The sequence below is a fragment of the Sorghum bicolor genome, chromosome 10 (assembly GCF_000003195.3).
Source record: "Sorghum bicolor cultivar BTx623 chromosome 10, Sorghum_bicolor_NCBIv3, whole genome shotgun sequence".
NCBI lineage: Eukaryota > Viridiplantae > Streptophyta > Magnoliopsida > Poales > Poaceae > Sorghum > Sorghum bicolor.
In genome coordinates, this window is record NC_012879.2 from 7,059,588 (window position 1) to 7,129,165 (window position 69,578).

At 45.2% G+C, this 69,578-nt stretch overlaps 11 protein-coding genes across 15 annotated transcripts in view; 8 read left to right on the forward strand and 3 right to left on the reverse strand.

Moving 5' to 3' along the window:
* Positions 1-2,431, reverse strand: part of LOC8070766 — a 6,792-nt gene extending 4,361 nt beyond the window's left edge. For both annotated transcript variants that reach the window (XR_002448697.1, XM_002437998.2), the window contains exons 1-4: positions 2,010-2,431; positions 823-880; positions 199-279; positions 19-54 (exon numbers count right to left, since the gene is read on the reverse strand). Coding sequence is in view for 1 of the 2 variants with exons in the window: in XM_002437998.2 (XP_002438043.1) it covers positions 19-54; positions 199-279; positions 823-880; positions 2,010-2,197 (363 nt within the window). In the remaining variant the exon portion in view is untranslated. The remainder of the gene's footprint in view (positions 1-18; positions 55-198; positions 280-822; positions 881-2,009) is intronic.
* LOC8070767 (calvin cycle protein CP12-1, chloroplastic) lies at positions 14,945-15,804 on the forward strand. Its single transcript, XM_002436649.2, has one exon. The coding sequence runs from the start codon at positions 15,074-15,076 to the stop codon at positions 15,461-15,463; it is 390 nt and encodes a 129-aa protein (XP_002436694.1). The 5' UTR covers positions 14,945-15,073; the 3' UTR covers positions 15,464-15,804.
* LOC8080019 lies at positions 17,303-18,072 on the forward strand. Its single transcript, XM_002436650.2, has one exon. The coding sequence runs from the start codon at positions 17,461-17,463 to the stop codon at positions 17,797-17,799; it is 339 nt and encodes a 112-aa protein (XP_002436695.1). The 5' UTR covers positions 17,303-17,460; the 3' UTR covers positions 17,800-18,072.
* Positions 26,294-30,693, forward strand: LOC8080022. Of its 3 annotated transcripts, none has more exons than XM_021449986.1 (7): positions 26,294-26,710; positions 26,807-26,901; positions 27,019-27,160; positions 28,275-28,367; positions 28,459-28,578; positions 28,721-28,983; positions 30,345-30,693. In XM_021449986.1, exons 1-7 carry the CDS (start codon positions 26,551-26,553, stop codon positions 30,453-30,455), a joined length of 984 nt encoding a protein of 327 aa, XP_021305661.1. In that variant the 5' UTR covers positions 26,294-26,550; the 3' UTR covers positions 30,456-30,693. The 3 variants fall into 3 exon arrangements, with proteins under 3 accessions (XP_021305661.1, XP_021305662.1, XP_002436698.1); XM_002436653.2 differs by having other exon boundaries at positions 26,298-26,710; positions 28,272-28,367; XM_021449987.1 differs by lacking the exon at positions 28,275-28,367.
* LOC110431222 (tuliposide A-converting enzyme 1, chloroplastic-like) lies at positions 32,953-34,794 on the forward strand. The gene is made up of 2 exons (XM_021449988.1): positions 32,953-33,974; positions 34,477-34,794. The coding sequence occupies exon 1, from the start codon at positions 32,992-32,994 to the stop codon at positions 33,964-33,966; it is 975 nt and encodes a 324-aa protein (XP_021305663.1). The 5' UTR covers positions 32,953-32,991; the 3' UTR covers positions 33,967-33,974; positions 34,477-34,794.
* Positions 36,544-38,839, forward strand: LOC8080024 (probable carboxylesterase 7). Its single transcript, XM_002436655.2, has one exon. It carries the CDS (start codon positions 37,094-37,096, stop codon positions 38,723-38,725), a length of 1,632 nt encoding a protein of 543 aa, XP_002436700.2. The 5' UTR covers positions 36,544-37,093; the 3' UTR covers positions 38,726-38,839.
* LOC8080025 (probable carboxylesterase 2) lies at positions 40,027-41,689 on the forward strand. The gene has a single exon (XM_021448961.1). The coding sequence runs from the start codon at positions 40,305-40,307 to the stop codon at positions 41,325-41,327; it is 1,023 nt and encodes a 340-aa protein (XP_021304636.1). The 5' UTR covers positions 40,027-40,304; the 3' UTR covers positions 41,328-41,689.
* On the reverse strand, positions 41,894-53,459 carry LOC8080027 (alternative NAD(P)H-ubiquinone oxidoreductase C1, chloroplastic/mitochondrial). Of its 2 annotated transcripts, XM_021448960.1 has the most exons (12): positions 53,247-53,459; positions 50,907-51,091; positions 50,305-50,400; positions 50,036-50,102; positions 49,764-49,944; positions 49,195-49,288; positions 47,888-48,103; positions 47,084-47,473; positions 46,921-46,997; positions 46,679-46,782; positions 46,496-46,608; positions 41,894-42,077 (listed from the first exon to the last, which is right to left on the reverse strand). In XM_021448960.1, the coding sequence occupies exons 1-12, from the start codon at positions 53,332-53,334 to the stop codon at positions 42,066-42,068; spliced, it is 1,623 nt and encodes a 540-aa protein (XP_021304635.1). In that variant the 5' UTR covers positions 53,335-53,459; the 3' UTR covers positions 41,894-42,065. The 2 variants fall into 2 exon arrangements, with proteins under 2 accessions (XP_021304635.1, XP_002438045.1); XM_002438000.2 differs by lacking the exon at positions 41,894-42,077 and having other exon boundaries at positions 46,270-46,608; positions 53,247-53,458.
* On the forward strand, positions 42,744-44,073 carry LOC8080026 (2-hydroxyisoflavanone dehydratase). Its single transcript, XM_002436657.2, has one exon. The coding sequence runs from the start codon at positions 42,918-42,920 to the stop codon at positions 43,917-43,919; it is 1,002 nt and encodes a 333-aa protein (XP_002436702.1). The 5' UTR covers positions 42,744-42,917; the 3' UTR covers positions 43,920-44,073.
* Positions 44,201-45,516, reverse strand: LOC110430856 (tuliposide A-converting enzyme 1, chloroplastic-like). Its single transcript, XM_021448962.1, has one exon. It carries the CDS (start codon positions 45,407-45,409, stop codon positions 44,417-44,419), a length of 993 nt encoding a protein of 330 aa, XP_021304637.1. The 5' UTR covers positions 45,410-45,516; the 3' UTR covers positions 44,201-44,416.
* LOC8070769 lies at positions 58,059-59,728 on the forward strand. Its single transcript, XM_002436658.2, has one exon. It carries the CDS (start codon positions 58,211-58,213, stop codon positions 59,441-59,443), a length of 1,233 nt encoding a protein of 410 aa, XP_002436703.1. The 5' UTR covers positions 58,059-58,210; the 3' UTR covers positions 59,444-59,728.

Here is a 69,578-nt window from a genome sequence, read left to right on the forward strand (position 1 = left end):
AAGAAAGGCATCACATACCATGGTTGCATCTCCTTCACATATTCCATCTAGTAACTGGAAAATCCAAGAAATTCAGTCATTTCAACTGGGACAAGTGATCTATTTTTCATTAGAAAAAGACAGATGATTCTATTTACAAATGGCAGTTACGATTAAATCATAAAAGAAATTTTTGTGATAAACTGATAATGCATGCACCTGAATAACCTTGTACATGCATCCCTTTGAGCCACCAGAAAAGGAAGCAAGAACAGTTGGCACAGGTTTTACTCTCAGTTCCTGAAAACCAGCATTCCATGTTATCCCGGAGGGGGGTGGGGGGCAATTATTTGAAGTAGTACAAAAAAAAAGTTAAGTAGAACGATGGATTCCTATTTGCCAACACCTTAAACAGTCCTCCAGTAGATCATAATTCAGAGGTATCATAGAAAAACATGCTAGTTCAGTTCTCAATCAGTAGTAAGGTCACATAGAGCCAGAGGTGACAGAATTAAAAGATAGTACAAAAGCAACGCAACGTAATAATAAAATAATTATATAAATTATAATGTGCTTGCATTCTAAGGATCTCATCACCTACAAATTTTCCGTGTAAGCCACAGGTTGAGTACAAATGGTAACAAAGAGTTAAAAGAGACATTGCCTAGTGCATTACACAATAGTGTGGATCAGGAAAAAAGGCCTAATAAAGTACTGTTACTGGCTAAAAAAACAAGAAGCATGCAATTTTAAATTCTCCAACCTTTAACAGAATCTCTGTCCACTTAATGTACTGTGTGATATTTGTAGGCACAATAATAAGGGAGAGACAAAAATACTTACCTTAACCAGCTCATTAATAACACCAGTTGCCAGTGATGTTGCTTTCTCAGAGAGATATCTGGAAGAAGATAGGAATTAGTACAGTGCCATAATCAGATTTATAAAGGGGCCCAATCATGCACGCAACCCCACTGAAACACTACACTTTAGCACGCCTATATCATATTTGAAGTAAGGTTCAACAAGTGTCATTTCTAAATACGAAAAGAACCCTATTCAACGTATTATTGCTTAAAGCCTAAAGGTCTATGGGAAAAGTTTCCCGCTCCACCTGTGAATTAAATGTTGCCAATAAAACCCTTCTAACTTCAGCACAATATGATGATAATCAGCATGCTAGTATTATTCAATCAGAATTGTTCTACTGTGTTCAAATTGGCCACGAAAATAATTATAAAGCTTCCAGCATCCAGCTGCACATTATTCAAGCAACAAAAATGTTTGGATAGACCCAGCTACATATTGAACCCATACATATATGGTTTTAGCCTCTATTACTGTGTCAACACATAAAAGGAAAAGAAGTGAAAAAAGGATAAGGAACATGTTGGATCAATGCTAGGGACTTATGCTGAAGATCGACAGGAATGATAACATTACAGGACATTCTCTATGGATGCAATTTGTTTTACTTTGTAAAGTAGTGTTTGAAAATTATGCCAACCTTGAAGTGCAATGATCTATTCCTAATTACAACGATCAAAACATCTTTGCCATGGCAGAAAGTACTGTTGGCTGATTTGTTGTGAGAGAAAAACACTGCTGAATGGCTGGCAGCGAACATAAGGTAATCAGTAACTTAACTAAGACGTCCATGCCTAATAGCCAAACAGGAAAGCTTGCTAAAATGGCATCAATACAAAGTATACAGTAAAAATTGCACAACTACAACAACCCTAAGACTAGGACATTAACACCCAGAGGGAGTTGCGAAACTCAACACAACTCAGCTAAGTACCATGCCCAACCAATCTGATCGCCGCAAAATATCACAAGTAGCCAAACCTAAATCCTTCCTGCGTCACGATCTCAGGAGCCACATACTAGCAAGCAATCTCTGAAATTAAACCTGAGTATAGCTATAGCCGCACAGGCAGGTCAGGATAGAAGTATAAGCTACAGTACAGTAGAGCTAAAATCGAGCGCCTCCCCCAAGTGCAAACGAGTAACGGCGCGGTGGCACTCACAGCGCGACGAGGTCGGGATGGCAGACGAGGCAGCGCCACCCGAGCGAGGAGTACAGCTCGACGAACGGCCGCAGCTGCGCCTCGTCGCTCCACACCCACGCGAACAGAACCGCGACGCCCCTCGCCTGCCCCGCCGACGGCGCCGATTCCGGCGCCCAGTAGAACCGCCCGCCGCAGCCGGGCCACATGGCCTCCGCCTCCTCCTCCGCCGCCGCTGCCGCCCCTGCTCTGCTGCTGCTACCGTCGAGGAGGCCGAGGAGGAGGGGAATCGGAGCAAGGGTTTGCGCTGTTTCACTTGTTTGTTTCTGGTGGAGATGGAGATTGAGATGGAGGTGAGGAGGGGTGGAGGAGGTGACGGGGACGGGGTGGGTCGCTTCGGCGTTTGGTTCGTTGCCCGTTTTTATTTTCCTTTTTCGAGAGATTTCTTCGAACGCCGTTTGTTTTTTTGGTTTTTTTTTCCTGAGGTTTGTACAGGAGTTTGCTTGTGCGCCGTGTCCCGTGTGCGGGGAAATTTTGTTCTTCTTCTGAATTTAAGTGGCCGATGGTCAACTCTAACTTGCGGCCTTGCGGGGCTGGATAAACATGAGTAACGGTGGTACAGTCACGCTCATGCAGAGATGATCCAGCCAGACTTCACGTTTGAATGCTACCCCTACCTTGGCCTTGTTCAAAATTTTTAGATTCTAAATCACATTAAATCTTACAGTACAGGTATAGAATATTAAATATAGACAAAAATAAAAATTAATTACATTTATCTATAATTCGTGAGACGAATTTTTTAAGTCTAGTTAGTCCGTGATTAAGTGCTACAATATTCGAAATTCTGCGAACTGAACAAAATCCTTGTAGTAGTACTTTGACTTCACCTTTCGAGTAAACATGTACTCGTATATGTATGGATTTCTTAGAGTGATACAAATATAGGTGAGTACCGTACATTCCACCATGGCGTGTTTATAAATTTGTATAATATATAAAGAATTTTTTTTTTGTTCAACCTAGAAACATTTGATTACCACATCGTGATATTGATATTTCCTAAGTTGTGTCGTTTCGGTGCAATATTGTAACAAAAGTTTTCTATGTTACGACATGTGGCATAATACTATGAAAGTTACTATGAATGACTTGATTGCTATTTTATTCTAATGTTTATACCAAGAAAAATCTAAAGAGATAGTACGTGGTAATTACAATGAAATCGAAGTCCTCTTAGAAACTGAAAACGTTATAAATAGATCTATACTCAAGCCATGTCACCTCTTCAACTTGACGTACTCAGTCCTTTTCAAATCGTGTCTTGACAACCGGAGGTACACACACTCTAATTAGGGACCAGTTTTAATTCTTGTGCTCATTTAGGTGTATTATAACCCTAACATGCCTTTTAATAGCTAGCAGGTATTGTATTTTATTTCACCTGAACGAGAGATAATAAGATAACTCGCTAACCAGTACACGACGCACACCCACAAAAAAAAAACATTACTCTTTGACATTTTGCTTCCTTTAATTTGCGACACGCCGCCGTTTCTTTTCTTTCATTCATTATTCGCTCAAAACCACCACGTCAGCTGCCGATTTCCTATTCGTAGTACTGATGTGGACGTCCTAATTGATTTTGGACGGAGTCCTCCCAGCTGATCTGATGCTTTGTTCAAGCAATGGTCCCCTACGTGCAGAATTTTAGACCAAATCCAAGTTTCCAGCTATTTCTTCGTGAGTTAACAAAGCTAGCAATGCGTCAGCTTTAGAAAACTTCACACGCATTTGCGAATGCCATTATTTGGTACTTATTCATGCTTGCTTCTGAATTCACGTTATTCCTTTAATGTAACAGCAAAGCAATATCACGTGTCCTAATATACACTAAGAGCACTCCCAATGCAGAAACCATTGTGGTTTCTATAGACATTAATTGCAGTGTCACCTAAGCATTTTGCTGATGTGGCAATGTAGTTATTGAAAAGAGAGAGTAAAAATCATAGAAACTGGGTCTAAGTTAGAAACTATGTCTACACAGAATCCAAGACATGAAGTGATATGATTGGCTAAAAATGGAGAGAGAATGAATGTGATTGGATATAAAAATATTCTATAGAAACTATCCATTGGGACCATAGTTTCTATATATAGTGTCTATAGAAATTAATAGGTATAGAAACTATATGTAGTTTCTAGCATTGGGAGTGCCCTAATAATAATTAGAGCAAATGGCCAATGGAGCATGAATATTCTTTACTTTCTCTATTATGAATAATAAGTCACTTTGACTTTTTTTGGTATATCCATTTTGTTATGTATCTAAACATATGTTATATATAGATACATAGCAAATTGGATGTTCCAAAAAAAATTAAATGACTTATAACTTGGAACGGAGGGAGTATTAAGTCAATTCTCATGTATCTCCCTTTCTCTCGTAGTATATTGCTGCCGTTGTTTTATAGTTTTATCTATTGGTGTTTTAGTAGTAAACGGGACACATATTTTTATACTAGTTCAAATAAGAGGTGTCATGTGTCATGATTTTTCATATTCGGGTTAATTGTGACTTTGTGGTGTGAGTAGAAGGGTTGCAACTATTGTCTATTATAGGTATTGGCGTATTGCTATGGATACTTGATTAAGGGCCTCTCTAGCTCTCCTTGTAAACTGTGAGATAAAGTTAAAGATATAGTCTTATCCAGATTAGTTTACAAGTTGGTTATAGTCGGTTACAAGAGATTGAATCGTCTTCGTGTATATATCTTGGTTGTGTCGTGTCCGCTAAGTCAATGAGGTAACCCGAGTCAGATTTGCTCTTGGTCAATCGACTTGGTCTCACGCTCTCAGAGTCATGTATGACATTTGACATCTGAAGATATCCAGAGCCCATGTTTTGGTCGATAGTAGCCCTTGAGTTCTTTCTTGGTTGAGCTTGCAGCAATCTAGATGTTGTCTCTACAACTTGAACCTTGTATCATTCTAAAAAGACCAACTTTAAGTAGTCCTCTGATTCAACGCTCTATTTATCTTGGCTTCAATATTTTCATTTTATTTTGATTTCTTATATCCATAGAACCTTAGAAAACCTTTAAATACATCTTATCTTAACACAAATATTAGTTCTAAACTTGTGTTGTCAACTAAATCGCCAAAACTAAATATAATCATGCATATGGTTTCTGATCCTTACAAGCATGCTGCCATGGGACAACGAAGGACATCGTGGGATGATGAGTTATGTTGTAACTTGTAGGAGAGTGAGAAACATCATGGGGACACGAAGTTACACCATGGAAGAGCAAGGGACGACGAGTCATGCCACGGGAGAGCAAGTGTTGCAACGGGATGTAGCAGGCCCCAACAAGCTATTGCATGATGCCACCGTGGGATAGCAAGGGATGCTAAGTTACACTGACGGAGAACAAAGGATGCCACCAGGATGGTGAGGCACACCATAGGATGTTGAGTGCCGCAGCGGGCGCAGCGGGATGCGATAGAATGCCAAATCACATAGTGGGTCAGTACGAGACACCATGAGTGTCATCGGAGCCATTACGGATCGCTATGCTTGCGTGCCATCGTGGGATACCGAATCTCATTGTAGGTCAACGATAGACATGATGTGATGCCAAGTGTCATCATGTAACATCGAGGGACGTCGTGTGATCACGAGAGAGGTTGATTGAGCAAAGTCACTGACATGAATGTGCTTGTGATGCCCCCTACTTGGTGCACTAACTAGCAGCCAATCAGAGGAGTAGCACCACAGACACATGTTTATACTTATTTAGACAAAGTGTGTCTTACATCCAATGTGCGTGTAATAATGTTTTTATTGCTTGCGCATTGTATATGCTCGAGTTAGTTGTGAGGTGGGGATCGTAACTATTTTCTATTGTGTATTTTCTCTGGATGTTGAACATGGGGTGACGTATCCCTGCTTGTATAGTTCGAGGGGATAAGGTTATAGTCCTAACTTAATCGTTTTACAAGTTGGTTTTCTAATTAGTTATAGCAGATCAAGTTGAATTCCACGTATAGCTTGACTATGCCATCTCCGTCAAAGTGAGTGAGGTACCTCGGGTCGAACTCACTCCTGGCCAACCGACCTGGCCTGCCCCTCGTGGAGAGCCGTTTATGGCCTCGGTGAGGGTTCTCGAGACCCATACAATCGACAATATCGTTAATGGCTAACCAAAAAATAGTTTAAGCAAAATTACAAATGTTGTTTCGTGGTTCAAGATAACCAATGACAATGAGGCTTGCATCCCAAGCCGTTCAACCAAGTTCTAGATTGCTTAGGCCTTGTTTAGTTCCCAAATTTTTTGATTTGTGGTACTGTAGCACATTCGTTTTTATTTAATAATTATTGTCTAATTATAGACTAAATAGACTCAAAAGATTCATCTCGCAATTTACAATTAGTTTATGTTTTCGTCTATATTTTAATATTTAATGCTCTATACATATACCACAAGATTCAATATGACAAGAAATCTTGAAAAGTTTTTAATTTTTGAAGTGAACTGAACAAAGCCTTACATCAAAGCTACAAGTCCTAGATTGCTTACATCAGCTTGAAACGGAATGCCTTGTGTGAATCGGCATGCCCTACTCCAAAGTCACTTGGAGCAATTACTGACGAGTAACGATCAGCAGGTGCTCGAGAGGAGGATCGCGCCAACTTGGAATCCTTTTCACATATGTGTCGGTTTGCGAATTAACGACATGGGCATAGGAAATGTCTGACAGCACATCTCAAATTTGGCACGCTCTCTAAGACTTATCTTTGCAATTTGCCACGTTCCTTTGGCTCTTTTTTCCGCATTGCACCCCACATTGCTAAGGATGGCAGCAGGTTGATTTCGGGTTGGATATCTACGGGTTTCGGTTCTCGCGGGTTCGGGTTTAGAAATAATTTTTTACGCACAGTTTTTCAGAGTCGGGCCCTGGAACTTAACGGGTTTGATTTCGGGTTTGGTTTTCCACCGGTGGATATCCAAAATAAATCATTAGAATTAATTTCATATTTTATAATATACTAATAATAACTTGTTTAATTAGATTATTAAATTTATTCTAAGCTAACTCATGAAAATATTTATTTGTTATTGCCTATTTTTAATACATGTAAATATATGTGTATATCATGTATATGTTTATAGAAAGTTCTTATTGCTATTACTATATTGCCATAGAAAGTTTTTATTGATATTGCCATAGAAAGCGGTTTCGGGTATCTACGGATTTGATTTTGGGGATGAGTTATCACCTGAATCGGTATTCAGTGCGGTTTCGGATTTTGATTTCGAGTTTCGGGGTCGAGTGTACGCAGACTTCACCAATCCGAATCCGTCCCGTTGCCATCCTTACATGTTGCTTTCTGAACTGTGAGGCAAACAAGTTCATGTACCTTTCCGTGTATTGAAAACTAGATACAACAAGCCTACAGCTAATGTTTTTTCAGGTTTAATTTACCTATTTTTTGTATATGTAAATTGATTGCAGATTCTAAAAATTAATTCAGGCACTACAGGCGTACGTACGCTCGTCATTGGTGGCGGCAGGCTCTGTTCTGTGGGATAGCCGGGCCCCCAATTCGTAATTTGCTTCGCCATCACCTTGTTATTGTTTGGCCCGGCCCACAGAGCCGAACCGGTTGTCAAACCTGGGCCTCGTTTAGTTCTAAATAAAGGCCTTGTTTACTTTCAAAAAATTTTGCAAAATAGAAATAATAGCACTTTCGTTTGTATTTGACAAATATTGTCCAATTATTGACTAACTAGACTCAAAAGATTCGTCTCGTCAATTTCGACCAAACTGTGCAATCAGTTTTAATTTTCATCTATATTTAATACTCCATGCATACGTCTAAAGATTCGATGTGACAGGGAATCTGAAAAAATTTTGCAAAATTTTTGGGAACTAAACAAGACCAAAGTTGGCAATTTTTTCAGATTCTTCGTCATATCGAATTTTGCGACACATGCATGAAGCATTATATATAAATAAAAAAATAACTAATTTACACAATTTGCCTATAATTTATGAGATGAATCTTTTGAGTCTAGTTAGTTCATGATTAAATAATATTTGTCAAATCTAAACGAAAGTACAACGAATCTAGTGCAAACTCATCTCTCGTGCAAACTGTGCAAACTCTAATCTGGACCGCAGGATGTTGATCCAAGGGGGCGCATGAGAGAGGTGGAAGGACGGATTTGTAAAAGTGTGATTAAGAGCGGGCGGTTAAGTGCAAAATTATCCAATCTCTCCGCACCCCTTGGATCAACATCCTGTGGTCCAGATTAGAGTTTGCACAGTTTGCACGAGAGATGAGTTTGCATTAGATCCATTGCCGTACTATAGTGTCTATTTTGTAAAAAATGAAAGTAAACAAGGACCTGATGGGAAAATTGCAGTTGCAGAGTCTTGCAGATTAGAACGGCTTTATTTCTGTGCCCCTCTCTTGTGCATCTAAAAACCATCGGCCTCGTTCGGTTCTAAATTTTTTTTTAAATAAACATTGTAGTAATTTTGTTTATATTTGATAAATATTATTCAATTATAGACTAATTAGATTTAATAAATTCGTTTCGTAAATTATAGATAAACTATGTAATTAATTATTTTTTATCTATATTTAATATTATATATATATATAAATCGTAAAATTTAATATAACAGAAAATGTAAAAAAATTTGCAAAACTTTTTTTAAACTACAAGGCCCAAGGCCTAGGGAGAAGCACGACCACGAGGGCTCACGGGCGGTGGGCCAGGCGACACTTTTCTTTCGTATTTTGCCGCGGCGCGCTGCAGCCTTCGAACCGAGAAGAGAACGGGAGGCTTGGTTTAGTTCCTAAATTTTTTAAATTTGTCTATTGTAATATTTTTATTTATATTTAATTATTATTATTTAATTATAAACTAATTAGATTTATAAACTTTATCTAGTAAATTACAAATATAAATTATATAATTAATTATTTTTAATCTATATTTAATATTATATATATATATTTAAAAAATTGATGTGACGAAAAATTTAAAAATTAAACCCCGCCTGAATGCCTGATCCCACGATGTAGCGAGACCATCACGTGCGTGTAGATGCTTCTCGAATCACGAACGGGCAGGGGCCAACGTGGACGTGTCAACGTTAGTGACCCCATCTATGAGGCACGAAATGTCATAGCGATAATGTTGCGCTTCGGATGCAATCCTATCCTAATTAAGGAGTTAGCCATTGTGTCTTGTTCATTTGACTGATAAGTTATAATAGAAAGTAGTGCTGACTGATTTATTATAAAAAAAATAAATAACTAGCAGATTTGGCTGATAAACTCAAGCGAACAAGGCGTAAATAAAAAGGAAATATGACAGATTAAAAAAAGGTAATATGACGCTGCAAATATTAAAAAAAGAGAGGAAAAAAGTTATTTTTAAAGGCCAACCACGGTAAGGATTTCATGTCTAAAAAATTCTAAGACTCCGCTATGTTAGAAAGAATATGGACAAGTTTCGTCTTTATGAAATAAGTCAAAGCACTAAGACCTTCCTCCATGGAGTGTTATGATTTAGTTTTTAACACATTCATATTTTAGCAATAGTGCAGAAGAGTTTTATAGGAATGAAACTATCTTTACCCTATGAAACTCTCATCATCTTTTTCTTTATTTATACAATGCCACATCAGTATATTTAATGTCCATAAAACTTTAATAAAATTCTATTAAAACTGGTCTAAGCTCGAGTGGTCTGACCTTTGGCGATCATTGGACTTTTGTGATGCCCATATAAACTGTAATTGTGATGATTAGACCGATCCTTTGGGGTGCTTAGGCGAGTCTTAACGGGGTTTCATTAGAGTTTTATGGATATTAAATATGTTGATGTGGCACTGTACTAATAAAGAGAGAGATGATAAGAGTTTCATAGAAGTACAGAGAGTTTGATAGAATGAAACTCTTCTCCACTATTTCCAAATATATAGATGTGATGGAAACTGAACCATAAAACCTACACTGAGGATGACCTTAAGCATCAATGATTGCCTTCCACTAACCACCGGACTCATATGATGGCTTAATCGTCTGAGTCTGTTAACACCTTTATTAAACTCAAAACATGTACACAATAACCACAATTTAAGTTGAATCAACTAATATTTTATTACATTAATATTTATTATGTGCCTTAGAATTTATTTATTTAATATTAGATAATTTCAATTAGGCCAGTCTTAGGCCTTGTTTAGTTTCAATTTTTTTTGCAAAATAGACACCGTAGCACTTTCGTTTGTATTTGACAAATTTTGTCCAATTATAGACTAACTAGACTCAAAAGATTCGTCTCGCAATTTATAGATAATTTGTGCAATTAGTTATTTCTTTTATCTATATTTAATGTTTCATGCCGCAAGATTCGATGTGACGGGGAATCTGAAAAATTTTGCAAAATTTTTTGGAACTAAACAAGGCCTAATAGTAAGTTTCATGGCATTGTTTTCAAAATTGAAGTGTTATATGAAATGAAATAAAACTTAGATGAAACATCCACTTTCAATGGAGAGTTTCATTCTATTTCTATGGTTTCAAAAGCATTTAATTTTAAGTTTTACAGAGTTGGTAACTATGTTAAGAAAGTTTCATTTCTTCTATCTCTTCTCAAATACACTATTATATTATCAAAAATGCCTATTTGACATCCTATCTAATACAATAAAACTCACTTGAAGCTTCCATTAAAACTGATCTTGAATCTAAAAAAATAGTTCATTCATCATTACCGGCAGAACACCAAGCAATAAATTACGCGTCTTGCATATTGTACAAGGCACAATTATCTTGTACTTCCTCAATTCCAAATAATAAATCATTTTAATTTTTATATAGATTTTGTAAAAGTAAAAAATGACTTTTATTTTGGAGAACGAGAGAGTATCCAAGAGTTCTTTTAGTTTACTGCAGCAACCAATCGCTTTAATTTCGCACGGTGTAAATCTAAATCGCAGGCTAAAGCCAAACGGCCCTCCAAGATTTTAGAAAATCTAACCATAAAACCCTCCACACCCACCGCAACCCACACGTATACATGGCCATACAACCTATGGCCCGATGACCCGACCCATAGCCCAGTGATTTGGCCCGGCCCGAGTACGACACGATACGGTGGCCACCGGGCCCGGGCTGACCCAGCCTGAGGGACCAGGCCATGCCTGGGCCGCCACCCAGGCACGTGGCACGGCACGGGCACGGCCCATCCAACGGTTGGCCTAGTGAAAATGAACTGTTGGTGTAGCTATGACTTTGTATATATGTGTTGTTAATTATTATATTGGTGAAAATGATGAACAATTGGTGAAAATATTGATGAAAATGAGTTGTTTTCGGTTTGATGGGCCGCGGGCTGGCACGACACGACATGTTTGACGAGCCGACATAGCACGGAAACCAGCCCGCGGGCCGTGCCTTGGGCCAAATGCCACACACGAAGCCCGTAGAGGCACGACCCGTTAGACACGACGGCCCATAACGGCGTGACAATCTGCGGCACAACATTGGGCCGACCCGACACGGCCCGTTGGACATATATATCCATATGCTGCTCTCGCTCCCCCCGAGGTAATCGACGAAGGCCACCACCACCTCGACACCACTTTGCCTCGAGAAGGTTCCACAAGGCCTATTCGGCTAGGGTTTGGTACTTTGATCTTGGGGACTTTGCGGGCGATCGCTATGGAGGGCGGCGACGGAGGTGAAAAATCCGAGGTGCTTCATGGACGTCACCATCGGGGGCGAGATAGAGGGGAGGATCGTTTTAGAGCTCTATCAATATGCCGCTGTAATGGAATAAAAGGATTGAGTATCGGTGCTATTTAGCTTTTCTAAGGCCTTGTTTAGTTCACCCAAAAACCAAAAAATTTTTAAGGTTTTCCGTCACATCGAATATTGCGGCATATGCATATATAGAGCATTAAATATAGACTAAAATAAAAACTAATTGCACAATTTGTATGTAAATCGTGAAATGAATGTTTTGAACCTAGTTAGTCTATGATTGGATAATATTTGTCAAATAAAAAAATGAAAATGCTACAGTACCCAAAACAAAAAAATAGATAAGTTGGGTCATCTTTTTTTTTTAGACAAGTTGGGTCATCTAACCCTACACCATGATTATCGAACTCTTTTTCAGTTATGTTTGCATTACCTTTTATGGGTCATCTAAGTCATTGTACAGAAGTTCAAAAGGGATTTATGTGTCTCTACACGTGTGTATGCATGTAGACAAATCACGAGTAAACAAGATATATGATGGGAATGCACTGAGGACCAAATTCCTAGTAGAGATGTTAAAGTACAAGACAACAAAGCTAAAGACAACATTCCTAAAGATATACAAGAATTTCTTAGGCATGTGAGGATTTAGGTGGCTTCAAAAGATATAATAACTGTGATGTGATTTGCAGTGTTGCTCTTTGAGCATAATTGCTATGGACTAAACAATATGATAACTCATCGTGAATCTCTTATGGCATGAATCTTAATCTATCTCACTATTTACTTTATTTTTAAGAAACATAGCCTTTTTGTTGTTTACCGTAACGAATGCCACTATTATGTATCAAGTTTTCCAAAAATATCTAGAAATTTATCATAGTAGCAGTGCTACCATTTGTTTGTTTCTCCAATCCACAGTCTCTGACAATATCTCAGATATTTGGTTCACCCCTGAAAACGACATGTTGATTTGGTCGCATTGAGTTCACTTTTCTACACAGGCGGCACAACACGGACCTTGCATCGAACATCGTGTTCTACATGAACTTTACAAGCACAAAAGACCGTGCAACGCTTGCACACCTGCAAGTTTTTATTGCCAACAACTCCGATCTCCCGAACCGAGCAAAAGATCTCCCTCCCAAGTCACACTTGCAGTGATCGGGACTTCTGACCTGGTAGTGATTTTCAAAAACTTAACAAAAGTTAAAGACAACGGTGATAAAGAAGAGTACCAGATGAGATAAAACACTCACGGCTCCGCAGTTCCTATTAGACTGTTATGGGGGCATTGTTTAGTTTCCTCCAAAACCCACATTTTTTTTAAGATTCTTCATCACATCGAATCTTGTGGCACATATATAGAGCACTAAATTTAGACGAAAACAAAAACTAATTATATAGTTTGCCTATATGAGACGAATCTTTTAAGCTTAGACAATAATTATCAAATACAAACGAAAGTACTAAAGTACCCAAAAATTTTCATCCACCCAACTAAAGGGTTTGTTTCCATGTTATCTCTCTCTTTCTTTCCTAAATGTTTTGTGTACCGCCGCTTGAGCTTATAAAAGCTTGACACCAATACTTTCCCAAAGAATTTTGCAAAACTTTTTAGATTCTTCGTCACATCAAATCCTAGGCATATGCACGGAGCATTAAATATAGATAAAAGAAATAACTAATTACATAATTTACCTGTAATTTGGAAGACGAATCTTTTGAGCCTAGTTAATCTATGATTGAACAATATTTGTTAAATATAAACGAAAGTGCTAAAATGTTCATTTTGCAAAAAAAAAAGAACTAAACAAGACCGAAGAAAAAAAATATCAGGGCTATCTTAGCTCATTGAGAATAACACAATGTCGCCTGCAACATATAATTTGTGTATCGACTTATTATTTATGATGTTTATGTTAACTTATGATCATGTCACATATAATTTATGATATGATATTAATTAACCTTTGTCATTGATCCTATCATATCCATCATATTCATCACATGCTCATTCTAGTTATACCAATTAGAATTACAGACATCCCATGCCTGTTTGGAAAAACCTATCTTCCTAATCATTGGTCCTACCAAATGGATAAGTCGGGTCATCTAACCCTATACCATGTATCGAACTCTTTTTCACTTATGATTGCGTTGCTTAGGTCTTGTTTAGTTTCCTGTCCAAAAATTTTTCACCAATCTTATTGAATATTTAGACATATGCATGGAGCATTAAGTGTAGAAAAAAGCCTAATTACGTAATTTGGTTGTAAATCGAGATACAACTCTTTTAAGTCTAATTAGTCTATGATTAATTATAATTGCTATAGTAACTCATATATGTTAATGATGGATTAATTAGGCTTAACAAATTCATATCTCACTGTTTTTAGATGAGTTATGTAATTTGTCTTTTTATTAGTATCAAAAACTTCTTCTAATATTCTTTTGACATATTCGATGTCATTTTTTTTTTCGAATTAAACAAGGCTAGCTCACTAGTAGACAATAGAGGTCACATCTTCTTTATGAAAGCTGTCAATGATTGGGCCTAATCAGGAGTCCGGTCTGAGGCTCTGGGTCCACGCGTCCACTAGCTAGTCTTGGCTTGTCTAGTACTCCTACTCCCTTGCACTTTTGTCTGGATTATTGTCAGCCAAACATGCATCTCCTACGTTATCCTCGGGTAGCACAAAATACATATCTATCAAGTTGTCCAAAAAATATTAGTAGAAATTTATCAATAGTAGTAGTGCTATACCATTTGTTTGTTTCTCCAATCCGTAGCCTCCGACAATATCTCAGATATTTGGTTCACCCCCTGAAAACGAGTTCTTGTTTTGGTCGCATCGAGTTCACTTTTCTCTACACAAGCGGCACAACACGGACCTCGCATCAAACATCGTGTTCTACACGAATTTTACAAGCACACACAAATGACCGCGCGCGTGCAAACGCTTGCACACCTGCAAGTTTTTTTCCTTGCCAACAACTCCAATCTCCTGAAGCGAGAGAGCAAAAGATCTCCCAATTCTTCAAATATCTCTCTAAACGCAGCGACGACGACGTGTACCACCACGAGTGGCCAACATGCGATAAGAAACGAGTGCACGTAAAACGCCTGCCCGTCGACGAACAAAGCTATATATTCACCTCGTCTCTCCACCGCAAAATGCCAAGCACCGAAGTACAGTTCTAGCTACGTGACAGCCAGCACTACACACACCATCCCTTGTCGACACAAAGACAGTTTGTTTGTAACAGGACAGAAGCCAAGAAGAAAGAAATGGCGTCGACGGTGGCAAGCCTCTCAATTCCGGCGACCACCTTCGCGGCGGCGGCGGCCGGCGATGTGCTCCCAAGGAGGAAGGCCGCCGCCACCGGCCGCGTCTGGTTCCCCGTGGCGCGGCGCGGCGGAGGATTCGCCGTGAGGTCGACCGGGCCGGCCACGCCGTCGAACATCTCCGACAAGCTGTCGGAGAGCATCAAGGAGGCGGAGGAGACGTGCGCGGACGAGAAGGGCACCGCGGAGTGCGCGGCGGCATGGGACAATGTGGAGGAGATCAGCGCCGCGGCGAGCCACGCCCGCGACAACCTCAAGGAGAACAGCGACCCGCTGGAGAAGTACTGCAAGGAGAACCCGGAGACCGACGAGTGCCGCATCTACGACAACTAATAATAAGCGCGTGTGTACAAGTAATTAATCGATCACACGTGTTATTAGTTTGTTAATGAATCAAACGTGTTGAGTTATTAGTTTGTTATTATGTATAGGCGACATAAAAGGAATTGAAGGTTGTGTGGGACATAAGAATAATACTCGGGGAGGAGGAATGATGAACACTTGTATGAAACTACTTGAATGTATGGCTATATCATCATTCATACTAGGATGACAAGGGCCTCCCCGGTATGAAATTGGGATGGTATACTAGTATTTTTTTGGATTACTTTCTTGTGGCCAAGCGTGTTTAAAGTTTGGGATGGACTGACAAATACTTTGCATTGTTAAGAATCCATCAAGTTCAATTAATCTCATCCCAGTTGGTAGTAACTAATATTTTCTTTGGACAGTGTGCACATGAATTTGTTTCTGCAAACTCTGTTCAAATCATGTACAGAAAAACTACTGTAAGCAGCAACAAGGAGGGGGGGCAGTCGGCATCAACCAAATTGTCAAACAGAATATCTCCTTCTTAGTTGTTACTGTTTATCTTCTCCCTAGGTTTCTATACTGTAGCTGAGTTGTTTGTGAGCGATTCAGTTGGGGTTGCAAACACTTAGGTCCAACACAGAGAAATGAATGTCATGTGTGGAGGCAACACTCCACCAACTAGGCAAGAGCACCAGGGTTCTATTCTGCCCACCTGCCTCCCTCTCATAGTCTACCCCTTTTTATTTTTTCCCTTTTTCTTGAAAATAGGATAAACCTGTTTATAAGAAAGCAATGTAACTTGGGTTACCAGTTTAACAAAAAAAACAGCTAGGCCTAAAACATCCAAAAGCGTTTAAACCATAAAAAGTTTTTTTTTCTAAAACTTGTCAAAAGCACAGGCTTGACAGCGCACTCAATTACAATCGAGACTGTCTGATAAATCACAAACATGTCTACTACTCACGCCTATAGCCCTCTTTGGAGAAAATCCCTGGAGCGACACCCACGGGTCGCCTAGACTAGGGATCGAACTGTGGGCGCCTAAACGCTCAGCCTAGCCACATACATTGCCAGCACTACCAACTGAGCTACAGGCTCATTCAGAAACTATAAGAATTCAACGTGCACAGAGCAAAAGCAGAACAACAGACTATGCCTATTATAATCGTACTACCTCCATCCTAAAATAAATGCAAATGTGACATCCTAGTCAATGTTTTTAAGTTTGATCAAATATGTACAAAAATACACTAATATTTAATTTTTTTGTGCATAATAACTATCATTAGGCTGAACATAGAATATATTTTCATAATATATAGAGATATAAATATTGATACTATTTTCTATATTTTTTATCAAACTTAAGAAATTTGGTTTCTTCTGATGCGAGATGTGCATTTATTTTGGAAGAGAGAGTATTTTGATAATGTTGGCGCCATAGTGCTCCGTTTAAAAGTTCTTCAGCTAATGTACTGTCTCCTCCACGTTGAGCAGTCGATCCCTGTCCACCTCCTCGAGCAGAATTTTCTCCTCTTTCTTTTTCCCCTCTGAATCGCTAAGAGCCATTCGATTCGATTTGAACGCCTGGAGATGCCGAAAAAGTAGGGATGAAAACGGATCGGATACGGACGGATATCACTGATATCATATTTGTTTTCATATTTTTGGTCGGATTCGGATTCGAATACGGATAATGTCAATCATGTCGGATAAGATATGATTGGATGTCGATATCATAAATATACGATTTAAGTATTCGGATACGGATACGGTATCGGATGTTAAACATTCGGACTCGGATACGGACAGATCTGAACCTCTCTAAACGAATTCGGTCTCGAATACGGTCGGAAAATATCCTTACCGTTTTCATCCCTACGAAAAAGTCACAGTGCGTCCCTTACCAGATCAGACTACCAGAGGCAAATTACTGGATCTGCCTCCCAAAGAGCCCAGGCCCCAGAGCCCACCGGAGAGCGGACTGCCAACACAACACTCCAACCCCGCAGGCGAAGATGGCGGACGTCAGCGGCAGCGGCTTCGGGGGCCGGCGCCCGCCGGGGCTGTTGGCGAACGCGGCGAAGCGCAAGGAAGGGTTCGTGCAGCTGTTCCTGATGGCGGGCGTCTTCATGATGAGCCTGCGGTCCCTGGGCCAGAAGCACCGCCTGAACGACCTCGCCGTCGACAACGCCGACCTCCGCCGCGAGCGCGAGGACCTCTCCCACCGCATGCGGGACCTCCAGGACGCGCTTCGCAGCGAGGCGGACGCCGACTCGTCCGGCGCCCTCGCGTCCCACCTCCGCCGCATCTTCACCGCCCACCCTGCTCCCGCGACCACCGCCGAGGACCAGTAGCGGGCTCCCTTGAGATTTCTTCTTCTCCCGTGTTTTTTTGTTCTCCGGTCCGGTCGTGTGCTTCCCATGTCCAGCGGTGTGGTCGTGCTCTCCTCTCTACTCCTCGTGTCGCTGCCTGACGATCCATGGCAGCGCACGCGATGTGTTTGTGGAAATGCCGCTGTGCAGACAATTTGACTGAAAGTGTTGCTACCTCGAGACGCATTGTTAAGACTCTAAACTTATTTGTATTTCAGAGTGATCGATCATCGGTGCTCCTACCTGCCCTGTTAACTTTGCGGCTTTTGAGTTCTGTTATGTGCTTCATGTACTGGGTTAAAGGATGACTGGAGGACAAACAGAGCCCTCGCCGTCTCTGTTCATTCGACGGTAACCTGCCTCCAGTGTCCAGCGTCTCCACTACCTTCGCCACTGGCATTGCAGCTAAATTTCCGCAGGTGCCGTACACCACTGAACAGCTATAGGTTAGGAGGAAATCCACCTGACGCACGGCGGTTTGTTCGCCCTTGCTCCGGGCGGCGGGGCATAACCACGTCTCGCTGTCGAATGGCGAGGCCGGAGCACTTGGCGGTCTGTTGGCAGTTGGCACCTCAAAAACTCCAGCAGCAAATGCTTTCGGGATAAACTCGCTTGGTTTTGTTAGCTTAGACTCATGCTGAATAATAAATAAATTCGGCAGATAAAATCAACCGAACAGGCTTTAAGATGCAGAGCAAATGAATATTGTAACATTTCGAAGCCCCCACAAAATGGCTTCTGACGCAGCAACAACTAATCATAAAAAGTTGGCTTTCCGAGACAATAATGACCAACTGCCCATTGACCTATCTATAAAGAGCCAAAATTTTATTTTGCCAACAGTTTTCTTGTCCGCTCATATCCGCCTTTGGTTGCCAGGAATCGGTCACCTCCCCCGCCCAACGCTTGTAGAAGAGCAATAAGATAATAGAATTTTTTCTAGGGTTTTCAATATAAATTTTTCTATTAGTTTTCTGTTCGCTCCCGTTGATCGCCTCGGCCATCGGTCGACCCAATCTACTCATCCGAATCAGTACGGTGGAAAAGAGAAAAAAGAATAGAAGTTTTTTTAACTTTCCAATGCAAAATCTCTAATTTACTTTTCTTTTATTCTTTAAATTTGTTGAAAATTGATAAATGCGTAGTAATTTATAGAAAAAATTAAAAATTACAAAACAAATTTTGTTCAACTCCACATATATAGATTCATATAGTAAAAAAAAATCACAAATTTTAGTATTTTTTTTTGCTAAAGATGTTTTCCTATGCTTTTTATTGTAAAATTGATCGTTTAAAAATTGATAAATACGCAATAATTCATAGAAAACTCTAAAAATTACAAAACAAATTTTGTTCAGCTCCACATACGTAGATCCATGCAGTAAACAAAAAATATCACAAATTTTAGTACATTTTTTTTGCTGGAGATGCTTGTCTATGCTTTTTAGTGTAAAATTAAAATTGTAGTTATCTTGCTCCAATTATTATGAAAATTTTATAGTAGCCTATTTAATGTGATGCTTGATTCATATTTCATAGCAATCCTAATCTAAATAAAAATATAATGCTAGCAACAAACTTCTCATGTTTTAATATAATACTGAGGTATATTAAGAGATAATATTAGAGTAAGATAAGGTTTGCCTAATTTATATTATTATTATTAAATAAATATGTCTTCAAGCTATATATTATTGTAAAGATTAACTATCTAATACTATAGATGTTATGGTTATCAATGAAGTAAATTATTGACTTTAAATTTTATAAAAAGAATAAATATAAATAGATATGTAACATTATGTCATCACTTTTTGGAGTTATTCGATGTTTATCTTCCATTGCAACACACAGATTTGCCAGTAACATTACAACTCCAAAATAATGTACGACTACGGCAGAACATTCCAACAGCTCAGGTTCTCTTCTACTCAATCCATCCCAAATTGTAAGTCGTTTGACTTTTTTAATATCAAGTTTGACCACTCGTCTTATTCAAAGTTTTGTACAAAATATCATTTTTTTATTGTGTATTGGTTTATTAATAAAAGTTCTTCAAGAATGACTTAAAATTTGACTATATTTTTATAAATTTTTTAAATAAGACGAGTGGTCAAACTTGGAGTAAAAAAAGTCAAACGACTTATAATTTAGGATGGAGGGAGTACGAGCTAATCAGCTTCACATTCCTACGGTAAACAATGACTAATCCTACCGAACGTAAACGGTGACCTGTGACCCGCGGCGTGCGGGCCACTCCGCCGACCGCCGCACCCGATCGCCACGAAAATCGGAAGATCGATCCATGGCACCTGCAGCTCAGCTTCCGCTCGGACCCACCTGTCGGCAGTCGGATATCTGGAGTAGGTCCAGCCGTCCAGCGAGTGGCGTCACCGGTTCAGCTCCCCGGTCACGTTACCGTCCAAGCCGGAAAAAATTTGTGTGTGGACCGTCCACACCAAGCCGCTGTACGGACGTCTAATCAAACTACGACACGTGGACAAAACGAGTCCGCCTCGTGCGCTGGATCGCCTGGTGCTCGAGTCCGTCTCCCAAGTGCAGTCCGCCTCCGCGTGCTGGCGGCTGGCTCACGAGCCGCAAGTCTGAGTCTTAATTCTCAGCGCTAGCTTTAACCTTGGCTGAGTTGCTTCGGCTAACAAAGTCATAGGCTTGTATAGGAAAAAAGATAGATTCGTTTGTTCACTTGGTAGACGGGAAAAGCGCCGCAATCTGTTTTCTTGCGGCGAGAGACATTGAGAGCGATCTTCGTCGCCGCTGCAGTTACACAGCAACCACGCAGGCCATCAGGCGCAATGGAGCTTGACCGGTTGACCCCGCCTTCATTGGTGTTGCTTCGGATGGTGACGCCGACCCGGCCAAAGCAGATTCCTCACACACCACTTACGATGTAGTGCAGGTATGTATAGATCGCCATAGATGTTTGTACTAGTGTTTTTTAATGGTCTATTTATTAGAGCATGAGAACACGTGCTTTCTGCAGAGGAACGTCAATCCAATGGCTATGCCTATGTTGTCATCTAATCAATCGCCGTCCATATTACCTGCGATTATATCTGATTTGGAATTACTTGAACCTGAGGGACAACAAGAAATTGAGGTATGGCATGGGTTAGTATGTTTGTTAGCTATGTAAAATTTTTGTATCATGATTTAATCAAGACACAACTTTAATTTTTATCTGAATTTTCAATAGGTGGTTGATAAAGTTAGTCAAAATTTGATCATTCCTTTAGTTGGTATGACTTTCGATTCAGAGGATAAAGCTTACGAGATGTACAATACCTATGCTGGTAAAAGTAGGTTTAGTATTAGAAAGAGTCATTCAAAGCTCCGAGAAGATAAAACTATATATCAAAAATATATAGTTTGCAGTAACGAAGGATATCGAAAAAACAAGTCATCACAGAAAGATATTACAAGGACGAGTTGTGAAGCTCGTGTTCAGTTCAGTGTTAGCAAAGAGGGAATTTGGACCGTGCAGAAGGTTGTACTTGATCATAATCATTATCTTGCTAGTCCAAATAAGTTGCACAAGCTGAGGTCCCAACGGCGTGTTACAGAAGCAGACAAAGTGCTAATTAGTCAGATAAGGGAAGCTGGGATGAAGTCAGCTCACGTATATGAGTTTATGAAGGAGTTTTACGGAGGAGCGGACAAAGTGCCGTTATCAAGGATGGATTGCAATAATGCAATTGGTCGCGAGCGTAAGAAATACTTAGAATCCAATGATGCGCAAACATTATTGGAATATTTGAAGAATAAACAAATAGAGGATCCTGCATTTTTTTATGCGCTTGAAATAGACGAGGAAGATGGTAAGATAGCTAATTTCTTTCGGACATTATACAAGCAACAACTAATGTATTTAAGAAAAGATTTCGTAAGAGACTTGGACTTTCAGAACTTCTTGCAGAATGTGATAAGGTTTCCGCTAGTCTTCGTGAAAATGAGTTAGATGCAGATTTTAATTCACGTCGAAAGAACCCAGTTACTTACATCTTAGATTTAGCCATGTTAAAGACTGCAGCTGAATCGTATACAAGAAGGATATATTCAGAGTTTGAGGAAGAGTTTAAAGAACAATTTGCATTCTCTTGGAAATTATTACAATCTGATGGGTCAATCTTGACATATGAGGTTACTCATATGCACTCTACTCATGGAGCAACAGTTCAGTTCAACACTATAAATATGACCATTGCATGTTCTTGCAGAAAGTTTGAATGTATAGGTATAAGCATAATTTTTTCAATTACGGTAAGTTTTTAGTATAATATGAATGGAGGTAAATTGACTATTTATCTTGTAGGTATATTTTGCAAGCATGCCCTGAAAGTTTTAAATGCAAAAAATGTTTTTATTTTGCCACCACATTACATATTGGGAAGATGGACCAAATACACAAAAAGAGGATTCTATGTAGACAAACAAGAAAGTGGGACGGAAAGTAACAAAACATGGGCTGCACGCAACTCACGAATGGCGACATCCATAGCATTGAAGTGTTCATTGTCAAAAGAACTTCTTCATGATTTGGAGAAAGGCATGCAAAAATTAGATTTGGAAGCAGATGCTTCTCTCAACAAGATGAAAGAGAAATCGGATGAGGTTCCTTTAGTTTCGACTGACTATGCAGACCCTTTGAAAGGCAAAATATCCTTTAAAATTCCTCAGGTGGTAAAAGGTGCAAAGAAAAAACGGGTGACAAACGTACTTGAAAAAAATGTAGGGAAGAAGAAGAAAAGTGCTAAGAAGAAAGGTACTGCTCCAGCTGATTTTGTTTCCAATATTACTACTCTATAGTAATTTTCTTTATTTTAATCTATATGTATAGGAGATTCAAACAAGACTACAGAAAATAGAGATAAAGGTGTTGATCTGAACCAATTAATCGTAAGTCATCAATTTGACTTATTATTCATTGTCCTATTTTATTTACTTATACAAAATTGTTATGAACTATTTCATATATCTGACACAGGACCTTGACGCTGGTGGCAGTGGTGGTATTAGTGCTATGTCAAACTTCACAAATGCTTCAACCATGCCTTCTCCGTTATTCCAAGATGGGCCAGATACTACAAATTCATCTTACATCCAAGGAGGATTTACAAATCTTTTACTCGGAGTTCAGCAAGATGCCACAATGTCATCATCTGCTAGAAAGTTATATTTCAATGAAAATATGTAATAGTGTTCTATTGATTAGTATCCCACTTTACAGTGCTCTTATAATGCCGAGCTAGATATTGTTGTGCTGACCTCTGCTGTTAATCTTCCTTTTGTGGGTACATCTATAAGATAATGAGATTTTTAGCATGCTGAGGTGTCTCAAATTTGTGCTTGTAGAGATGTAAATCATCTAGATGTAGTACCACAGAAATGTCAACATTGTATTATTGATTATAATTTTTGTGACACATCCATCACACTATAAAGTTTAAAGGGGGCTCAAAATGCCATATCTATTTCATATAAAAAATCATATCAGCATATTACGACATCTGTGTACAAAGCCTGAAGAAATGAAGGCCTTGTTTAGTTCCGAAAAGTAAAAAGATTTCAGTACTGTAGCACTTTCGTTTGTTTGTGACAAATATTATCCAATCATAGACTAACTAGGATCAAAAAATTCGTCTCGTGATTTACAGCTAAACTGTGTAATTAGTTTTTATTTTCGTCTATATTTAATGTTTCATGCATGTGCCACAAGATTTGATGTGACAAAGAATCTTGAAAACTTTATTGATTTTCAGAGTGAACTAAACAAGGCCGAAGACGAGGAGCAACTGCAAGTTCGGACGCTGAGGAGCAGTTGCAGGCGGAGAGGCGGCGGCTGACCAAAATTATTGCGGTGCTTTTTCCATCTACGAAGCCGACGTGGGAGGTGCTTGACCCTGTGGCTTGCGAGCCGAAGCAACTTAGGCCTGGTTTACTTTCAAAATTTTTTTGCAAAACGTGAATAGTAGTATTTTCGTTTGTATTTGATAAATATTATCTAATTATAGACTAACTAGGCTCAAAAGATTCGTCTCGTCAATTCTGACCAAACTGTATAATTAGTTTTTATTTTCATCTATATTTAATACTCCATGCATCTATACCTATCTATAAAGAGCCAAAATTTCAGTTTGCCAAATATTTTCTTCTGCCTCCTGTCCGTCCGTGTTCTGTCTGTTTACCGACCTCCTACCGACCTCCTCGGTTCAACGTTTCTAAAAGGGCAAAAAACAAAATAAAAAACATTCTAGGGTTCCTAATGCAAAATCTCATATTAAGTCGGCTCCGGACTCCAGTCGCTCGCCTCCGTCTCCGTCGGTAGGGCCAATCAGCCCAACCGGAATCCCAACCGGAATCGGTGGAAAGAAAAAAAAAAGAATAAAATTTTTTCTAGGGTTCCCAAGGTAAAATCTTCAATTTACTTTTCTTTTATTTTTTAAATCGGCTGAAAATTAATAAATGCATAGTAATTCATAGAAAAATCTAAAAATTATAAAACAAATTTTGTTCAGCTCCACATATATAGATCCATGCAGTAAACAAAAAATATCAGAAATTTTAGTACACTTTTTTTTGAAAATGCTTGCCTATGCTTTTTACTGTAAAATTAAAATTGTAGTTATCTTGCTCCAATTATTATAAAAATTTAATGGTACCCTATTTAATGTGATGCTTGATTCATATTTCATAGCAATCCTAATCTAAATTAAAAAAAATGATGATAGCATCAAACTTCTCATGTTTTAATATATAATACTGAGGCATATTAAGAGGTAATATTAGAGTGAGATAAGATTTAACTGTTTTCTATTTTTATTATTAAATAAATATGTCTTTAAGCTACATATTATTGTAAATATTAACTATCTAATACCATAGATGTTATGGTTATCAATAAAATAAATTATGGACTTTAAATTTTATAAAAATGATAAATATAAATAGATATGTAACATTATGTCATCACTTTCTAGGGTTATTTGATGTTTTTCTTCCGTTGCACTATTACCAAATTGAGGAAAAGTAATTTTTTTAAAAAAATTGTGGCCCCCGGCCCCCACTCCTCCCATGGCTCCGCTTCCCGTCCCCGTCCACCCGCCAATCGCTCCCATCCCAGTCCCGCCGCCGCCACTTCCTCCGCCGGGGGCGGAGGCGAGGCCGACTACGAGGTCTCCGACGACCACCACGCCGCGTGGGAGCGTCATGAGCAATCGGTGCAGGAGCTCCTCTAGCGGCGCCGCGCCTACGCCATGGCCGTGCGGGCCTACCTCCGCCGCCTTGGCGAGCGTGAAATGGAGCGCCACGACCGCCTCCGAGCCCTCATGGTCCGGCTCGAGGCCGATGGCCAGGTCGACCGTCTCCTCCGCGCACAGGAGGACGACCACGCTGCACCCACCGGCGAGGAGGAGCAGATCCAGTACCCCTTCTTCACCAAGGGCACGTAGGAGCTTCTTAAGGCGCGTGTCGACATTGCACAGTACTCGCTGCCCCGTGCCAAGGCCAGGATTGAGATGCCCAAGCGCTGCCACGAGGATTCCGATGAGGACCCAGAGGCGGAGGCCGAACTCGTCGTGAAGCAGGCTGGGGAGTTTGTCCTGGAGTGTAGCGAGATTGGAGATGATCGCCCTCTCATCGGCTGTTCCTTCTCTCGTGATGCATCAATGCTGGCCACAAGGTACTTCCTCTTAATCATACGGAATTACATGTGCTTTGTTCATGTATGTCTCAAACAAATGTTGTGATGAAAGGATGTTGAGAACTGTTACCTATTAATTGTATTATTATGTGGCGGCTGTGGCTGTGGGCTTTTGTCACTAACTGCGCCGCTGGTTTTGCTTTGGATTGCACTGAGCGACAATAAAAATGGACTGATCTGACGTGCTGTTTGAGGAATTGTTCCCTCATGTGATGCTTTTATGCTTTTTTTACGTAATATTCTTCCTCTTTTAATTTCTATACATATTTTTATATCATTTTTTACTCTTTTTCCTCCACTGTATATGAAGATTTCTGATTTTTTTTATGGGACATGATTTTTCTCTATTTCTTCTCAAGGTGATTTCCAATATTAGTTTGGTAGTTTTGTTTGTTTTGGTGGGGTTATATTTATTTGATTCAAGGTTGGACTAAACTCATTTAAATTTTACAAAAAGTGTATAATTATCAAATAATAAATTCTATACCCCGTTGCAACGTACGGGCATGTTTTGCTAGTACGTCTAAAGATTCGATGTGACAGGGAATTTGAAAAGTTTTGTAAAATTTTTGAGGAACTAAACAAGGCCTTAGCCGGTTTTGATCAGGGCAAAGGCTGGGACCTGAGAGGCAGACTAGCGAGTAGCGACTCGCGAGCCGGCGCACGAAGGCGGACTCGTCTTGTCCACGCGGCGTAGTTTGAGTGGACGTCCGTACGGTGCTCTGGTGTGGACGGTCCACACCCAATTTTTTTCCGTCCAAGCTGCTTCCCAAACGGCCAACCCCAAAAAGGCGCCGCCGCCTGCGGCGACACGCGCACGAAAAGGCATCGACCACATCCCTCTCGTGAGCGCGCACTTCTGCTAGCCTGCTGCCGTGCCGCAGTGTGATTACAGCTCGTCGCTCGAGGTGAACTCCGGCGTGCGGAACCCTAGCGCCGCGCGGGCGTGGAGCCCACCGGCCTCGGCGCCGGCGGCGGTACTACTAGGATGGCTCCGCCCGTGAGGCCGTGACGCCATGGTGAGGGGCTTGCGGCTCGGTGGCCGCGCGGCCGCCGCGGCGAGGTGGTGCACCTGCCGCCGCGTCGCCGTCGCCCTCTGCGTGGGCAACCTCGTCGCCGCGCTGCTCGTGGCCCGCGCGCTCTACGCTCCCGGCTCCTTCGCATTTGCACCCAGACGTACGCTGTTTTTCCCTCTCCTCAGCTCACTGCTAGTCCCATCTGGTTGTTCTGATCAAATTAATCTGCCGATTAAGTTCGTGTCCGTGGCTTTAGGTGGGGAGCTGAGGTATTCCAGGGAGCAGATGAGGTGGGTGGAGGAGTCGATCCGGATTCGCCGCGCGGCCGAGCCCGTCGAGCTCATTGAAGCGGTATAGCTGTTCTACAGAGCTCTTGTGTCTGGGATTCAGTTTGTTCAGGTGTTTCATTGAAGCGGTGATTCTGAAGCTTTTGATACATTGGGTTTTGGTGTCTGGTACTGCGAGAAGGTGAAGAAGCTGCGCAAGGCATTCGCGAGGGAAGAGAAGAGGCGAAGGGAGCTGCCGCTGGAGCTGAAGCAGAAAGTTTCGCTTGAGATTTTGCAGAGGCTGCACGATTTGGGGGAAAATGCTAATACCACGGAACAACGAGGTTTGTATTTCTGCTATTCTTTGATTTAGTACTGGAATTATTGCCCGGTGCATCTGGATGGTTGCTCTGCTGTTTTCAGTACTCGGGTTGGAATGTCGTGCTACTTTATGCTTCTTAATCATGTGTCCATGTTGCTGTGGTTGACTGTACATACCTGCTTCTGGCGCTAGTTGGACCATTACTAATCTGGTGCTTTGTTAGGCTCACGCCTATGTACCAGCTCTTAGTTCTGAAAAAGATACATTGAGACGCTTTACCCAGCCATTTCCTTTCTTCGAGAAAGAGCAGAATATTAGGTCCTTGTGGACTTTTCATGTTTCTTTATTTCTCTTTTCTCTCCTACCCCCTCCATCCTAAGTTATAGGTCGTTTTGGCTTTTCTAGTTACATAGCTTTTGCTATGCACCTAAATATACTGCATGTCTAGATACAAAGCAACCTATAATTTGGGATGGAGGGAGTACTTATTTGTAATTTCACACGAAAACAATAAATCCCATCCATACTTTTGAGAACTATGGGCCATCATTTCTATGATAACCTTGTAAAAGATTATTAAGCCAAAAGCTATCTTCTAAGTTCTGGCAGCTTACCACTCCAGCATACTTATTCATGGACTTGCCATTTATGCGCTGCTTCTTTTATCTGTCTTCTTATCCTCACTGGAAGTTTTGTCTGGTTTGTCGAAACCTTATTGGTTGGCATTCACTCTGTTAGTCAATAGGACAAGCCAAACTGTGATTTCCTTTTTTTTTTATTAAGATGCTTGTAAGATATGATTTAGTCTTGTACACAAATAATGACAGGGAAGTACCAAATACTGATAGTTTAGGAAAGTTTACTATTGCTGATATCAGTCATACTGAATTTCACACTTACTTTCCCTTTTAGGGTTGTAGGTGCGACCTTTTCTTTAAAAAGAAAGCAAGGGGGATATAAGTGTTAGAAAATCTAAAATTGTTTTCTGGTTGTGCATTTAATCGGTAGAAGTATGTGCCACTTAGTTATTAATTGCAAGGCTATATATATATATAGTTTTGAACATGATTTGTTTTATATGTTTACTAACCTAAAATAAAATATTTTCCTTCCGTTTTTCTAATATGCGCCAGAAGCTGTAGAAGCATGGCGTGTTGGGAAGCTTAAGTACATGAGAAGTACATCTACTAAGAATTTATCAAATGTTAGCCTCTCCAGTGAAGAATCAAGTACGCGAGCTTACTTGGAGTTACTGTGATGAAATATTTATACTTGTTTATTTTTTTTAACATTTGCAATGTCCTATGATTTGATATTTAGGGAGGTTAAAGCGAGCCTTGGAGTTTAACTGGCAAATGCTATTGGAGGACATCGGTCTTTGGATACCTCCCACTATATATCATATTGAACATGATGACAAGCCTGAGAATGAACCAGAAGGTTATTGCGTTTACACTGTTCATGTTGCCAGCATTGTTGATTAGGTCTTACAGGTCATTAATGGTTACCAAATTGTGCAGTAATTTTAAATTGCTCCAAGAGACAATTGAATAATGGTTCTTGATTGATGTTCATGTTGCAGATGAAGGGATAATACCTGGTCCACCTTTGCCACCTGAATGCAATACTGAGCTGCATACTGATTATGGTGGCACTGCTGTTAGATGGGGCTTAACACATCACAAAGAAAGTGCCGCAGATTGCTGTCAAGCCTGTATAGATCAGGCTAAGAGGGCTAGACCAGGAGCTTTAAAGTGTAATATTTGGGTTTACTGTCCGTCTGAGTATGGATGCTACTCGCCAGACAAATATGAACACAAACATCAAGAATGCTGGTTGAAGCAGGTATTTTCTGTTGTCATCTATGTGTTAGTGTGTATATTTAAGTATTTAACTAATATAAGAGAATATACTTAAGTCCAGCTCTCGTGCATGGTTGGTAATGTTAGTTCATTATTACCAAATTTGACCTGTTTCCTAGGATAGTGACTTCCAAATTGTGTTATGTTTGTTGCATATATGATACAAGTATTGGTTTATTAACAACGGTAGGACACATGAAGTGCAGCTACTGGGCCTCTAACTTGGTTATCATGGTTTTGGGCTGTGGATAGAGCAGGCAGCGCAAGTGCAGCTGGCACAGGCATGGCATTGAGTTTTTTTTTTCTTTTACTTAATAATACAGTCTTGTTCCATCGCTTAGTTAATAACTCAATATGTCCATCGTATTGTACAAACTGTTGGTGGAAACATGTATGTGTTGCACGTTCAGGTTATCTGTTTCTTGGTGGCCCATTTTGGCTGAATTGCTGATATAACACAAAATCTAGTTACTTGATACTTTGTATGATGCCCCTGACATCCAGGCCATTGCTTGCGATTGCTAGGATTCGTTTTAACAGAAGTTTTCCTGTTGGTATGGTGAAAAATTTCTACCATGCAGTGGTTAAAATTTCTTACCATGCACTGGAATGTGTTTCATTATGGTTCTGAAGCTCCAAAATTTCTGCGATGACTGATTTATTGGATACCTCAGCTGGAACATTCCAGTGCTATCTATAGAAGGTGGAAGATTGAGTCATTGACCAGGGAAAAATGGAGCCCATGATGTATATGAAAGTAAAAAAATTATGCTGCAATAGTGTAGACACTTGAGTAGCCACTTTATTCTGTATCACAAAAAATATTGAACATTCTCTAGGAAGTTTTTACTGAATGACCGGAGCTTTGTTTCCCGTTACTCTTGTTGATCGGGCTGATGGAAATGGATGGTCTAGATATCCAGGGTGCCAGCCACCCGGGCACAAAAACTGCTCTCATGTTCAAAATATTCATGCCCAGAAGTTGATTCTCTCTTCCTTATATACATGTTGGACATCTAATGTTTGTACTACATGGTCTGAAACTATAAAATGCTATTTTTAGTTCTCTTGAATTTATTCTTTCATGACTTAACATTCATGTTTTTGTATTTCTAAGTTTTGACTGTGTGAGGAAATCTGAATTCAGGTTCTTTATTTAATAAATTCCCTTTAGATACTTAATAGTGTGATGCTGTTCTTGGACTCTTCCTTCCAAATGACTTTTTTTTCACATTTGATCCAATGTCGTCATTAAAATCCTGGTATTCCATTCATATATATGTTATCGAAATGGATTTTGTTCCACCTGAGAAGTAATTTCCGCTGTATTGGTTTGTATTTCAGGCTGACCACCCTAGATTAAACTTCAAAGACCGCTACTCTGAGCCATACAGAGATTCTCATCCGACTGCTCCTGTTGTTGTGCCATGGATGTCTGGTGTCATTACTGCATGAGCTGCCTGCCCACAGGAGCCCATCTCCAATGTGCATCCCAACTGAACTTTGTACATTTTCTGCAAACTCAGAAAACCATTTTTCTTTTCCTTCTTTAGCACTTAGTCTTTAGGTTAGTCTACTTGATAGCTGAAGTTAGTCTGAGCTGGTGCCTGGGTGGTAGGATTTGGGTTATGCTGGTGGCTTACTCTTGAAATTATACAGAGCTAAATGCCTAAATCAATTCTTTTGTTTTCTCTGTCCCATACTTTATTTCCCCTAGATCTGATCATAATTTGTTCTTTTCCCTGGTGGGTGGGGTGTGTTTGAAGGGGAGGGGTTCAGTGTGTGTTTGTGTTTGGATTGTATCCAAAACGTCCCACACCACACATTCTTAGGCGGGGTTTTGGTTCTACTATATCACAACTCTATTACTGGCCACACTTTTTAGCATTATGATGTCCCACATGTCATAGGTAACTTTGTCAAACCGTGCCCTAAGGTGTGGCAAACAAATTGATAGGAACATCGTGGATTCGTGGGCATAGAGATGTGTTGCAATGTTTGTACATCAACCAGTCATGCCCACAACTGTATTCTACTTTGAAACTGAAACTAACTAACTAACGCAGAAGCAAGCTCGAGAGAGCTCATATCATCTCAAACATTGGATCACCACGTCAGTGCTTGCAACTGTTTTCTCAAACCTTGATGCAGCGCAATGGGAGACGAGACAGTCTACGGGCAGGGCACTTCATGGTTGACTTGCTCAAACTTTTTTATGTTTGACCAATTTTTAAGGAAAAAAGTAAATACTTATGATACCAAATAATCATATTATAAAAATATAATTTTTTGGTGTATCTGTTAATATTAATTTGGTGTCATGAATAAAAACAGCTTGACTTTAAGACAACTTTATGAATTGGTTTTTTCAGTGACTTTGGGAAAATTTTGTATTGCAATGCTGCAGACAGTTTTTTTCCCAGAAAATTTTGTATTTCTTCAGACTGTGCAAACACAGGTTGCAATATACATTATACAAACTTTCTCAGCAGGCTACAAGTATAACACAATGGCACAATGTTAACTGGTTTCGAGGCATATTCTCTACATTTACACCAGGTTCACTAGACTGATCAATGCTCGATAACCTTTGGTATGGCTCAACGCTCAACAGCATACAAATTACAACATCACGAGTACATTCTGCGTGACACGAATCTGATGGTTTCAAACGTTCAACCTAATAAATTGCTTGTCACACACTCGTCGTCGGAGCCAAAGTCGCTGGTGTACGAATCTGATGAATCGCTACAAGAAGATCCAGACGAACAGCCGCTGCTGCCAGAGGATCCAGACGAACTACTAGAACTGATGTTTCTTGGGCTTTGTGTGATCTCAGCAAACTTCTCGGTTGCAACAGGGTCGGCGTCGCTGCAAATGTCGACCTCCTCCTCTACGATCTCTCCGTCTTCTAGTGTTCGTGGCGGTGAGCAAAGGCCCTTGGCTGGCATTGCAATGGGAGAGGGGCCGTTCTTGGGAACGGGAAGAACGACAGGAGCCAGATTGCTGGTCACACACTCGTCGTCAGAGTCGCTGCTCTCGGAATCTGATGAATCGCTGCAGGAAGATCCAGATGAACCGCCGCTGCTGCTAGAGGATCCAGACGAACTGCTAGAGCTGTTGATGGCATCGAAATCCTCCTCGATGAACTCGCCATCCTCTAGTTCACGTGGCGACGAGCGACTAATGGATCCGGACACGTTCATCGACTCCTGCTGCTGATGCTTCTCTTGTTGTTCAGAAAACTCGTCGTCCAGCAACTTGTGCAGCTCGAACATGGCGGAGCGCCTCATGGATCCCAACTCGATCTCCATCTCGTTCTCGCCGGCGTTTTCGTCTGCAACACCGGTGGTGCACTCCTTGTTCAGGAACGCGACGATGCGCGCCGGAATGTTCGGCGAGAGCAACGAAAGTCGGGTAACCAAGCTCAAGATCTCGTCCTTCGAGATCCGGGGCTCGGTGATCTCCACGTCCACGGGTGGCATCGTCTTCCTTTTCTTGCCACGAGGAATCCGGCTGCCCTCCATGGTCTCTGGTCGTGCTTCTGCGGCCAAGAACCGCCCGTCCTTGCCGCCGCGAGGTGCCGCGTCGACAGACTTGCGCACCACGAGCTCGGCCTTCCTGAGGATGCCGCGGAGCGCCTCCATCTCCTCGCCGAGCCTCTTCCTCAGCACCAGGCGTGGATCAGGCGCAGAGGGCTCGCCCATCGTCTTCGAGCCGAGTTCGTGGCGCGCGACTCGGCGATGGCCAGGCATCTTCGTCTCGGCGGCGGCCGCGGTCGCCTCCGTCCTCTCGCTCGCGCTACGTGGGAATGGCAGCGGCCGGCGTCGGGCCCTTATAAAGAGAGCGGAACCTTTGACTGTGTCCGACTCCGACGCCGACCAGGGGTGGATCCAGTAAAGATAAAACTTTTTTAAAGCGAGAGCGTGTCGAAGTCGAAAGCCATCCCTCTCAGACGTTCACCGAGTCCGTGTCCGCAGAGAGCAACCGGATGGCCTCCCGCGACGCCGCTACCGACGATGTCGCCGTCGAGCTCCTGCCGTTCATCCGCCTCTACAAGAGCGGCCGCGTTGAGCGCCTGATCGGCAACGACACGGCCCCCGCCTCCCTCGACGACGGTACTTCTACCGGCGGCGTCGCCTCCAAGGACGTCACCATCGACCCCGCCACCAACCTCTCCGTGCGCCTGTACCTTCCCACGGCGGCTGGCGCCGGGGACAAGCTGCCCATCGTCGTGTACTTCCACGGCGGCGGCTTCATGGTCGAATCGGCCAGCTCCGCCAAGTACCACCGCTACCTCAACGCACTCGCCGCCCGCGCCGGCGCCGTCGCGGTGTCCGTGGACTACCGCCGCGTGCCGGAGCACCGGCTCCCGGCGGCCTACGACGACTCGTGGGCGGCGCTCGCGTGGGCCGTCGGCGCCGCCTGCGGCGACGAGTCCGAGCCGGAGCCATGGTTGACCAAGCACGGGGACCCTTCCCGCGTGTTCCTGGCTGGGGACAGCGCGGGCGCGAACATCGCCCACAACGTCGCCATGCGCGCGGCCGTCGCCGAGGGTCTCCCGGCGATCAGGATCAGGGGCGTGCTGCTGATGCACCCGTACCTCTGGGACGCGTCCGACGCCATGGGACCCGACCTGGAGGAGCGCATCCGCCGCGAGTGGCAGCTCATGACGGGGCGCCCTGACGCGCGGGTGGACGACCCATGGCTGTCGCCGACGTCCGCACGGGCGCCGCCACTCGCGCTGCTGCCGACGCAGCGGGTGCTGGTTGCCGTGGCCGGGGAGGACTTCCTGGCGCCCAAGGGGCGAGCCTACCACGCGGCGCTGCTGCACAGTGGGTGGCCCGGCGAGGCCGAGCTGGTGGACACTCCGGGCGAGCAGCACGTGTTCCACCTCGACCAGCCCGGGACGGCGGTGGCCGAGGAGTTGATGGATCGTGTGGTGGCTTTCATTGCTGGAGCTTGACGGCAGTGGTACACCTAACCCGCATATTTTTCTTTTAATTGTTTGTCTTCGATTTTTAAGCGGTGGCCAGAGTGGCGCGATCACACGATGACACGAACGTCCGTTGAAAAAGGATCGCTCACCCCTTTTGGCAACGTTTGAAATCAGGGAGTAAACTACAGCCAACTTTATATTCACAAAAACCAAAAAAAACTTCATACAAGAAAATAAGTTGGCGACCATATGAAAAGGTTGGAAGATACTAGTTGTAAATGAGCCAATTGCTATATGAAAAGGTTGAAAGATAGTTGGAACGAACTACTGACCATAGCGTCTAACCAATCCAAACCCTGAACATTTGGAGAGAACAGCCCGAAATCGATCTGGGTATTAGGTACTTGTATATGTAGTATAGGAGATGTGTTGAAATTGCGGGCTTTTGTTTCTTCTTTTGATTAGGATACGACATGACTTGATAGTGATTTATGATTTTCTTAATGGAAACGAAATATATGTATTTGTGATTTTCAGACAGAGTAACAAAAACAATGCATTGCATTGTAACCTGTGGAAGCACCGGAACGGCATGGTCTACCAGAAATGGCCGTCACCGGATATTAGGAGGTTACCACAAGACATTGTGCACGAGGTCGAGGAGTGGGTAGAGGCAAGTTCTTAACGCTATCGGTGCCTTCAGGAGCTTGGTCGCAAACAAACAATGCCATGTAAAATATCGCTTATTGATGTATCCAGTAGCTAGGGTGATCCAGAGCGTTATTGGCTTCTTGCCGATAACGGGTTCAAAAACTTTGTAACATTTGGTTATCCAACCGTTACTCAACCCAACTAGCTAGCCGTTGTTCATTGCTCTATATATAAACCTGCACGAGTAACTCTAGAAAATACACGCTCCTTCCCCATTTCACAAAACACAAACAAATATAAAAAAAACCCTCTCCTCTCCGTTTGATAGAACACAAGCACGGACCCATCTTCTACTGATGGCTTTACAAATTTGTTGAACTCTTCAACCTCAAACCTAGAATTCCAAGGACCACAAAGTAGCTACAACCAACAATATCCAAATTTTCCTCCACCTCATTTCGACCACCACCATATAGACCCATTCGGTAGTCCCATCTTACAGTCCAACTGGATTGTGATGAGTCGAACCATATCACTGGAGCAATCGAATCTTTCAAAGAAAAAAAATCAACTCGAGTTCTTACATTGACTCGTCGTGATTTAAATAATCAGAATGGATGGAAGTTTGCATGGAAAGCATGTACTAGGAGAGAGAATCTAATCGAGGTTTGGATTTTTTTATTTGTATATATATTTGGCCAGATGGTAAAAAAAGTTGACTCACCACTGGACAACCGCTGGACACAACTGTTTAGTTTCTGAGGCCTTGTTTAGTTCCCAAAAATTTTGCAAAATTTTTCAGATTCTCCGTCACATCGAATCTTTAGATGTATGTATGAAGTATTAAATATAGATAAAAATAAAAACTAATTGCATAGTTTGGTCGAAATTGACGAGACGAATCTTTAGAGCCTAGTTAATCCATGATTGGACAATATTTGTTAAATACAAACGAAATTGCTACAGTGCTCATTTTGCCAAAAAATTTGGAACTAAACAAGGCCTGAATCATTTTTGCAAAATGGTAAAGATTTTTCGTCATATCAAATGTTGCGACACATGTATGTAACATTAAATATAGATAAAAAATAACTAATTTCACAGTCCCCTGTAATTTACGAGATAAATCTTTTGAGCCTAATTAGTTTATGGTTAGACAAAAAATGTCAAATATAGATATAAGTGTCATAGTAGCATTTTGCAAAAAAAAAATCACCAATTAAACAAGACCCCAAACAACATAGGCATGTCAGCTCTTTTACCCGATAAACCGACTCACCATTGGTGATGCTCTTAGAGCATCCGCAGTGGTGAGTCGATTTATTTAGGAGAGAGAGTGCTACGTACACGATCAATTGATGTATCCAAAAGTCGATTCATTATCGTGCAGTGGTGAGTCGACTTGAGCAGGGACATGGGGCCCTCCGATGGGACAGTAGCAAAGAGGATTCCAGCCAGCCTTGGCCCTTCCTCGGATGAAGAAATAATTTTTTATTGTTGATGGCCGCAGATGAACCGATGCAAAAGTTTGCATCGACTCTTCTGTTTTTCCTTCCTGAGTCGATATACTCCAGTAGATAAACCGACTCATTCTGGTGACACGTAGGATGTTGAGTCGCTTTTTTCTTCCCACTGGAGAAGCCCTTAGAGCACCCACAGTGGTGGGTCGCTTCATGTGCCACATACACAGTACACTAGCTTCTTCAGCACGAGAACCACTACCACCAATGCCTCCAAATTAGGCCTTGTTGTAGCATTTTTGTTTTTATTTGACAAACATTATCTAATTATGGAGTAACTAGACTTAAAAGATTCATCTCGTGATTTACAAGTAAACTGTGCAATTAGTTATTCTTTTTATCTATATTTAATACTTCATGCATGTGCCATAAGATTCGATGTGACAGAGAATCTTGTAAAGTTTTGGGTTTTTGGGTGTATCTAAACAAGGCCTAAGCCACCTGATCCAATCGGGATAATGGATCATCAGCCATAGTAGCTCTGAAATTTCCTTGATGGAACTGCATCAAACCTTCATGGAAGGAGTACTATGGTAGTTTGATGTTCCACGAAACTGTTAAAATCCTAGTTGAACACCAAAAGAATTGAAATGATGTTGATACTCGCTTTTTTTCTGCCACTGGACATGGCCTAAATTTGAGAGGCCCAACCGCGCAAGGCCTATGTGCGCTTGGCTGCCTGCTGCCGCTCCTATCCTATCCTCAACCACGGCACGCGATGTACGGGTGGGCTGTGATCGTGTAAACCATGGACTCGCAACGCAATCTCCCAGCTCGTGGCTCTCCACCCACTGTGCCTTTGCTGGGCAGCCAAATTTCTGCGGCAAACGGTAGCGTCCCACGCCGATCCCTCCACTCGGGTCGGGCGTCGCTCGGCCCCCCCTTTTTTCGTGGCACGGCACAACCTTTTCCGGCCGCGTGCCAGGTGCCACCCACCGCGATCTTTGTCTCATGCCTGCACCCACCGGCAGTGCACCAGGTCCATGCCGCACCCAAACAGTGTCGCGTCGCCGTCGCCTCACACTCTCCTCCTCGTCGCAGACCTTGCAGCCGGCGGCGTCCGCGCTGCAGCAATCCTGATTCCTGAACGCCAGAACCTGAGCTGCAGCTGCGATTGGTGGGGGGAAGAACACGGTGGCGCATCAGCTGCAGTGGAAATGGCGACGAGGATGCGTTCCTGCGTCAGGTGCTTGGCCAACCTCGTGCTCCCCTTCCTCTTCTTCGCCTCCCTCCTCTACCTGTCCACCAGGCAGCCGCTCCTCGACGTGGCTGTCCGCCGGGACGTCGCGCCCGGCAGGCTGCGGGTGTTCGTGGACCGCGCCGCTAAAAATGCCAGCGTCACGACGGGCGCGGCGGCTCAGGTGTCTGACATTGCCGCCGTTGCAATCGAAGGTGGTGACGGCGATGTCCTGACCGACGCGCCCCCGGACTCCGGCGACGCCAATGTCACGACGGATAATACGGTGCAGCAGGCGTCTGCCATCGCTGCCGCTGCAACTGAAGACGGCGAATCCAAGGTCGTGACCGATGCGCCGCCAGCGTCCGCCGCCGCCGCCGAGCCGAGGGTGTCGTCAGACTCAGACTCAGACATCGCGGCAACGGCATCTACTGCCGGCAGCGACACGAGTGGCGACGCTGATGACACCATCGTGTTCGACTTCCGGCCGTACGTGTTCGTGTACAAGAGCGGGCGCGTCCACCGCTTCCACGGCACGGAAACCGTCCCGCCCGGCGTCGACGCGCTCACGGGCGTCGCGTCCATGGACGTCGCCGGCGCTGGCGGCGTCGGCGTCGGCGTCGGCGTCAGCGCGCGGCTCTACCTGCCGCCGAAGAGCCGTCGCGGCAAGAAGAGAAAGCTGCCCGTGCTGCTCTACTTCCACGGCGGCGCGTTCGTGATCGAGTCGCCGTTCTCGCCGCTGTACCACGCGTTCCTCAACATCCTCGTCGCCAAGGCGGGCGTCGTGGCCGTGTCAGTGGACTACCGCCTCGCGCCGGAGCACCCGCTCCCCGCCGCGTACCACGACGCGTGGGCGGCGCTCCGGTGGACGGCATCGAACTGCGTATCGGGGCCGGAAGCCTGGCTCGCCGACCACGGAGACGCCACGCGCATCTTCCTGGCCGGCGACAGCGCCGGCGGCGACATCGCCCACAACCTGGCGGTGCGAGCCGGAGCGGAGCCCCCGCTGCCCGGCGGCGCGGCCATCGCCGGCGTCGTCCTCCTCAACCCGTACTTCTGGGGCAAGGAGCCGGTGGGCGCGGAGCCCGGCGAGCGGTGGGTGCGCGACGGCCTCGAGCAGACGTGGGCGCTCGTGTGTGGCGGCAGGTACGGCATCGACGACCCGCACGTGAACCCGCTGGCGGCGCCTGGCGCGTGGCGCGGGATGGCGGGCGAGCGCGTGCTGGTCACCATCGCGGGGCGCGACAACTTCCGGGACCGGGCGGCGGCGTACGCGGAGGGGTTGAGGCGGAGCGGCTGGCGAGGGGAGGTGGAGACGTACGTGACGGAGGGGGAGGCGCACGTGCACTTCGTGGGCAACCCGAGGAGCGACAAGGCCGAGCGGGAGACGGACAAGGTGGCTGAGTTCATCGCCGGCGGTGGCCGTGGCAATGGCTAGGCCGCGCTCTGGCTCTGGCGTATCTTTGGGTTCTGCTCTGACAACGTCGTCCTGCTGCGTGTGGAAATTGTACTAGATAGACATCGTTTTCATATACTCCAAAGCGAAAAAGAACAAGGCCTTGTTTAGTTCCCAAAAAATTTTGCAAAATTTTTAAGATTCCCCGTCACATCGAATCTTTAGACACATGCATGAAGTGTTAAATATAGACAAAAATAAAAACTAATTATACAGTTTGGTCGAAATTGACGAGACGAATCTTTTGAGTCTAGTTAGTCCATGATTGGACAATATTTGTCAAATACAAACGAAAAAGCTACAGTGTCGATTTTGCAAAATATTTTGGAACTAAACAAGGCCCAAATTCTGTGTAACTACCATGACAAAATATGGGGGTGAAACATAAAGGAGAAAACATGAAAACTAATTAAAAATATATTTTTAATCTTTTATTTGAAATCAGGTCTATCCACAATGCATACAAATATATAGCCAGGTATAAAAGTTGAGATACAAATTTAGGCCTTGTTTAGTTCACCCTGAAAACAAAAAAGTTTTCAAGATTCCCCGTCAAATCGAATCTTGTGGCACATGCATGAAATATTAAATATAGACGAAAACAAAAACTAATTACACAGTTTAGCTGTAAATCACGAGACCAATCTTTTGATCCTAGTTAGTTCGTGATTGGATAATATTTGTCACAGACAAACAAAAGTGCTACAGTACCGAAAACTTTTTACTTTTCGAAACTAAACAAGCCTTAAACTAGAAAATTCATACAAAAAAAATTAGATGCCTGTGCGCTAGAAAACAACTTCCCAATATTTTGTCTTGTAAGTGCACATGTAATCAAACTTTATCCTTTTTTAAGAAATTTTCAGCAGCAAGTTTGTATTGCAACTTTTGCATGTCGGTACCTATTTGTGAGTACTATGGTTATACCAAATTTTAGATCTTTTTAAACAACTAAAATATGTTTTTTGATAGATAGTTATATATACTATCATAAATTTATTTTGGATATATAAATATTGTACTTATTTTTTACAAATTTAGTTAAATTAAGAAAGTTTGACCTTTACATATCATGTAAACGTCATTTATTTTGGGATTACTCTCTAGTTTCAAACGTTGCCAAAAAGGATAGGTGCTCTGTTTTCAACAGACGTTCGTGTCTCCGTGTGATCGCGTCACTCTTCCACCACTCAAAAAGCCTGCGGGTTAGGTGTACCGCGGAACACACAGCATCTTCTCAGTTTAGCAGGTGAGCTGCTGTGAACATATAGCACCATACTATACAGCACCGCGAGTTCACGACACAATTATATCTTTCTTTTATTTTTTGAAATTTAAATTATATCTTTCTGGTACGGAGGTAGTAGCGAGAAACACACCACCACCACCACCGACAGATGACAGCCAAGAAATTTGTATACTAATTAAATCGGCGAACTCCGGCCATCCTGTCGATATGATGGCCGTGTTCTCGTTCGCCATTACGCGGAACAGAACACACAGCATCTCAGCTTAGCAGGTGAGCTCGCTGCGAGCATAACAAGGCGAAGAGGCCGTCGCGATGGACATGGACCTGGACGGCGAGGTGCAGTACGACTTCTTCCCTTTCATCCGCCAGTACAAGAGCGGCCGCGTCGTCCGCTTCGGCGCCACCGACACCGTCCCTGCCGGCACCGACGACGACACGGCCGGCGGCACGGGCGTGACGTCTAAGGACGTCGTGATTAACCCGAGCTCGGGACTCTGGGCTCGCCTCTACCTCCCGTCGTCGCTGCTCCCCGCCGCCGGGCGCCGCCAAGACAGCAAGCTCCCCGTCGTCGTCTACTACCACGGCGGCGCCTTCGTCATCGGGTCAACGGCGAACCGGCCCACGCACGAGTACCTCAACCGCCTGGCGGCCGACGCCAACGTCCTCGTCGTCTCACCCGAGTACCGCCTCGCGCCGGAGCACCCGCTGCCGACGGCGCACGACGACTCGTGGGAGGCCCTCAGGTGGGTGGCGTCCCACTCGACGACGACGGGGGAGGAGAGGCCGGACCCGGACCCGGAGCCCTGGCTCGTCGAGCACGGGGACCTGACGCGCGTGTTCCTGGTCGGGGTCAGCGCCGGGGGCAACATCGCGCACAACATGGCGGAGCGCGCCGGCGGCGGGGCGCAGAGCCTCGGCGGCGTGCCCATCAGAGGGCTGCTGCTCGTCCACCCCTACTTCACCAGCGGAGCGCCCGCCGGCACCGAAGCGACGACGGACACGGCAAGGAAGGCCATGTCCGAGGCGTTCTGGCGGTACCTGTGCCCCGGCACGCTGGGGCCAGACGACCCGCTGGGCAACCCGTTCTCGGAGGCCGCGGGTGGCAGCGCGGCGCGTGTCGCCGCCGAGCGCGTGCTCGTCTGCGTCGCGGAGAAGGACTGGCTCCGTGGCAGGGGCGTCTGGTACTACGAGAGCCTCAGGGGGAGCGGCTACGGCGGCGAGGTGGAGCTGCACGAGTCCGTGGGCGAGGGGCATGTCTTCCATTACGGCAACCCGGGGTGCGAGGAAGCGCGGGTGTTGCAGGCGCGCGTCCTGCGTTTCCTCCGTGCGCGATGACGATGATGAATGCGCGAGAGTCGCTTCGTCCTTGGTTCCTCCGTACTCCGTATGTGTGAACGAGTATTGTCCCTGCCACGATCAAACTTTAGCGTGAAAATCAAGTAACGTGATGGGGACGTTGTTGTGTTGTTGTGATTTGTGAGACCTTGTTTCTGCCACGCTCAAACTTTTGGCGTGAACCAAATAAGGTAGGTTGTTCTGTGATTGTGTCCTATAGTAAAACTTCGAAGAAGGGGCATGAACGATGATTTTGCTACAGACTGACAGGCACTGAGGCCCCTTTGATAGAGATCCAAGCACAGCCCCGGTTTCTCTGGTGAAATTAATATAGCCACGTTGTATTCATGGGAGTTATTTTTCTTTCTCCTCTCCTCATTCTCACAGAGGCTAGTTTTTCAGCTTCATCGGCTCCCACAGGCTGCTCCATGAGAAGGAGAGGAAAGTAGCTCTTATAAACAGTGATCAATAGTGTCACTAAGTGCTTTTGTCAGAGGATCCGAAGCTGCTTGAATTTGTACCAAAGAGACCTGAATAGGAAAGTAGAATGTGCCCTTACGGGCATGTGCTCTAAGCATATGGATCATTATATATTTCTCAATGTAGATGTAATGGTCCATGTGCTAATACATGCTCTATAAAAAAAACCCCGCCTTCGGCCTGAATAGTAGACCCGCTGTATGGGCCATGGAATGTAACATTTGCTCCACTTGCCCAGAGGCCCCAGACACAAAGGAGTCACCAGGATTTCTGAAAAAAAGGAGCCACCAGGAGCAACATAAGGGGCATAAAAAAATAAATATGGATAGCAGTGCATGTGTTTGGAGGATCGGATAATGTGTTTGCTCGGCTATCAGCTACGGAGTAGACATCAAGTGGGGATCATCTCAGGATCATAGCAACAATTGGTTGTGGAAATCAAATTGCTTACCTAAGAGGAAAATGTTCTTTTGGTTAGTCCTAAAGGACATGCTGATAACAAGAGAGTCTGAGAAAAAAAAATATGGATTTACAGTTTTATAACTGTGTGCTTTGTCATCTGAACACAGAAGATGTATAACGGTAGTTTTTATCTCTTTCAAATAGGGTACCTTTTACCTTCTAGTCTAGATAAAAGGCCATAGAGGTGCTAGTCTTGATTAATTCCTGGTCCGGCACTGTATGCACGACACAATGCGTCAATGCCGGATGCCGTGGCATCAGGCATCTGAACCCAGAACCCTCGCGGTCGCGGGGCATGGCGACTGGGGATTGCGACGTCAGCCAGGCGTCACTGTTCACTTGACTCTACCTGCTCATGGTCTTCTAGAAGCTTGGCGGGCCACCACCCACCACAGTACTGGTCAGTGGTCACTGCTCCCTCACCCACCAAGCGACTGGGACGGTCTTCCACTCTTCCACGATCGCTGAAAAGCTGGCAGCTGGGTCCGGTCACAGATCGTTGCGCTATCGCGTCTGCACTCTGCACCACTACACCAACCGTTTGGTCCGCCATCGGCGATTCCTCCCGCACTAGTACATAGCACTAGAGCGCCCGTGTCCGAGCAAGCCACGTACCGATCGACGCTAACGACGACGAGCGCGACAGCGATGGCGGCGGACCCGGACACGGAGGTGCAGGCGGAGTTCCCGCCGCTGGTCCGCCAGTACAAGAGCGGCCGCGTCGAGCGGTTCTTTAACCCGTCCCCGCTCCCGGCCGGCACCGACCCGGCCACGGGCGTCGTGTCCAAGGACGTCGTCGTCGATCCGGCCACCGGCCTCTGGGCGCGCCTCTTCCTCCCGCCCAGCAGCAGCCACGGCAAGAAGCAGCAGCTCCCCATCGTCGTCTACTACCACGGCGGCGCCTACGTGATCGGCTCGGCGGCCGACCCGTGGACGCACACCTACCTCAACGGGCTCGTCGCCAAGGCCGGCGTCCTCGCCGTGGCGCTCGAGTACCGCCTCGCGCCGGAGCACCCGCTCCCGGCCGCCTACGAGGACTCGTGGGAGGGGCTCAAGTGGGTGGCCACCCACGCCGCCGCCACCGCCGCCGCGGGCGGGGGACCGGAGCCGTGGCTGACCGAGCACGGCGACTTCTCCCGCGTGTTCCTGGCCGGAGCCAGCGCGGGCGGCACCATCGCGCACTACGTCGCCGTCCGTGCCGGCGAGCAGCAGGGCCAGGGCCAGGGCGACCTCCTCGGGGTGCGCGTCAGGGGGCTGCTGATAGTGCACCCCTACTTCAGCGGCGCGGCGGACATCGGCGACGAGGGGACGACGGGGAAGCAGCGCAAGGCGCAGGCCGACGCGTTCTGGCGGTTCCTGTACCCCGGCTCCCCCGGGCTCGACGACCCGCTTTCCAACCCGTTCTCGGAGGCCGCCGGCGGCAGCGCGGCGCGCGTCGCCGCCGAGCGAGTGCTCGTCTGCGTCGCCGAGAAGGATGACCTCAGGGACAGGGGCGTCTGGTACTACGAGAGCCTCAAGGCCGGCGGCTACCCCGGCGAGGTGGAGCTGCTCGAGTCCAAGGGCGAGGGCCACGTCTTCTACTGCATGAACCCGAGCTGCGACAGGGCGCGGGAGATGGAGGAGCGCGTCCTGAGCTTCCTACGCAAGTGAGCGACTCTGAGCGCGCGCCCGTGCAAAGCGCTCAACTGCGCAAGTGAGATGGAATAATTTCTCGTGTAATTTGTTTGCTTAAAATTCATTTCAAGTTTCGAAATGTACCTTACCGTCCTCCAAATTGCAAATCTGTTGGACTTGTTTTGTTTTAGCTTGTTGCTAGCTTCTGCCAGCAAGATGCTGAAACACACAGACTAGTTGTTAAACCAAAAGACCAAAAGTATACACACTAAATTTATATTAATAGAAGAAAACACAGCCAGAAACAAAAAGTAGGATGCCAGCTTTAAACCAAAAGACCAAAAGCTACGAATCAAACGCCCCCCAAATCTAACATAAAATAACCGTGCACCGACAAAACACGAAAGGATACAATTAGAGGAGAACGAAATATTATGTTATTTCGGCAATCGAACAACTTTTGGTGCATTACAAATGGAAGTATCGAAATGATATAATAGCGTAAAGAGAACTCTTATTCATCGTCTCGTTGTTCATTTCTTGATGAAAGCCACGGTCCGCTCCTGGAGTTCAACGGCCTGCTCCGAGTCCAGCATGTCGAAGTGGAACGCATGGCCGACGCCCTTGGACTCGAACAGCTCGACCTCGCCGGCGTACCCGCTGGCCTTGATCTCCCGGTGGTACCACAGCGCGCGCTCCTTGAGCAGGAAGTCGTCCTCGGCCACGCAAACCAGCACGCGGTCGCAGGGGATCCCGGCGGAGGCCTTGCGCGCGGCGTCGTCCACGAACGGGTTCACGCGCGGGTCGTCCAGCCCCACCGTCTCCGAGACCACGAACCGCCAGGTCCGGTCCATGAACGGCCGGATCTCGGGGCCGAACGCCATCTCGCCGCCCACGGCCTCGCTGCCCGTGAAGTAGGGGTGCACCAGGGCGAGCCCGCGGATGGTGACGCCGTCGGGGAGCGCGCCGGCGGCGGAGGCCCGCACGGCCGTGTTGTGCGCGATGTTGGCGCCGGCGCTACAGCCCGCCAGGAAGACGCGGGACAGGTCGGCGTGCTCCAGCAGCCACGGGTCCTCGCCGTCGCCGAGCGTCACCGCCCACCGCAGCGCCGCCCACGCGTCGTCGTACGCGGCGGGCAGCTTGTGCTCCGGCGCGAGGCGGTAGTAGCCGGACACGCCGATGGCGCCCGACCGGGCGACCAGGTCGTTGAGGTAGTTGTGCGTGCCCGGCCGCGCCGGCGACCCGACCACGAAGCCGCCGCCGTGGAAGTAGACGATCACCGGGATCTTGCCGGTGGCGCCGGGAGGGAGGTAGACGCGCACGGAGGCGGGGCCGGCGCGGATGTCCTTGGAGACGACGCCGGTGGCGGGGTCCGTGCCGGCGGGGACGGTAGGGGCGCCGCCGGGGCGGTGGATGCGGCCGCTCTTGTACTGGCAGAGGTAGGGCTGGAAGTCGAAGACGACCTCGGAGTCGGGATCCATGGCCGCGGTCGGCGAGGAGGGGTTGGTGGCGGTGGCGTCGCCCATTTGGGTTGGGGTTGGAAATGAGTTGGCCACCTAGAGGTACAACACAGCGAGGCGAACGAATTCAGATGTAGGCTTCACGAACACGAAGATATACAAAGGTTGCAGGTGAGGGTTGGTGAGAGTTGACTTGTATACAACGGCACTTCAAAGCGATTTTCCCTTTTTTTTTAAAAAAAAAACAGCGATTTTTGTTTCCCATGTGGTCCAGCCGTCCAGAACTTCTTCCATTTCGAATCTTTTCCCTTCCCTTCCCATGTGGTTCAAAAATCTTTTCCATTTCCATAAAATGCTACCGACAGATCTAGAGCTTATCAGCTGCTGTCAGCCATTCAACAATATTTTTTTTCTCACAACAAATCAGCTAAACAAATAAAACGAACTCAAAATCAAAAATAACATAAACGCCTAAAATTGCTCAGCGCCGCCTAGTTAATCATGCTCGCCAAGCGAACATGCAAGTACCATGACTGTAAGCTTCTGCCAAAGCATCTTTTGAGTCTTTTTAAAGTTTACTCTTAAAGTCATTTATATAAAAATCATTTTTTTAATCTTTTCCCTCTCAGTTTTTTTATATCTTGCGTGTACTCTAGAGAGCCATATTTGAATAGAAAATATTTATATTTAAATATTTTTTATATTTAAACATTTTTTTATATTGTTGCTTTCTATCATTAACGAGCGAAAAATCCAAAATAAAAGATAGCTATATTTGAATAATCAATTAAAAAAGTGAAGACAGCTATATTTTAGTAATCGGCTAAAGAAGTGGTTGGAGTCTCTTTTTTTCACCAAAATCTCAATTCCTGACAATTAGGAAGGATATATATATATATATATATATCATCCCTGCTCTTGTACCATAGATATGTAACCACTTCCGCAAATAGAATTCATCGCTTGTACAAATGCTTACTGTAGGAACATAGCAGCTTGATTAAAAAATATGGTACAGCTAGTCGAGAAGATCCTCGATTACGTACATAGGATGGACATCGATCTGTGTTCCAGGTTCATTCGGTTCAGGAATGCGCAGGTCATACACACCTAAGATCCGTACAGTCATGAGCCTGTGAGCGTGTTACTTACTGCGTTTTGCACGGAGGCAAGTGTATCGACTGCGGTCTTTGTGAACCAGCTGATTCCAACCTTTACCCTGTGTTCATCCGTGGGCATTCTGAGGCAGTACACAAGCTTCCGAGCTGCAGAGCGAAGTTCAATTTCAGTTACGCATGGGCGAAAGTCAATGAGCATGCTTCAAAGTGTTCATACCAGCATGTCCTAGAGGTCCTTCCAAGGTCAGTCCTTCAATGAAACTTGCTGTTACCGCGGCGTCATTTCTGCCAAGCGTCATCATCTCACCAAGGTTTTGGAACCTGAAAAACATTCAGTATATTTGAGGTCTCCTCTGGAGTTCAACCCTTCATAGTTCCTACTAAGGTATGGAATACTATTGACAAGAAACTGAACAAATTAGCAATTCTTTGAATAAATGAACAAAGACAGATTGGAACCTGAATGGCAGGAGAGGCCGATCATTTATTGCCGCCCAGAGATTCCATCCAGCAAAATCTGCTTGTTGAAAGGCAACCTAGGAGATCAGAGTTTCTTTAGTGACATGACTAGCAGTGCAGGCTTGCAGCATCAGCCTGAAGCAAAATCCAGCAAATCTCTTACCTGTGCAGTGGCCGGGAGGAGTTTGCCAGATGGATCCCTTAGAGCTGCTGAATCACCAATCGCAAATGTCCGGGGATGGCCTTTTACTTGAAGGGTTTCGTCTGTCTCCACCTGCCCCCGACCATTCAGAGGAATAACATAGGGAGCATCAGGAGGCTGTAACCGGGGAATTTGAGATGTTGAACCCACTGTCCACAGCACCAAATCGGCCTCAAGAGTCTGGCCTTTGAGGCCTCTTTCAGCAGGTTGAAGGTCCAAAATTAGTTTCCTATAATCACCGTCAACTTCAGCATATGTAACTGTGCTACTTGAATCATCAGATGTAGAAGCCTCTTTAATGCAGGTCACAAAATATCCCAAGAAAAGCTGAATATTCCGAGACTCGAGAACCTGATGAGAAAGTAGTGGAACCAAAATTTCTTTAGTGATTAGCTGATAGCCCAGAAATACAATTTCCTCAACTGAAGAAGTACAGATATGAAAACAATATCATAGTGGGCAAACACTGCTATGTAAAATAGTAAAGGAATAGCATGACTTCTCCATGTTGTCTTACATGGGAATATAGGATACATAAACAACCCGATGGAAATGAATTGTTTGGTAACATGTTACAAAAGGTGAAGGGATTTGTATGATAAGGATAGCAACATTGCACAAAAGCTACAACCCTTCAACTGGATCAGAATTCAGACACGAGATGACCCCACAGCATTCAAATGGAATATGCAATCAATTACAATTTTAATATAAAGCTGACCAGAACAGTTCATTATGTATGTATAGAACCTTTTAGCTTCTTACCTTCAGAGCAGCATCACGATTTCCTTGTGGAGCAGTGGGACATATGGTTGTTTGAACATTTATTGCCTTTACAGTCCCAGTGTCTTTTAATCTCTCAGATATAGTCGCAGCTAATTCAACACCAGAATAGCCCAACCCCACAATTGCCACCTCAATAGTAGGGGAACTCTTACCAAACCTTTTCCTCTCTAGCATTTTCAACTTGCTTTCAACCCTCTGAAAAATAAATTTATGAAATAATCAACAGGAGAATTTGATAGTCGTCGACTCATGGATGAGTACTTGAGCTATTTATGCACAGGATCTAGAAATAGCTAACAGCAGCCATAATAACAAATGCATGATGATATACAAATAATTGACCCTTTTTTTAAAAAAAAGTATTGAGTTATTTCAAAAAGTATGATTCACTTGTTACATAGGTTGTCAGAACAAAGTTATCAGGAAAAGATTGATGATCATGGTCTCATTGCAAGATAACCTGCTGCTCCCTTTTGATTTTTTGCTGCAGCAGAGAGTTGGTATTTTGGTCAGCTCTTGCTGTCCATCTATAGTACTGTAGGAGTATGGCAATAGGCCAAATATGTAGTGGCATACATCAGCCATGTAGTAGTAGTTGGGGGCTCGATCAGCCATGCACTAGTGTACCATATAGTACTAGACTTGTATATATACTAGGCAATGCAATGGAAGAATCAGTTCAGTTTCCTGCACTTGTGCCTGTGCAGTGCTTGTTTAGTGTGCTGTGCTCACCCTTCTCCTACCTCTAGCCGTGAGTTGTGAGTGTGGTGTGTGAGTGAGCTGATTGCTCACCTCTGCAGGTGGCTGGAATGCTGGATTGCCAACAATCATGGACCCACGGTTGAGAAATTAAGCTATGCACTATGCTGCACAATAGGATCTGTAATCCCTGAAACAGCTAATGCAACTATATCAACAAATTCATGACATATCAAATAGTGGCCCCCAATGTTAATATTGATTATAGTTTTTGTCTTTTTGAAAATAAATCATTCCATTAATCAAAGACACATTACAGAGATGATAGTAGTAGACTCCCATTGGAAATTTGTAGCGCCAGTTTCATTGGGCATGGAGTGGCATGGAATAGACCTAACACATAAGGAACATTATGAACCTGTGTCGACCCCCTAGCTTGGTTTGCTAGTCTAACTGTTGCTCCTTTAGAACTCTTGTATGATTCACTTGTTGCAATAGTCGATTTTACAGGTTAATATTAGTAGTTCCAACAATAGATTAGTTTGCAATGAGTATATATACAATTTCATGAGATGATTTGTGCTTACCAAAGCATCCTCTAATGTCGTGAAAGGAAGTGCATATTCAGCTGAACCAGGAACAACATCAATTTTAGCTTCAGCCCCTAAAGCTAGAACGAGCCTGGCTGCCCATTCAAAAACAAATGTCAGCAACAAGCTTATTGTAACTACACAGCAAAGAACTTTAATCTAGCAATCTACATAAATAAAGTAGTTCTACATGTTATTGTTGTGTTCTATGGTTCCCTATTATTAGTTATTGACAATCTACTTGTTAAATAAAAAAAAAATCCATTCATATCATGATTCAGGAGTGGCCCGAACGAATGGACCAATGCTACATGGTTATCAGAAAAAAGGGACAGAGTTCAGGCAATCCTAGGTTCACATTAAAAGTTAGTGAGACAGACACTGATACTTATTTTACATAATCTAAAACTTTGTAGCAGCAAATAACAACTTGTTCTTATGTTTCAAAAACAAATATCCTTAAACATGTCTTAATGAAAAAAAAATGAATTATAGCAAAAACTGCTCCTAAAAGGAAGCCTTGGACTTGAAAGCCACTTCAATCATGTAGAATTTATTATTCTTACCAATCATATTCAATGACAGTGCCACTTTCCAGATGAACAACTCCACCAGTGCATGGTTCTCCAGGTCCTCTTCTAAAGTGATCAGAAGGGCGCAGTAGCTTTACACTATCCCTCACAAATTGAACACTTGTGTTTTTCAGCAACTCTGTAAAAGATGGAGCTATCTCCCAGACATCCACTTCTGGCAACCATATCAAATAGCAACAGTTTGAAATATGAAAACATGTGAAAAGGAATAATCAAAATAATTTATACAATTGAAACAGAAGTACCTCCTGATAATAGCTCATACAACATGGGTTTAAATACAAATTTATCAGATTGATCAACCAGAAGAACCTGTAATTTGTGTTGCTTTATTAGTAGACTATTACAGTATAATAAACAAAATAGAAGATTACAGAAGACGCCATCATGAAACCAAAAGACCCATAATAAAGGGTCACATAAAATTCCATGAAGAAAATTTATGCAGTTCATAAGGAGTGTAATTTCTACCAGTTCAAGATAAAGGGAATTTAGAAGAGCATCATCATTTTACCTGAGGCCTCTTATCATTGGGCCACACAAGAGAATCAAGTCTTAAAGCAGTGTACAGGCCTCCAAATCCACCACCTAAAATGCAAACGCGTGGTCTCTGAAAATAAGTATTAAAAAACACATTTAGGAACAGCAATATAAATCTATGGTCACAATAACTATATTAAAAATCCAGCTGCCCTAAATCGTAACAAACAACTATCCTCAGCAAGGCTCACATAAATGAGAGGAAAATATTCCGGGGTCTGTAAAGAAGAACAAAAACTATGTATTACTAGTAGTGTTTAGCAAAAGCTGTATGTCATTAGTTGCAAATACATTTATACTAAAATTTCTGACCGAATGATGTACACCTAAGTCTAGTCTCTTGTGATTGTAACATAGTAACATTTCCCACAGATTATCAGTGCATTATCCATTAGCCATTAGAGTAGGTGAGTCTAAGGCGAACTGACTCAATACTCTGACCACAGTAGGTGAGTCTAAGGTGAACTGACTCAATACTCTGATCACATACAGATAACTAACAACTCGTGAATAAGTGAAAGCAAATATCAGGAACATCAGGCAATCTTAAGTTGTTGATAGCCCAAATCAGTCGACCTGCTTATCTGGCCAAGAGTATAACGGCAACGGTGTTACTGCTTCGTCAGTCGATGTAGACTGAGCAAAACCACCATCACCAGAGCCACTTGAAGCCATGCACCTAAACAGCCTTGATGGCAGTGTAAACATATTTGAAACACCAGCACCAATTGTCCATGAGTTCTTCCACAGATTCCTACTTCCTGTCAGGAACCAAATCATAACTGATTAAGGAGCCAAACAATATTTACATAGATGAATTCGTACCAATTGTAAAATTGAATACAAAAGTACTGCGAAATGCAATTAAATAATGCCAGGAGCTTTGCTGTCCTACGAATGTGAAATATAGGTTCGAGTAACTACAGTAGAACCCAAAATCTATCCAGCGAGCCTATGTAGCTCAAATGCTTCCATTTCCATCTGACTTGAGATCAGATTTTAAGACATGCTTACGCTACCAGAAGAAACAGTGCAAGAGATAACATCAGAACAAAAAGTTCAAAAGTATTCTTGTTGGTAAGTTAAGTAAAATATGAAAGTCAATATTTCAAACTATTCCTATAGCTAAGCTAAAATTGTGGCCCAGTATGCGCATTGAGCAGCACCTCCTAACCATCGGACGTAAAGCCCCAACATCAGTGAAACAAACCCACTAGGCCGGCAGCAATGACGGAGCTAGAAAAAAAATTATAGCTGGGGCGAATTCTAAACTGAAAACGGATCAAAAGGTTCGTGACCTAAATAGCACTGTATTCATATATTATGATCACACAAATTATGACAAAAAAATGCTGTAATCACACCAATTATGACCTTACGGGGAAAATGAGCTCAAATTTGCAGAATAAATTAATAGTTGTTGATAAGTTAATTCATACATAGCAACATAAAAAAACTCAGAATATACATGAACTTGTAAATTGTATGAAGATCATTTCATTGCTCGTCCACTCACAACTCCGCTGACCACCGGTGGGCTGCGCCAGCGCAGGTTACTCCTATACGGTGCTCACTCCGCCGGCGCAGGTCACTCCTATACGATGCTCACTCCTAGCTCCCCACTGGCCCGCGCCCGGAGGGGTGAGGCGCTGGCTCGGGCGCTCGGCTGCTCCTCCGTGCTCAAGCACCCGCAGCCGGCACCTTGTGACAGCGGCGACCGGCCCTAATGCTGATGGCCTCGATACAGATCAAGGGAAATTTAACTTTTTACCATTATAGCGAGTGGCGACTCTTCAGATAGCACCTTAACGGATGTCGATACAACTTTACCATGAAACGGAGAGAACTGATAGAAAATACCACATTTGCTAACGTGGCATGCCAGCGCTGCACTTAATGTTAGATCCAGACAGCAGAGGGCATGTGAAATGTCCCTCCTGCCCTTGCTCTCTTGTTTCTTTGTCCTGACCTGCTCTTGCACATGCCTGGTCCTTGCTGCAACGCGCCATGTCAGGAGCGGGGACACCAACAGCATCACCAGCTGCAATAGCCAACTGCGCGGCCTCCTGCCATGTCGTGCCGCCCAATTTGCGTGGCGGCGGGCGGAACTGCAGGAGATCGAGGCGAGTGAGGCCTGGTTCAGTTAGTGAAAATTTTTGGTTTTCGCTACCGTAGCACTTTCGTTTGTTTGTGGCAAATATTGTCCAATCATAGACTAACTAAGGTCAAAAGATTCGTCTCGCGATTTACAGGCAAACTGTGTAATTAGTTTTTGTTTTCGTCTATATTTAATGCTTCATACATGTGCCGCAAGATTCGATGTGATGAGGAATCTTGAAAAATTTTAGGAACTAAACAAGGCCTGAGCTGTGCTAGGAAGAAGACAGGGGAAGGAGGGACATTTCGCGTGACCCACAAGCTCGGATCCACGCTGGCACGCATGGCTGGCGTGCCACCCGAGCAAATGTGGTAAATTTATATCAGTTTTTTTTTGTATCGGCTGGCAAAAATGTAGTGGCAGCTATTAAAGTGCTATACGAAGAGGTGCCAACCGCTATAATGGTAAAAAGTTAAATATCGACCGATTGGGGTCGCTGCTAGGCTTCAATGGGCCGCTACTGGGCTAAACCAAATTGAGAACAACACAGGCCCAAACACGTGTTATCTTCTTCTATCGTCTATCGCCGCTAACTCTCGCCATGTCGCGGCCGCAGAAGGTCTCGGTGAAGCACTTGGCAGCCGGAGCTAAGAAAGTAGAAGGGGTCTGAGGTCCACGCCGGTAGCTGGGGCGGCCGGCCCCACCCCCACCACGCCTCTAGGGCTCTAGGGTATCTCCGCCAGTGACAGGCAGCAAAGCGAACGAGTAAATGAGATAACCACGAAATCTAGAGGCGAGAGGGAGCTCGTGGACCTCACCAAGTGCGAAGCGCGGCCGCGCAGCGGTGGGCACACACGGCCCTGCGATGTGCCACGGGCGGCTCCACGGCGCCGCGCGAAAGCTCATCGGAGCGGAGCGGACGAGCGCGCGAGATGTGGCGCTTGTACTTGTAGCCAGGGGCCGACGATAGGGGAACAGAAGCGAGAGAGAACTGAGGGAAAGCGGAAGACAGCCAGCGTTCCAGCGAGAGAGGCTTGCCGGGCGATGGTACGATGGGCTTTGTGTGGGCTTGATGTGAAGCGAGAGGAGCTGAAGGCGTCCGCGTGGCCCACCATCGGCCACCGAACCCAATTACAGGACCAACCATTATTTGCTCAGGCCATTGCCCGAGCGTTAGACTCGTTGAGTTCTTTGTATCCTAATAATCTCCAAGGAAATGACAAATGAGTATGGTGAATGATTTTTTTTAAGCTCTTTATGGCACATTAGTCCACAATTGCTGCATTGCAAGACATCATGTGCTCAGATCCCAGTCACATTAGTTGCTGCAGCCAGTGAGCAACTAGAAATCAGAAGAAGTTGAGAACCGTTGTGTCACCGAGTGTACTGCATGTAGCGGGAAGCTGGTGTGCAGTCTCCAACCTGATCGAAACCGCAACATACATGAAGTGATCAACCATGGCTCAAAGCTAATAATTCTTCAATCCGAATCCTTTTTTTAGTCAATCCACCTACTTAAATTTATTCTATGGAAAAGGCGGATTTGCACGTTCTCAGAAAAAAGAAAAAAGAACTACTGTATAAAACGGTTGACAGCGTCCGGTAAATATACCCCTGACTGGCAAGGGAGAAATAAACAATAATAATAGGATTCAGACGTCCGTCCGTCCAGATGCCTCCGCGTCGAGCCTGCGGTCTGCTTCTGTTAAAAGACCGGTGGCCCATATATCACACAACGAGCAACCAAATCTTTTCTGTTTTCTTTCACCTCGCGAGATCTGTTCCCCATTGAGGCCTCTTTCCCATTTCTTAATTCCTCCCAACTCAACTATGGCCGTGGCCGGCTCCCCTTCGCCGCACCAAGCCTGTGCACTCCTTCACCGTGCCGCAGGACGCCTCCACCGCATCATCCGCTCGTCGTGTGGATCTATAGCGTGTTGCGTGCTTCCCCCTCGCCGTACGTCGCCCGCGTCGGTCTGCAGTGCGCTATCCGCTTTCCCCTCGCCATATGCCGGTCGCACCGGTCTGCAGCGCTCTGCCTGCCTCCCCCTCGCCATACACTGGCCACACGGTCTCTAGCGCGCTTCGCGCCTCACCCTCGCCGTACGTCGGCCGCACCGGTCTCTAGCGCATTGCCCGCGCTCCCCCTCGGCCGCAACGGTCCACCGTGCCGCTCCACTCCGCTGTGGCGCGCTGACCGCCTCCACTGTGCCATCCTCCCGTCATGACAGCCTCCATCGTGCTGGTTGCCATTTGCCTGCCCCGGCGTCCTCCCCCGCCGAAGCTCCCAATGGCTTCAGATCTGGCGGCAATGGTGCTCCCCGTGCCAGGCTCTCTTCTCTCCCCCCTTGTTGCAAATATATCTTTTAGTTGTTTCAGAAGCTTCAGAGGTATGTTCAGTAGAATTATATAGACGTTGCACAAGTAGATCTGGAGACGTTGCACTTTTGATCATATGTCGCAATTGTTTTCAGAGGATTGTTGCAAGCACTTATTCAAATTGTTTCACCTGGTTTCTAGACGATGTTGCAATCATTCTTTGATCTGGATGTTTCATATGGTTTACTTGATTGTTGCAATAGTACTTCCTAAATTGATTCAGTTGCTTTCGGTCTTACATTGCAGCACTTTTTTCCATATTGCAAGTGTTTTTTATTCGAACTTTGTTTCGTATGGTTCACTTTATTTGTTACAATAATATATTCTAAATTGTTTCAGTTGCTTTCAGTCTTTATGTTGTAGTAGTTTGTCCCGTGTTGTTGCAAGTGTTCTATTTTTTTACTTTTTATGTTGTTGGTTGTTGGTTGTTGACTGTTGAAGGGCGAGCCACGCAGGCGGGGTGCGTGGTTCGCCAGGGCCTAGCAGGCGGAAGTGCTGGGGGCAGCAGATGCAGGTGCTATGGCCATGGAGGCGTTGGACATGCAACATGCTTATCGCAGGCATGTGCTGACATGGCGGGCTGCGGGGCTATCTGGAGGTGTGCGGACTGGGCTGGGGGCGTGTGGATTGACAAGGGACGTGTGGAACTGGGAAGGGACGGGCGGTGGGGATGTGCGGACTGGGAAGTGAGTGGACTGGAAAGTGAAAGAGACGGTCAACCACTAAAAGTCGTTCGGACGCTAACACCTGGATCGGATGTCCAGGCGCTAGCAGTTATTCATTTAGTATCTGCACGCCCAGATATCTTAAATCCGAATCTTGAGCTTGATAGGTTTACGCTGCTGGTCGTCGCGTTTCGTCAAAGCAAAACTGGCCTGCAACTGCAACGCCATTAGAAACTCGCAACCGATTAGGCGGCCGCGCGGATCTAATTGATAAAAAATAAAAATCTTTTATCTCAGTTCGCCTTGGAAGCGTCTTTGGAGCCAACAGGGATTAGTCAATGCGAAAGGAGGTGGTTAGGGACGGCGCCGCCGCTGCCGGAGAAGAAAACGACGGCGACACGTCCCCCGCGAAGGACGCGTAGCCCAGAGCGGACACTGGTCGTCGAAATGCCTCCTCCTGCTAGCAATAGCCAATAGGCTCGTGGCCTTCCACGACGCGGCAGCACCGCAGCAGGCAGAGGCAGGACAAACGCGGGGGACATGCGGTGGCTAACCTCGACTCGGCCAACTTGCGGTGCCTCGCCGACTCCGACGTGCAGGCGAGCAAGGCGGGAACCGGGAAGAGACATGCCGGCCGCCGGCGCATTGATGCCGCTTCGTACTATTGACTTTTTTTTTTTATCAACTGAAAAATAACAGGAATGTATGCGCTCAGAGTCGGGGAACACCGGGCACCCGCAGGATGACAAGTTGGAAACTTCAGATTTATTATTACTCCGTGCTTCGTTTACCGATAGTTTATTTCAAAACTCCTCATATTCAACCCATCATCTTTTCTTTAAAGGAAAAGGAAACATTTTTTTTTGTAGCATGAGAAGGAAACAATTAATCTTGGTTTATTCAAGGCCATGTTGACCTGTAAACATTAGTATGTGCTAATTATTTGGCTGTATTGTACTACTATGGTATTCGGTCTGAATAAATAAAACTGGTTGATAATACTGAGTTCTTGTTCCACGAGATGGAAAAAAGAAAAAGAAAGAATCAGGTAGAGTCAACTGATTAGGATCGTATATAAAATGCCTCTTATTCACGAAAAAGGCCTTGTGCGCTAAAGGAAGAAAATGATGCATAAAGATATGACAGCGAAGCACACGAAATGTTTCTCAACTTCCAGAAAACAGCATTTGTTCGGTCAACAGTATTTTTCATTTTCCTTGACGTGGCCACGGAGTTGACTTCTTTGCTTGCCATTTCAACGGATCATAGGCTTCAGAACGTGGGCATTTTCAATTTCCCCGCTCTAAATGGACTTCATACAAAACACTCTAATTTAATTCCCTAGGAAATACTTCTGTGGAAGTAAATAGCACGAACTTCTTAAAAAAATACTTTATTTCTCTAAGGCCTTGTTTAAATGCACGTATATCCGTTTTTATTGCACGTGTGTTGGAGTGAAATGAAATGAAATTTAGTTTAGTTTCACTTTAATCCACTTCAACACATATGTAGATTCAATGAATATATGCATATCAAACAAGCCCTAAGAGTAAGATGATTTGAATTGGTTCCAGTCGAATTTGTATCCTACAAAAAATTAAGGACTACTGTGTTACAAACAGGGCATGTCCTTGACAGTACGACACCGAGGTATACATCGATGGAAGCTGATCCCGGTAATCAGCGGTAAATCAACAGGCGTGGCGTCATTAGCGCCGCACCAAATCAGGAGCTCTACCTATGAAGGAAGGAAGGAAGTACAGAGCACGAGCTTCCTTTGACGGGCGGGGAAACGGCCCATCTTGTTCCCTAACGTATCATAATTTTATCTTCCAAAATCCAATCCGTGTCGTCGTCATCAGCGATGGCTTTAGAAAAAGGCACGCATGCATTACATTAGTCCATCAAAATCACGTTACACAAAGCCGGTTGTTTATACCGTATGTCTGTATCACAGACTCAGAGTACCACCAGCCTACTCTCCGACCGAGACGAGCACAAAAAACATGCGTGCTTTGGTCCAACTAACTTACCTTCGACTGTACTTCCAATTGACGAAATTTGTCGGCAAAGCACAAGCTGACAAGCACGGAGATGAAACCGATAGCGTCCGTCAATTGAAACGCGATTTCGGTCGTCAGAATCCGGCTCAAAAGTTTCAAGCGTCTGTCTCAAATGGCAAGAATTTTCAGAAAACAGCAACACATATTTCTTAATTTTGGTAAATAGTACTCCGTATGTAGAAAATCACGTTAACAATATCAGAAAATAAGATCTCAAATTCCTCTATTCCGGACGTGCTTCAGTGTCATATACAAATCGATCTCCTTTTAGGCCTTGTTTAGTTCGCAAAAATTTTCAAGATTTTTCGTCACATCGAATCTTTGGTCGCATGTATAAAAAATTAAATATAGACGAAAATAAAAACTAACTGCATAGTTTATCTGTAATTTGTGAGATAAATCTTTTGAGCCTAGTTACTCCGAGATTGGATAATGTTTGTCAAATAAAAACGAAATGCTACAGTAGCCAAAAATAAAAGATTTTGCGAACTAAACAAGGCCTTATTATAAATTCATTCGTTCAGGTCGTTCTCAATTCCAAGTCTTCCCCTGCAGGCCTCTGCTTCCTCCCGGTTTCCTTGGCTTCTCTCCATCTCCATCCCTCACCACAGCTCTTAAACCAGCGGCAGCCGGCAGGCACCACCAGAGACTTCCGGCCAACCAAAGACCACCGAAATGGAGCCGAGGATGGAGGACTTCCGGCCAGACAACGCGGTCACCAGCCCGTACGCCACGGCGCCGTCCAGCCCGCGTGGGCGCCGTGTCCTCTCCGACGAGGGAGGGGCGGGAGGCGGGCCTTTTCTGACGGCGCCGTCGTCGCCGAACCCGTTCGACCTCCTGCCGCCGGCCGCCACCCCGCGCCTCACCGGCGCCAACCCGTTCGACCTCTTCCAGCACTTCACCAGCGCGCCCGCCAGCCCCCGCCGCGCCGCGGCCATATACGCGCACTTCGCCGATGGCAACGGCAGCAGCGACGGTGGGCGCGACGGCGACGGCGACGATGGCGACAGCGACGGTGACGAGGAGTTCCAGCCGCGCCGGTCGTATGCCACGGGCGGCGGATCGTCCGTGCCGTTCGACTGGGAGGAGAGGCCTGGGACGCCGAAGCGAGGGCTTGCCGGTGGCGTGGCCGCGAACGAGGCGGCGTGGGACACGGAATTCGAGTTCGGCACGCACGTCGGCAGTGCCGCGCCGGCGGAGACGCTTACGGCGGCCGACGAGCTCTTCGAGAAGGGCAAGATCAGGGCTTTGAAGCCGAAGCAGGCCAAGACGGCCGACGAGCCGAAGATTCGTCCGCTGAAGCCGCCGCCCGGCCTGCTCGACGGTGGGAGCGTCGCGTCGTCGCCGCGGTCGCCGATGGCCGGCAGAGGCGCCATGTGGTCGCCGCGGCGGAGGAGCAGGGTCGGCTCCGGCGTGGACTTCGACCCGTTCGCCGCCGCGCTGCTGGAGGCAACCAAGGCGCCATCGCCATCCCCGCTCGGCGGCAAGGATGACAGGGGCAGTGTCGCCCTCGCCGGATCGCCGCCCAAGAAACCGGCCACGCGTACGGCGGCGAGGTCGAGGAGCGCCGGGTGGAGAAAGTGGCGGCTCAGCGACCTCCTCCTGTTCCGGAGCTCATCCGACGGCGGCCGCGTCAACAAGCAGGAGCACCCCGACATGAAGCCAGTGCAGCAGTTCAACGTGCCTGTCAAGAAGGCGAGCGCGCAGCCGGCGATGATGATCAAAGCCAGCGCAAAGGGCGACGACATGGGCAAGGAGTGGAAGCAGCATGGCAACAGGAACGCGGCCGCGGCGGCGGACAGCGTCGCCGGGTGCGCTCGGCTGAGCCCGCTGCAGCGGCTGGCCAAAGGGCTCGGCGCGTACTCGTGGCACCACCACGGCATGGCGCCGCCGGCAAACCAAGGGTGAAGAATCATAGCGGTTATTTTGCAGTATTTCTCTGCCCGGTTATTGTTCATATACAAGTTCTTTTTTTTTGCATAGTGTGAAACCATATACAAGTGCAATATGCAACCAATACTGCTTTTGGTCTTGGTTTCTCACTTTGTGGAGCTTGACTGTATTATCATCATGTACAATTTGCATAACTAGCAAAAGTGGCCGTGGTAGGGCTTTGGATTCTCGTAGAAACACTGCGGATCCAGATCATGTCGAGAAACATTTCGGACGATGAATCGGAATTACTTTATGAAATCGTTTGGCTGGAACCGCTTTTCGATAAAGAAAGCATTTAAATAAAAATATGTTCAAAAAATTCTAAACTTTGTTATGGATGGAGAACAACTTAAATGCAAACCATTCTAACTTGTTGCACTGAAAAAGAACAAAAAAAAAGTAAGAAGCAATGCGATGAGAATTGGTGCGAACTAGCATCCTGTTGTTTTGCGTGTGTATGTAGAAACGGTGAAACGATTTGGTTCCGAATTACTTGTTGGAAATATTGTTTGGAGCTGATTCAGGTGATCATGAGAAACTGAAACTCCTATCTAAACACACCATTAATATCAGTTAAATAAGATAAAGATATAAACATAGAATAGATAGATATAGATATTTAAATTAGATATAGATATAAATATAGAATAGATAGATATAGATATAGAATAAGTAGGATATATATAGATATAGATGTGGTGATGGTTTGTACGATGATGAGAGACTATTGTTAACTATTATATGGATTAATGTGCCCTTAATCATTGGCATGTTCAAGTCTTCTTTTCTTGAAACCTGTGATAAAGTTAGATTCGGACTTCACAATAGTGCTTCAATTATGATCAAAATGTACCATGCTTATCATCATAAAGAGCTGTGCTGCTCTAGAGATGTTTCTTTGATCCCGGGATTCCTTGGGTTCTCACCTATAGCATAAACAACCAATACAGCCATACTGATCATATGGAACGTTCTGCGTGTATTATTGGGGGATATGGACAAGGATTCCCAAGAACAACCGTAAAACTGAAAATAGCTGATGAGAGGTTCTCACCTTCTTTAGAGATTCCATTTCTTATACGGTGTCTTATTTCCAAATGCCACTTCTAATAACTGCTCACTGATTTTATTTACCGAGTTATTTTCATTAGGAATGTCTAGGCAAGTGTGAAATAGTACACACTAGAATTGAACCATAATACCATATAGTAGACATTGACCAAACCTAGCAAAGCTCTTGCACTCGCGAGTAGTACTGCTCTGAGTAGTAGTTGTTTCTAACTTCTCTTCCTCCTTCCATCGGATAGCTCTAGATCTCGCCGTCGTCGCCGCCTCGCCGTCCGCTGGCCCCTTCCCTCTCGGTTCTGACGTCCTCGCCGCACGAGGCAGGAAAAAGGGCCCTCGTCCTCGTGTACATCCTTTAGGAGTCCCGCGATGGGTTCTCCCCTAGTGGCCGCCTTCGCCGTCGCCGTCGTCGTAGCTGCTGCTGCAGCTCCCGTCGCTGCTGATGAGGCTCCAACCAAGGTATGTCTAAATAAAATAAATTCGCTCCTCCGTAGCACGGCTCTTCCCTCCTCCACCTCCATCTCGCCTACCTCGCGTCGCCTCCCAGTTCCGTGCTCCTCCGACCCGCATCCACCGCAACTCGCCTCCACCTCTACTTTGCAGCCATCGATCCTGCCGATCCAGACAACTCTTTATCCGGTGTTGGAGCGATTTCGTCTCCACCTGGGACTCGACTTGGAGCTTCATCCTCTACCTCCGGCGACGGCAACAAACTTAACCTTCGGTCACTCGGCGCACGCCTCCTCACCGGCTCCGTTGTCCCACCTTCAACCGACGCTTGGCACGGTCTTCCATCTGGGTGTATGCGCCTTCGGCGCCTCTACGGCCCCCCACCGGTGAATCCGTCGTCGTCAACGTCTTCGTTGCTGTTCTTATCCGATCGTTGGACCCCATTGTAATTCGGTCTTCCTTGGAGGACCTTTATGTAAAATGGCTGCCTAATATATAATATATGCAGTTGTAAAAAAAAACTAGCAAAACATAGGATGGCTATCCACCTCTCTCTTCTTCTCCACCTATGTCCAAAACTTGTAGTAGAGAGTTAGAGGCGCTCCATTGTGTTCATGCTGGTTGGGGGGTTGGAGTCCACACTACACCCCCTAAATCTGCCCCTCATAGTAGGCAAAGTTATACACCTAACCCGAAACAAGTGGCTCCAAGTTGCTTCTATTAGGGTTTGAAGTTACTGATAAAAGTAATAAAATAAAAAAAAAGAGCTAGAGTGTAAGGGTATGTTTGGTAGAGCTTCATTTGATTTTAATTCTATGTGAGAGCTAACTATCTGAAAGAAGTGATTCTGTGGTTGAAAATGATTTTTTATTCTTTATCACAAACTCTCAAATTCACGATGAAGAATGACTTCACAAAATCACTTAGAATGCTAGATTCAGAATCAGCTCTACCAGCTCTGCCAAATACAGCCTAGTTCAATGCATTCTTAGTATTTTTTTTTCAACGTTCTTTTTCAGTAGCGAGTATGAGTACTGATTATTTATGATTATGTTTTGGTACAGACGAAGATGGTGACCAGGTGAGTGACACCTACGTATGGGCGGTACAAATGACCTTCTCAGTACGGCTAGTTCCATCATTGATGCAGGATTTTGTATGAGAATCAGATCAAATAATCCCGCGCACTTCTCTCCATTGCCACTCTTTTCAAAGGTGCTTCCACCGAAATTCGTTTCCTCTGACCGAAGGAAAACGAGAGTACACAGGATACACCTAGTGCTGTGCTCAGTGGCAGCTCAGTGTCGACCCATTGTTTTGTGAGTTTGTGGCCAGCATTTTGCCTCTCTCCTTTTGTCTCGTCAGTTATATGAACGCAGTACCAAAAGTTTAACGTGCCAAAACCCCAATAGTTTAGTGCGTGCCCTAGTCTGAGGCTCTGAGCCATCAACTCCCAAATGAAGAAATATTCATGCTTCACCACAATCTTTTAGTATTTCTCATCAAACTCCAGTGGTGAGGCTCGAAAGATTACGCTCCTGCTGACGGATACTAGTTTCAGCTTTCAGGTTCAGTGGCAAGAAAAATGGTCCTGAGGAACAAAAAAGTACCAATAGTAAACCATCTCAAGAAATTATATATATTCCCTCTTCATCCTTTCAATCAAAAATAAAAAAAGGGGTGCCAATTAGATCTATTCGTCTGAACACTTTTGCTCCATACAAAGGCATGTAACCAACGCAGTGGATATATGTCATTTTCTGCAGCATAAGAGGATCCGAAGGGAAATAGATGTCCTCGGCTGATCGTTAGTGACAATCTTGAGTACTTCCTCGGTTCTAAAATAAGTGCACTTTTATAGTTTTAGTAAAAAGATCAATACTAGTGAGAAATTACATATATACCCATATAAAAGTGTAATCATTGTACTTTGAAAACAGAGAAAGTAGAAAATGACAACTAGAGTAATGTTATCTCATATATAGAGATGCTCTTATTTTAGAACAAAATTTAAACTCTAGAAGTGCAAGGATGGTGTTTAAATCCACAGAGTTAAAGTTTAGGAGTATCACATCGGGATGTCATATGGAGTGTCGGATAATAATAATAAAATAAATTACAGAAGTCCTCGATAATCCACGAGATGAATTTATTATTAGCAACATGTTTACTATAGCACAATATTATCAAACTATGGACTAATTAGGCTTAAAAAATTATCTCATAAATTAGTTGCAATTTGTGCAATTAATTATTTTTAGTCTATATTTAATACTCCATGTCTGTGATATGGGCTAAGTTTTATGGGAGAAACTAATTAAACTCGACAAACATTGGGCCCCACATAAATATATTCATCTCCCATATCCTTTACCTTTTGCCACTTCAATCCAAGCACCATAGTAGGACGATATTGGCAGCATAACCATTTAACTTGTCCATCAAATACTCGTGGTTTGTATTGTATGGTGTCGGCTGTAGCCATGGGTAGCGCCAGTCGTATCCTGGTCGGCGGCTTGCTGCAAGCACGTCTGCGTAGGTCCGAATTAGTAGCCTATCTATGTGTATCCTGGTCGTATCTTGTTCAACTTTTCTTCTTGTTTTTAAACAACAGAATTGAGTTGTGGCTATTTGGTGCTACTCATGTCGTCGTTAGTGGCGTCCAAATCGGCTTAGGCGGGGCCATTCACCTTGCCCAATAGTCATCGACATCAGTAATAACCCAAGAAAAGCCACGGGTATTGAATTGGTGAAGAACAGCGATGAGCAGTGATCGACTGTTTCCGTTCCAAGGTTGTTTTGACTTTTCTAGATATATTTTTAGTATATATTTAGACTAGATATAGTGTATATCTAAGTGCATAGTATTATACATCTAGAATGTCATAGTTTATATCTAAGCGTATAAACATTTTATAATAATTCATAATGGAGAGAGAGTACTTCTGTCAAAAAATGCAACTTTAGGTTAGATAAAGTCAAATTTCCTTACATTTGACCAAGTTTGTAAAAGATTATTAATAATATTTGACTCTAAGTGAATAATACTATATCGATATATTCTATTAATCTAATGATATTTATTTAGTATTATAACCATTATATTAATGTTGTAGATTTGATCAACCCTAAAACTAATTTACTCATTGTTTCATGGAGGGAGTATAGATGTATAGACAGTTTATTAGATTGAATCATCAACTATTTCAATAATATTTTTCTCTCATAACAAATCAGCATCAGCATAAATCGCATAAACCATCCAGCAAATGGGGACCGTCCAAAAGTCATGGCGGTTGAAAGTATTGTTCGTTGATTTATTGATAAGCTCAAACGAAAAAGCTTCAAATTGGCATCTCGTGTAGTCGTGTCACTTGATGAGGCGGCCCCACCTCGTCAACTGACATTCTCTCGATCCGCCTCTATGAATTTCAGAACTTGATCCCGCGACAGCTTGATTACCAGTCCTAAGAGTACTTCTTAACCCAAATTATCCTCCCCCTCTCCCTTTGTTTATTGTTTATCACATCCGGCCTGTGAGACCAGCATAGTACAGTAGTTGCCGTTCTACGGCCCCAACCCCCGCGCGTGCTTATTTGACCGGACCAGTCCCACTCCCATGATCCACCCGGCACTGCGGCATCGATTCGCCAGTCAAACGCGACGTGACGCGACGGCCCCATACGAGCCAAGCCGGGCACACGCGTAATCTTTTTTTTTCCCTCGAGAATAAAGCGCCCGCGTACTGCGCGTCGCCGAGCGTGCCAAGCATCTTCCGAGAAGCATTAAAAAAAGAAAACAATAAAACTCTCAGATTTGCTCTGTTTAGATTGAAGATGAAAATTTTTTGGTGTCACATCGGATGTGTCGGAAGGATGTCGGGAAGGGTTTTTAGATACTAATAAAAAAACAAATTACATAATTCGTCAGGAAACTGCAAGACAAATTTATTAAGTATAATTAATCTGTCATTAGCACATGTGAGTTACTGTAGCACTTAAGGCTAATCATAGAGTAACTAGGCTTAAAAGATTCGTCTCGCGATTTTCAACCAAACTGTGTAATTAGTTTATTTATTTATGTACATTTAATGTTTCATACATGTGTCCAAAGATTCGATGAGATGGATGAAAAAATTTTAGGCAGAAAACTAAACAGGGCCAAAGAGCATCGCCCAGCCACCATTCGCCCTCTCGCGTCGTCGTACATGCGCGGTCCTCGGCCACACCACACGTGACTTCCCGTCGTTCGAGCTCGGTCGCAATGGCCACCCTGCGGGCGTGTTGGAGCGTCACGGCGGCAGTACGGCACCGTCGTGATCGGGGTCTCGCTTGGTTTCGTTCAACTCCCCCGGACCCGGCCGGGGGTGTTGGTCGCATCGGCTGCTTCTGGCTTGCCGACCAGACGCCGCCTCTGGACGGGGAGCCGCCCACGACGACACGTACTACGTGGTGCACATTTTCGGTGGTTTGGCTAACGGAGGAGACCGGAGCTTGGCTCTTTTTTTTTTTTTTGACAACAGAGCTTGGCTCTAGTTGAGAGTCTCAGCGCAGGTGAGACGACAAATTTTGCAGTGTACGTAATCGTAGGTTGTAGGACTGTAGATCAAGTTTGGATCGATTAGCTGCTAACAGTATAGCTAGCTAATTACTTTTTGCTACTTTGGCCTAACTAGTGAGACAATAGTTTTAATTGGATATTCAGTTATTAATAATTATATAAAATATTACTAAACCTGTTTAGATTCAAACAGATAATTATTAGGAATTAATTATATGAATTCAACTAGGACCTCTTTTCTTTTTCAAAGTATAAAATACGGAAATACTTGACACAGAGTGTCCGACGCGTGTTTTACCGCCTGGACGGACGTGGCGCAAGCTCCTCCACTCCCCGCGTTGCCTTATCTTCTTTCCTTTTTCTCCTCTACGCAGCCCACTCGAGCGTCGGATGCTCCATTCTTCATCGCTCGCCCGAGTGCACGCGCACCCTCTCGGCTCGCCAGCGCCACGCCCGCCTAGGCTGCTCGTTAGCCCTCTCTCCACCCTGCCTGGCGAGCCACCCCTCCCTCTCTCCCTCCATCCCTTCCCCCGCAACAACCTCTATGTGTCTCTATGCCACTGTGGGGGTATAAACCCCTATACCCTTACGGCTAGACTTTAGCCAGGAAGCTTGGCCCACTACGAGACGAGTTCAATGTTTGATCCGACAGCTCGGAGTTTCGCACAAGGAAACAAGACGTGGAGATCAAGCAAGATTCTAGTCGGTTAGAATAGGAATTGATATCGAATTATCTATGGCAATTGTAACCGACTAGGATTAGTTTCTAGATCTGTAACCCTGCCCTCCAGACTATATAAGGAGGGGCAAGGGACCCCCCTAGGACATCATATTCTCTCAGCACAAATCAATACAACCAGACGCAGGACGTAGGTATTACGCCAACTCGGCGGCCGAACCTGGATAAAAAGCTTGTCCGTGTCTTGCGTCACCGTCGAGTTCGTAGTTCACGCACCGTCTACCGATAAACTACTACCGTGGGTATACCCCAAGGTAGACTGCCGACTAGCTTTCGTCGACAGTGGCGCGCCAGGTAGGGGGTGTGCGTGCAACTTTTCCGGCGAACAAGATGGTCACGATCCCAGCTTCCGCGACCGTGCCCGAAGGCCTCACGTTCACCGTCGGCCAGATCACGTGGACGACGTGCAGCGGCGGCTTCCCGACCACGGTTCCGAAAGAGATCCAGATCCAATCTGAGATCACGCCGTCTCCGACCACACGCATGACGGCACCAAGCTCCCGACCACCATTCCCACTCTACAAGGGAAAGGAGATCAACTGCTCGGACCTCCTCCAAGCGCTCGATCGCGCCGACTCCAAGCTGCTCGAAGTCTCCCAACTAATAGATGGAGTTCTGCGCCGGCCCGACCAAGCCGCTCGAGCGGATTTTTCGAAATCTCGCCGGCCAACTCGTGTCACCACACACGAACGGCTGGGAACGTCCCTGACGATAACCTCAACCCCCTCAGGACGATCCGTCGAGCTCAAAAAGGGAGACTATCCTTGCGGCCTGAATAACTCGGCCTCTGTTTACTCACAGCATGTCCAATCCGTTTTCAGCAAAGCGGGCTGGTCGCCGACAAGGAACAATCGTCACCATGTCAACATGGTGACAATCCGAGAGCTACGGGACGGCCAGGTTTCCAGCACCAACTCAAGCACCGGCTCCGTCCCCACCGAGGTTATAAACACCGAAGACGAGGGCTACGACCCGGATTTTCCTTCACACCCTCCGGGTTTCGATCGATTCCCGATATTCCCCCCCCGGCGAGGGGATATCGTGTTCAATGTCAGCGCCGACGAACCGGCCGTTGACGGAGAAACAGATGACCAGAGGCAACTCCGCGAACAGCGTAACGCCGATCGCGCCCGACGGCGTGCGGACGAGCAACAACAGATGCCACCAAGTAACCTCAACGATGCCTTTGACATGGTCGGGGACCAGCCGGTCTACAAAACGCCAAGCGCCAACGTGGCTGTCGCCATGGCCAACCTGGATCGGCTTCCTGACACCCCGAATGCCAGGGAGTCCGGACCAGTATCCGAGCACACCTGATCGCCGCAATGGGACAGACAGCCACTCTGCTCAAGAGAGTCCAGGACGTCTCTTATACGGAAGCCGCCTCCGACCAGACTAATCGCAGCCGGGCCTCACCCAGCAGGCGCCGCCGCAGCCGCTCCCCCGACAACCGTCGAGGGGACTCACGGCGTGACGATGGTGGTCGGGACGCCGATGGCCGCCGCCAGCAGAACCGTGTACGCGGCCAAGAAGAAGAAGATCAACACAGGGATCTCCGCCACAACATCCCTCCCAAAGATGCCCGGGACCGCATCAACAGGCGCGCCGCAGAGAGAGCAGTCCACGAAAACCTGCGCCGCATCGAGTACGACGCGACCCACGGTCCTCCGGGCCTAAGGCAGTTCTCCTCACACCTCCGCCAGGTCGTGTGGCCCCGCAATTTCAAGCTCGAAAAACTTAAAAAATACGACGGCAAGGAAAATCCAGAGAACTGGATCACTCTTTATGAAATCGCCGTCCGATCAGCGGCAGGAGATGAGCACGTCATGGCTAACTACTTCCCCGTAGTCCTCGACCAGGCTGGTCATCAGTGGCTTCTCGGCTTGCCCGAGGACTCCTTCGAATCTTGGGAAGAGCTACGACAGGCTTTCATCGACAACTTCATCGCCACATGCGAGCAGCCCGGGAACAAGTATGACCTTGAAAGGATAAGAGACAGGAAGAATGAACCTCTGCGCGATTACATCCGACGATTCTCGGATATGCGCCTCAAAATCCCGAAGATTTCTCACGACGAGGCCATATCAGCCTTTATCAAGGGCTTGCGTTTCCATGAAGCGCTGAGGAACAAGCTGCTGCGTAAACGCCCATCAACGGTAGCAGAGCTCCTCGCCACGGCTAAAAACTACGCCGATGCTGATGACGCAGAAAAACTAATCCGAGACGACGCGAGAGGCCCCGACCAGCCTTCTCGGCGGGATGACGGTCGTGGTCGCTACGACAACAGAAATCACCACCGCTCCGACAACCGCGATCACCGAGAGGGTTGGGATCGGCGGCGCGACAGCCGCGACGACTTCAGAGGAAAGCGCCCTCGTGAATACGACCACGAAGTAAATACGGTCAAACGTCCCAACGGACGACGGGACTACCAAGACGACTACAACAAAACGTTGAAGGGACCGTGCCAGCTACACCCAAAGTCTAACCATACCATGGAAGAGTGTCGCGTCCTCAAAAGTATCTATACACGGCGGGCCGCCCAAGAGGACTCCGCCAAGAAAAATAACAAACGCGACGGGCACGACCACGAAGATGAGGATGAGGACCAAGACAGGGACCCCCGACACCAATACGTCAGCCCCACCGACGTGGTCCACTCCATTTTCGGGGGCAAGGTCTCCACTGAGTCCAAGCGAGAAAGAAAGCTGTTAAAGAGAGCCTGCCTCAACATAGACAGCACGGACGGGCTGATCGCAGATCCAAAATCTCCCGCGTGGTCCCACAGGGAGATCTCGTTCAGCAGGAAGGACCAGTGGGCCGCTATCCCAGAGCCGGGACGTTTCCCACTGATTCTTGATCCCTGCATCAATAGCATTAGATTCGAGCGCGTGCTCGTGGACGGGGGAAGCTCCATCGACATTCTCTTCCGCAACAGCCTGCCCGCCCTAAAGATATCACCGGCGCAACTAAAGCCTTACGACGCCCAATTCTGGGGCGTTTTGCCAGGTCAAAGTTCGGTGCCCCTCGGACAGATAACATTGCCTGTCCAATTCGGCACACCCGATCACTTCCGGACGGAGTTCATCAACTTCGTAGTCGCGGACTTCGACGGGACCTACCACGCCATACTGGGCCGCCCATCGCTGACAAAGTTCATGGCAGTCCCGCACTACTCATACCTAGTGCTTAAGATGCCCACGGAGAAGGGTGTCCTAACCGTCAGAGGCAACGTCTACACGGCGTACACCTGCGAAGAAGAAAGCTTCAAGATCACCGAGGCAATTGACCTCT

Excerpts from the sequence above, each read along its gene's own strand:
- LOC8070767 (XM_002436649.2), top strand. The coding sequence starts at position 15,074 with ATGGCGTCGACGGTGGCAAGCCTCTCAATTCCGGCGACCACCTTCGCG.
- LOC8080019 (XM_002436650.2), top strand. The coding sequence starts at position 17,461 with ATGGCGGACGTCAGCGGCAGCGGCTTCGGGGGCCGGCGCCCGCCGGGG.
- LOC8080022 (XM_002436653.2), top strand. The coding sequence starts at position 26,551 with ATGGTGAGGGGCTTGCGGCTCGGTGGCCGCGCGGCCGCCGCGGCGAGG. Across the intron at positions 26,902-27,018 it reads CCGTCGAGCTCATTGAAGCG|GTGAAGAAGCTGCGCAAGGC; the intron begins GTATAGCTGTTC and ends TACTGCGAGAAG. Across the intron at positions 28,984-30,344 it reads AAGAATGCTGGTTGAAGCAG|GCTGACCACCCTAGATTAAA; the intron begins GTATTTTCTGTT and ends TTTGTATTTCAG.
- LOC110431222 (XM_021449988.1), top strand. The coding sequence starts at position 32,992 with ATGGCCTCCCGCGACGCCGCTACCGACGATGTCGCCGTCGAGCTCCTG.
- LOC8080024 (XM_002436655.2), top strand. The coding sequence starts at position 37,094 with ATGCCGCACCCAAACAGTGTCGCGTCGCCGTCGCCTCACACTCTCCTC.
- LOC8080025 (XM_021448961.1), top strand. The coding sequence starts at position 40,305 with ATGGACATGGACCTGGACGGCGAGGTGCAGTACGACTTCTTCCCTTTC.
- LOC8080026 (XM_002436657.2), top strand. The coding sequence starts at position 42,918 with ATGGCGGCGGACCCGGACACGGAGGTGCAGGCGGAGTTCCCGCCGCTG.
- LOC110430856 (XM_021448962.1), bottom strand. The coding sequence starts at position 45,409 with ATGGGCGACGCCACCGCCACCAACCCCTCCTCGCCGACCGCGGCCATG.
- LOC8080027 (XM_002438000.2), bottom strand. The coding sequence starts at position 53,334 with ATGAGCTTTCGCGCGGCGCCGTGGAGCCGCCCGTGGCACATCGCAGGG. Across the intron at positions 51,092-53,246 it reads GCGGCCGCGCTTCGCACTTG|GAAGTAGGAATCTGTGGAAG; the intron begins GTGAGGTCCACG and ends GGTTCCTGACAG. Across the intron at positions 46,998-47,083 it reads TCCTCCCGGCCACTGCACAG|GTTGCCTTTCAACAAGCAGA; the intron begins GTAAGAGATTTG and ends CTGATCTCCTAG.
- LOC8070769 (XM_002436658.2), top strand. The coding sequence starts at position 58,211 with ATGGAGCCGAGGATGGAGGACTTCCGGCCAGACAACGCGGTCACCAGC.